The sequence below is a fragment of the Schistocerca nitens genome, chromosome 4, assembly GCF_023898315.1.
Source record: "Schistocerca nitens isolate TAMUIC-IGC-003100 chromosome 4, iqSchNite1.1, whole genome shotgun sequence".
Classification (NCBI taxonomy): Eukaryota; Metazoa; Arthropoda; class Insecta; order Orthoptera; family Acrididae; genus Schistocerca; species Schistocerca nitens.
In genome coordinates, this window is record NC_064617.1 from 457,265,943 (window position 1) to 457,338,031 (window position 72,089).

The window sequence follows — 72,089 nt, forward strand, 5'->3', positions numbered from 1 at the left end:
ATTTGTTCATACTCTTCAGTGTCCGTGAAGGCTACAGGTCTTGTGTCATTCAGATCATCATCTACCTTTGTAGATAAGTTAGTGAACTGATCTGAAAGTTCGGCTACTTTATCCGTTAGTGAAATTATTTCCTCTGTGTGTTTTTCTGAACCAAGTTTCAGAGTGTCCATTTGTGTTGAAATCATATCTACTGTGTCCTTTAAGTTTTACTGATTTTTTGCAAGTTGCGTAACCGAATCGGTAGATGCAACTGAGTCAATTTTAGCCCACAAAGTCTCATGATTTTCATGAACAATGGTTTGCAGTTCTTTTATGGCTGCTTCGTGATTCTATAATGCATTTTCATGACGCGAAAAAATAGGTTGAAAATGCTCACAAATTGGTGTTTTTGCGTCATTACAGACTTTTTGACATTTCGATTCAATGTTATGTAACTCAGTAGTTAAATCTTCACGTGTTTGTTCAAGTGTGGTGTTTAATTTCCGAAGATTTTGTTCCATTGTGTCTAACTTTTGAAGCTTTTGTCCCATTTGTTGCATTGATTGTAATAACAATGCACTGGTGTCTGAAACATGTTCCTCAGTGCTATTCGGCAGTGCATTTGAACCGGCAATATTCGCATTTTGAAAAGCAGAAAATGTGTCTTGATTTATTTGAGAAAACGGTGAGGACGCAAAACCTGAATCTACAGTATTTGCAAGATTGTGTCCTGTCATTTCGGAATCCTGAGGCGAGCTGTTGCCGACCGATCGATCGATAATGCTTCCCTGTTCACTAATTGTTTCACTGCCTACACCATTATTTGCCGACCGCTCCATTTCCCTATGCACAATTACCAAATTACTACTTTGAATGTCTGTTAATTCATTACACAGTGGTGCTGATAAGCTACGCTCGTCGTCACTATTATTTCTCAGTTTACTTTGGAGCCTAGTGTTACGTTTTTCACACGCCATTATTGTCACAATATTTCACACGATAACACAGAAAAGCACAATTTGAACAGCAAAAATGAGAGAACACATTAACATAACATTGAAAATAATATCTAGTTAACTGCAAGCGCAGCTGCGGAATACTTGGTGCAAATCTACATGCATGCCACAACTGTGTACGACAATTAAAAACTACAACTGGAAAGGAAATTCTCTCTATAATTACGTGCTAGCAATAAACAAAAGCTACACTAATTACACAAACTACAAGAGAAAAATCAGAAGATTCCAGTGAGGTATTCTCGGCTAAGGGTCGACATATGAAACGTCCCCCTTTGAACAATTATACATGACTGAGCTTATCCTGACACACAATATTTTTAGCGCAACGCAATCTGACTTTCAAAAATCCCTACAAAAGAATGACCCTGATTAACATTAACCTATACCTTTCACAAATCACTTACCTCCCAAAAATCTTCGTTACACGAACTACTGCAATACAGCGAGCGCCACTACTGCCAGCTAAATAAAAGATTCAAACTACTGAAGGCACTGACTACTGATAGGCATAGTTAGCAAATGAAAGATTTTGATAGAGAACAAACAATGTATTTACCTCAATAGTGTTCAAAAGTCATAATATATATAGCAGTTCATGACATCCAGTCTTACAAATTTCAAAATTCCGCCATCTCTCTCCCCACATCCACCACTGCTGGCGGCTCACCTCCAACTGCGCTACGCGCTGCTAGCATCCAGCTGCCCAACACTACAATGGCAGACAATGGCAGACAATAATGCAAACTAGACACAGACTGCACACAGCACAGCCAGTGATTTTCATACAGAAAAACCTAAACAGCCTACTTACAAACGTAGCATCAAAATTTATTTAACACCCTCTATTTATGCACTGAATTTAATCTCAAAGTTATTTCCTAGAGCGCGAATGATTGTGCCGGAAGTAACTGTTAATAATATACTTTACAAACGCTTATAAAAGGACAGGTTAGCATCAAAAGATCATGAAGGCGAAATTAAGCTATGTAATATTAATATCTATTTTTCAGGCCATAAACTTAGTGTACACAGACATCCAGTGATGCAGATTAAATCATAAACGAGATTTTCTACCGGTGAAGAACACAAAGGCCTCGCTGAGCTGCTGGGACCTACATTCGACACCGGCCATATCTGGTGGTATCAGCAGATTTAGATACGCAGAATAACGACGGTTATATTTTAAAACTCTAAAACACGCACACACACAGACACGAAGGAATGTCACTACGTATACAGTAGCATCTTATAAACAATTAATTCATTTAAAATAAATTCAGCGATGTTTACTGTACGGTCTCGTCGGCCAAACAGCGCATATACTCTGGGATGACAAAAATATAGGATAGGTCGTAATATCATAGCCGCCATTCTTTTCGCCAGCGACGTGTAGTAACTCTACGTAGCAAGGACTGAACATGTCTCTGGAAGTTCGCTGCGGTAATACTGAGCCATGCTGCCTCTATGCCGTCCATGATAGCGAAAGTCTTGCGGTGCAAGATTTTGTGTATGAAATGAACTCTCCATTACGTCCCATAAATGTTCTGTGGGGTTCATGTCGAACGATCTTGGTGGCCAAATCATTTACTCGAATTGTCCAGAATGTTCTTCAAACAAACAGCACAGAATTGTGGCCAAGTCACATCGCGCATTGACATCTATAAAAACTCTGTTCTTGTTTGGGAGCATGTGGTCCGTGAACTGTTGCAGATGATCTCCAAGTAGCGCAAAATAACAATTCCCATTCATCAATCGTTCGGATGGACCAGAGAACCCAGTCCATTCTATGTAAACACAGCCCACACCAATATGGATTCAGCACCAGCTTGAGCAGTGACTTGTTGAGAACTTGAACCCATGGGTTTGTGGAATCCGCCCCACAATCGAAACCTAGCATCAGCTCTTAACAAATGAAATTGGGACTCATCTGGGCAGGCCACGCCTTTTCATTCTCCTAGCGTCAAACCAATACAGTCACGAGCCCAGGACAGGCCAGTCCAAGTAAAAGCAGCAAAGTCAGCTTACCCAAAATAAATCGATACGAATCTGTAAGCTTTCTTCTGCAATTAGTTTTCTGCAAAGAATTTTCAAAAAGTAATTCACGTTATAATGCGATTGTTTTCATAAGCTCGGTTCTAATCAAAATATATACTTGCATCTGATTTCCTGCACCCAGTTACACCGAAAATGTGTTGTCAGCAGTAGGACAATCATATATCTGACGCAATACAATAAATGTAATTTAATTCATGAAACTTCGTGCATACCCAGTTACATGGATCAACTTAGTAAAACTATTCCCAACAAGAACATTATTTCACCATGAACAATGTTTACTCCTGTTTTTCAGCAAATATCGGTAGAAAAACTTCCTAGAATATTGTAATTGTCTACCGGATCGGGACTCGAACTCAGCCAGGATGTCTCAAATAAGGACTCACTCTCCGTACAGAGTGAGAATTCCAGAAATGTTGGTATAATTTGACGTGTAATGATTCACTAACATTTAATCACGCCTTTAAAAGTATTTGATGTGTTTATCATAAACTATATTAAAATTACGAGCACAAATATGTTATCAGAGGTAAATAATGTATGAAAATGTAATAGAAATACTACAGGGATATTGGTGATCAGCCAAGGATAAATAGATTGTGAGCAGTCAGTAAGAAGTTGTGTGTGTCAACTCAGCAGATAATTGGAATTAGATAAATGTTCACAATTTCTCTACATAGTACAACTTCATCATCATTATCATCAACATTATCATTATCATTATCATCATCATCATCATCGTAATCATAAGTTATTAGATTTTGCGGCGCGGAGTTTCCGCGCGTTTTGAGGCGTCATGACACGGAACGCGCGGCCCCTCCCGCCGGAAGTTCGAGTCCACCCTCCGGCATGGGTGTGTGTGTTGTTCTTAGCACAAGTTAGTTTAAGTATTGTGTAAGTCTAGAGACCGATGACCAAGGCAGTTTGGTCCCTTAGGAATTGACACACATTTGAAAATTTTTGAACATTGGAATTGAAATGGTTCAAGTGGCTCTGAGCACTATGAGACTTAACATCTGAGGTCATTAGTCCCCTAGAACTTGGAACTACTTAAACCTAACTAACCTAAGGACATCACACACATCCATGCTCGAGGCAGGAATCGAACCTGCGACTGTAGCGGTCACGCGGTTCCAGACTGAAGGCCTGGAACCACTCGGTCACAGCGGCCGGCTGAACATTCGACATTAACTGTCAGGTAATTGCCGCATTTGCACTTTTGCATAATTTTTACCTACGAGCAGCCATGTTATCGCTGCAGGTTTTTCTTAGAACATCTTACAGTAGCCAGTGAGGTCTTCAAGCCACTCCAAAGAAATCTTTCTTGCCGTGTTCCTCGTCATCCCTTCGTTTCAGTTTCGTTACAGTCCTAACAACGTCTCCATTCTGGTTGGTACCTTGAAGCATTTATTAGATTTTCTGTTTCTCCTCGTAATCGCCTTCATGAATTTTCTTCGGTTTACTCTCCGAACAACCGTCAGGACTTGAATAGTTTTCGGACTGAAAGGAATGGTTGCCAGAAGCAGATATTGGTAGCACGCGCTGCTCTCTTCACATACAACAGAATTTTCAAAATTATTCAATTTACGAAAAGGTCACAATGTCATTGTATTCTCCACTTCATTCATCTCACCGTCCGTCTGTTTTATGATGTCTTCAAAACCTGTACATCTATCTATACTGTACTGGAAAGTTGTATCATACTGAGGTGACAACAGTCATGGGGTAGCGATATGCACATATGCACATATGCACATATGCACATATGCACATATGCACATATGCACATATGCAGATGCAGTAGTATCGCGTACACAAAGTATAAGAGGTCAGTGGATAGGCGGACCTGTCATTGCTACTCAGGTGATTCACGTCAGAAGGTTTCCAGCGAGTTTATGGCAGCACGATGGGTATTAACAAACTTTGAAGGCGGATTGGTAGTTGGAGCTAGATGAATGGGACATTCTATTGTGGAAATCGTTAGGAAATTCAACATATAGAGAGTGAATTCAAAGGATTATCTCTCACCACGAACAACCCAGTGGCTAAAGGCCTTCACTTAACGACCGAGAGCAGCGCCGTTTGAGTTTGGACACAAGCTCTCAAAAGGCACGGTGCAAGCTTGTGAGGGCTCCAAATTGGTGTATGCGGGGTTACATGAATGGACTGTGTCCTCTGGTCCAACTGAACAGATGATTGACTGGACATGGTCATATTCGGCTACTTCGAGACCATTTTCTACCTTTCATGAACTTCATGTTCTCAAACATTTCACCGAACGATAGGTTTTCGCGATTAGTATGAAGACAATTCGAATGAAGGATGCTGGCATCCAGACTGACCGACTAGAATCCCATTGAACATTTATGGGACATAATGAAGACATCAGTTCGTGTATAAAATGCTTTTCCGGCAACAGTTTCGTAGTTACGGTAGCTATAAAGGCAGCATGGCTCATATTTCAGCAGGGAACTGCCAACGACTTGTTGAGTCCCTGTCACGTCGAGCTGTGGCACTACGCCTGGGCCAAATGAGGTCCAGATATTAATAAGTGACCCACGACTTTTGTCGGTCAGTGTGTATACCAATCGTCATTTTTATTTTCGACTGCTCTTGAGACTTTCGATATATACTTCCGACCTTCAAAATTTGGAACAGTGGAATTATTCAACATCGTCAGTTTTCGGGCAGAATTGTATCAAGGATCGTGATAGCAGATGCAGTCATTGCGTAATCTCCTTACTCGCTTACAGGCGAACATTTCTTATCCAGCATCAATACCACCGTTATCCTCGAAACGACGTCCCGTAATTACTTAAACCTCACAAATTGAATGATATATATATAAATGTCAATAATTTTCGTTGTTCCACTTCTGAATGCTATTTCCTTCGATTGTTGACGATAATTGCTACCTTATCTCGCAGATGGTTCATTTATATCTTCTGAGTGAAACGAGAAGAATGAGTTGACGTCAAGCCATTATCTGTTAGGCTGCTTCTGTCAGCAATTTCTGCTTCCCCCCCCCCCTCTCCCTGCCTGTCGGGTTTTAGATCGGCCACCGGATAAATACAGCAGATGGGCGGCCGGCCCTTGATGGCGGATAGCAGCTTATCTCTGGCGGCCGACCGTGTATTGAATTGATCTGGAGTGGGAAATGCAGTTCGGCCCGTGCACTGGATTATCTGCCACTCGGGGCAGCTTTGTCCCTGGGGAAGCACACAGGCGTTGTTCGCCCACCATGCGTCGCTTCGGGTTCCGTGTACCAGAGGAAAGCTCTGCAGCCGCATTAGACAGAACGGTGCGTTACGATGTGGTGGGTCAGGTGCCATGTATACTCAGAGACCTCGTTTTGTTATCACGTGAATAAAACAGTCTAGATTACATTTTTATTATGCCTGTTTCGGCCGATTTACCATCTTACGGGATAAAACTAGAAAGCTCCACGATTACATACAACAGTATGTCGCACATACAGCGCTTCTACTGCCACCAAATCATGCAAGAATTGACGTGTGCTATGACCATTATACACTGGTGTCCAAAATTAAATCAATAAACAGAAATTTTGCAAGCTAGCGTTAATTTTGCTAGAAAAATGTGTAAATAGGTGATAGTAAAGTAGAAATAATGTAAAGAATACATAACATAAACAACTGCAACATGCATAACAGCAGACAAAACTGTTCTTCGTTTCTTCCACCTTAACAAATTTGCACACACATTCCTACAACAGTACGGGATGCGTTCAGTACGGGATGTGACCACCTTTGGCAGCAATACAGTCCCGAAAAAGATGGTGCATGGTGTGAACGATGACATTAATCTCATGTTGAGGCAGTAACGCCCATTCTTCCTGCAGAGCTGCTCGGAAGCCTTGGAGAGTGGTTGGTGGATGTTGACGTGATGCCATCCGTGTCCCTATTGCACCCCGGACATTGTCTATGGAATTGAAAGTGGGAGAGCGAGCAGGACACGCCATGCTTTCAATATCTTCTGTTTCCAAGAAAACATTAACCGCCCATTCTGTATGAGGTCGAGCATTATCGTCCATCAGTACGAATTCTGGGCCCACAGCACTTCGCAACAACCACGCATGAAGTCCCACGATCTCGTCAGTTACCTGACACCAGTCAAACCTTAACGATTCACCCATCAGATTTAATGAAGAGGCGTTTGTGTGGTCAACATAATCCCTGCCCACACCATCAGGCATCCTCCTCGATATCGGTCGCTTTCCACAGTATTTGGGTCCCGAAATCGTGTTCCACGCACCCTCCAGATGTGAATCCTTAGAGAATTACCCCCCAAACGAAATCGGGACTTATTTGTGAAAGTAACATTGGCCGACTGTTCGACCAGCCAGGTGGCATGTTGACGACTCTACTCTAGACGTTCGCTTCTGTGAAGGCGCGTCTGAGTTGCGCATACAGCAGTTTTCCGACAATAAAAGCCATTCTGCTGAAGCCTTCTGTACGCGGTTTGCCTCGATGCAACATATCCATGGTGGATACGAGGTCGCATACCAGTTGTAGTGCAGTCCTAAGGCGGTACCGACATGCCCTTACAGCCAAGTAACAGTTATCTTTTCTGAGGTCACATGTGGTCAGCTCTATCAATGGTCTTCGGTACACAGTTTCCGTCTCTATAAACTGCCACCACGTCAGAGAAACAACAGAACGATTCAGATTAATCCATCGAGCCACTTGAGGTTGCGATTGTCTTGCTTCCATTCTTCATATGGCCCTCTACTACAGAGAGTCTGGTAGGCGTCTTATCTGTGTCATACAACACAGTCTGTGGGTGTCTACGCAGCGATTGTGGTTTGAGACTAATTGGCAAACAGTACACTATTTGATAGGTACCGTGACGTCATCATTGACGTAGTTGTCCGTGGTTCGGAATGTCATCTTCCGTGAAGAACACGATCGTAGGGAAATCTATCGACAGTTTGTATGATTACATTATGAATCAGATACAGGCCGGGGAAAAAGCAGTTTGTTGCTTTAATTTTAGACACCAGTGTATTTATTATTGTTGTTATTACTATTTTCTTCTGTCTGAAGACATGTTTCGTGCAGCTCTCGAGGCCAATCAATGATAAGCAAGGCTCTTCATACCTTCATACCTACTAGAACCTCCTTTCTATTGAATCTGCTTATTGTACATAAGTCTAATCTCCTTCCATAATCCCCCATCCCCATCCATCACCATATACACACTTCTTCCCATTCCCAAACTGATGCCTAAGAACTTGTTTTACTAACATATCGCTTAGTCAATCTGTATCATATATTCTTATCTACTTAATACGATTCAGCACCTCTTCATCGATTACTCCATCTACCAATCTAATCTACAGTATCCATCCACAGCACCACATTTCTAAAGTGTCTATTCTCTTACCCTCTGAACTGTTTATCATCAACGTTATAAAGAGTTGTTTTCGTAGGGTGAGCGCCCTGTATATGACCATTTTCACAAAACGAAGAAAACCGTAACAGTTGTTAAACCAATAAAATGTGTAATATAGTACGAGCAATAGTAGCTTCATTGGTCAAACGGAAAGAAACTTTCCTACGACATTTAAAGAACATGATGCTGATACCAATTTCAGGTCAGCTTTTACCATGCAGTTGATTGATAATCAGAGTGAGTTATGACATGTTAACAGTGATTTGGTAGCCTTGCACACTGTAGGTAAAGGTCACACACTTAATGTACTTGAAGAAAATGTAAGAAGTCTTCACTCTCACCCTCATAAAGCTATTAACGAACTTGCAGATTTGAACAACATCAATAATTTAGCTAATTACGACATACTTTATGTTACCGGTTAAATTAGATTGTTTTCAAAGTTTTGTCTATTTTGGAACATGTAATTTTTTAACTCTCATATTGTTAACTGGTGCGAATTATTCCTATAACATTGTCAGTGTGGTAGTTACATACCTACATTTTGAATATCTGCTGTCAAGTTCTCTTTCTCCCTAATGTTTACAGTATTCATATTCTTTTATTTCGTTTTATCGCCTGCAGTTTTAAATCTTACAAATACCAGTGCTGCATTCAAAATTTCGTTCGAGTCACATGCGGCACTCGCTCACACTTGTGCCTCCTCTCAGCTGTTTCCGGTTAAACTGTTAATTGGTCAGACGGGCAGGATGGTTCCTATCGCGATCCTATATGTCTTCCCCATATCGTGTAGTACTTTCCTCTGTTTAATATTTCTTGGGTGTTTCCTGATTCTGCGTATTGTGGTTTGCTAATGGGCTTCTTCTGTATTGATATTTTCTGAGGTTTCTTATTTTATAAAGCGGTACACGGATGTTTTGTTCTGCAGACATCAGCTGGAAGACAACCATAGTTCGGGTGTTATGCTTTATGTGATTAATAACCGGTACAGCTAATTTCAAATTTTTGGTTTTTTATTATAGTGTATGTGTATGTGTATGTGTATGTGTGTGTGTGTGTGTGTGTGTGTGTGTGTGTGTGTGTTTGTGTGTTTCTGTTTGCCTCGAGTTGAAGGGCGCTCAACGGCGAGGTTACCAGCGCACTTACACATCTCAAAAGAAACGAATGTGGGTAAAGCAGCAAAAATGCTAACACACGCGCCAAGGCAATGAAGAAATATTAAAATGTGCTGTCCAGGGGATTAAAACAAAAGTACAACGAAAGAGGAGTTAAATGAAAAGCACAGGGACACATAAATTGCTGCGCACTTAAAAAAAAGCGCATTCGTTTGAACGTTATTTGAAAGAGAGGACAGATCCGACGGCAAATCCGCCGAGGCCCGCTGGTCGGAAAATAAAACACACTGATCTGTATGGCAAAGGCACTACAACATCGGAGGGTCCTCTCGCTGGAACAGGAATCCATGCTTCATAGGGCTGTGGCCGATGCGAAGACGAGTAACAAGGATCTCTTCTCGTCGATGAGGCTGGAAGAAGGTATTACTCGGCCGAGTTGTGGGCTCCTTTTACTGCACGGGTTTTATACTCGGTCTCTTCCAGCATTACATCTTCCCTTCGAATCATGACTTTGCACCTCAACAGCGAGGTGACAGCATGCAGGGGGATGACACATTGAGAGACTGAGGATCACGACACACCTCCTTGGCTGCTAGATTCGCCAGCTCGTTCCCCGCAATTTTCACGTGCCCTGGTACCCAAGAGAAGGACACCTCCTCCCACACTCGTTGTAGCTGAGGGAGGGCATCCTGAATATTCTTGATTACTTTATCTGCTGGGTATAAACATCGGAGAGAGTGAAGGGCACGCAGAGAGTCGGAAAGGACTGAAAATTTAGCACTGTAAGAACATCTCCTGTGCTCCAGTGCCCACGAGATCGCATATAATACTGCGTCGAAGGGAGTAAATTTCATAGGCAGTCGGACATTGAGTATTCAATAAGGGAAAACAGCAGAGCAACCAACAGAGTCCTCTTGATTAGACCCATCCGTGAAGGCAGCTACTCATTTGGGGTGCTCATACAAAATGCAAGACTCAGGTCTACAATCTTTCCTGTAGTAGAATAAATCTAAAATTACCCTGTTCTTCTGCAGTGACGAAGGGGGTGGGGGGGAGCAGGGTGGGGGGGGGGGGGGCTCACGGTTAAAACCATGGATTTTGATTGTACTTGCTTGACACGTTGTGACTTTGGTACACACTGCACACGGATTCCATACTGCATTCTGGCACGTGGACAGTTGGAGAAAAGGCGTTCCAGAGGGGGACGAGGAACAGTATGGTACGAAGGTGAAGTCGAAACTGCGAGGAACTTACATGCCTGACGCATCATGATGCACTGCCACCAGATGGCAAGTAGCGGTTCTCAGGCCTGAGTTCAAAGACTGTGTGTGGAACTGGTTCTGCAAGCACTCGTGGCCAGCCGGATCGCCTCGTGGTATACCTTCAAATAAGAAGGCTTCGCGAGTCCGTACACCGTGCACCATACTCGAGCCGAGAACCCACGAAAGCCCTATAAAAGTGGGGCAGACGTGTCCTGTCTGCTCCCAGAGACCTGTGGCTAGGACTAAATTACTCAGTGCCTTCAGAGTTCTGGCTTTCAGATCTCTCAGGCGTGGCAACTACGGAAATTTGGAATAAAAAACGAGGCCCAGAAACCTCAATGAGCCGCTAAAATGTATAATGGTGTACCTCACAGTCAAGACATGTAAATTGAAAACAAGTTGAGAATGATTAAAGTGAACACACATTTATCTGCAGAAATAAAAAATTCTGTCTTTGCAGTCCACTCCAGTAATCTCTGCACCGCAAACTAGCAACTGACGGCTCGCTGTTACATCACTAGAGGAGGAACCGAAAACATCAAAATCATCTACATATAATGCGCATTGTACAGGACTCCTTGCCGTTGACGTGACAGCGAGTCATCAACATGGATCCTAAAAATCCGCTGCGACAGGAAAGACAATATAAGGATGGGTAGGTGGCCGCAAAAGCCCCCTGACGCATTTGTGCGAGTATACAGTGCTTCCAAGTAGTGTCGTACCACTCACTGCTATCGAAGAATATGCTGATACAGTGATGTTTACGTAGGTAAGCTTGCTGAACTGCCGCCTCTAGCGAAATCAAGTTGTCGACAAGGGACCGAAATCTCCGGAATCCACACTGAGAGTGGCTAAGGGGCTGCCTGGTCTCTAACAACTACACGAGACGAGGGTAAACCATTCGATCCAGAATCCTTCCTGCACGTCTCGTTAAAGTGATACTCTGATAATTACTGAGACATGAGCGGTCCTTTCCTTGTAGGAGGATTCAAAACTGTCTCCCTCCACTGGTGCCAACTGCATGGGGCCTGAGGGGGCCCAAACCCCTTCAAAAATTCGTTTTGGGGGGGGGGGGGGGGGTTATGGAGCTCACCCAATAACTTAAGAAAATTACTAGTTATATTATGTTCTGTAAAATCACAAAGTTATGTTGGAATTCTTTATTTTCCTTGTTTGACGGTAGTTACCTTTTAAAATGCATTCATTAATGCGTCAAAACAAATAATTATTACAGTTGTAAGCAGGTTAACTGCAAACGAGTGGTGTCAATCATGATAGTGTTACGGTGCTGTGGGCACACTTAGAATTTTTCCCGGTGCGCGAACCTTCGGATAAAGTCTGCCGCTGGCATTTCAGCGCTGCGGCCGCAGAGACATCAATTTTTTTTTTTTAAAGTATGGGGCCCCTCCACGCCCACACCAACGTGGGGACCAAACCAAAAGCACTACTGTCACTCCGTAGACATGTTAGTTTTTGAATCAGGAGTCACAGGATGCGGGCTGTGATGTTATCCATTCGTCTGGGTAAGATTACTCATTAACATGGTCCATCAAAAGGACTGGAGCAGTAGCGCCTGGAACCCACAGCCTCGTGTCGCCTTGACGCTTCGTGACATTACAACACCGCGGCTATATAAAGCCCACCCTGCTGTCGCAGTCATTCAGTGTGGATAGTTACGTTCAGTGCATGCTGCAGACGTGTTTAGTGTTCCAACTTTAGTGTTTAGTGGGCTATTTTATATGACTATATTTTATTCGTTTACTTTAGTCTCTTAGTGTACGAGTATTGTGAATTTAGTTTGCAATGGATAAATTTGTTACCAAAAAAGCGCGCTTGGAGGTTGATGATACTCAAGTAAACCTCAAACAACTGTTGTATTGTCAATGGCTTCGTCTTCTTCAGGCAAGACCCGTTCACAGCTGAAACCTTGACAATCCGGCAAGGGAAGATCACTTCAGAAGTTTTGGTTGATCAAATATACATGGCTAGAATACGAGGCATCTACCGAAAAAGTTTTTTAAAAACCTGCAAAGAGGCAGATGCTAACAATCTATTACAATTTTCTTCAAAAAGAGAATATGTATTTACTTCCGTAAGGTTTTCTGTCTGGAAAAAGGCTCTGGCAAAATTCCGTCTTCATGAAAATTCTTGTACGCATAAAGAAGGACTTAATAAACACCTTAGGGAAATACAACAAAAGGATGGGTCTTTTCAGAAGCATACGCTGTAAGAGCGCCCACGACCGAGCTGGTCTACGACCCCTTTGCCAGACTTGATGGACTATCGGTCTTCTAGTATCTTGAAAATATTGAAAAACTTTGAAGAACCTCTAGAGTTTTTTGTAACATTTTCTGCAGAGGACAAAACAGAGGCAGGTTACAAATGTGCAAACCATCTTCAGTCAATGTTACAATTAAAGACTCTTTTCTTTTTACGTCTTTATTGCCATGCAGTGAATCCAGTAGCCGATGTCAATGAAAAAATTCAGTGCCCTCATTTAAGTGTTGCTGATCTGGAAAAAACATATGAGGGCTTGATTTGTATATTGAATGGAAGGCGTGATAGTTTTGAACACTTTTGGGAATTGTGTTTAAAAGAAAAACCTTCACAAGTTGATGATCTTTCGCTTCCTCGGAATCGAAGTATACCAAGGAAGTATGAAAACAACGAAGCCAGTTGACCGCACAGTTTCAAAGCCCCAAAGGAACACTACAAAGCTCTTTACATTGAAGTTTATGAAAAGGTGCAATCTTGCATTACTGAGCGGTTTGCTTCAACTGGACTCACACAGGTCATTGCGGTTGAACAAGAGTGCTTGCTTTTAGTAACAGAGGTGAAACAAATTTGGATAAATCAACTGAGGTTTTCAAAAATGACCTAAACATAGAGAGACTGCGCTTACACTTGAATATGTTAGCCGATCTTGAGGAAAAAAAAAAAAACAGCTGGTCTTAAAAATCTTGCGTGATGTAAGAAAGTACATTACACAAGAGCCAGCAGTTGGAGAAATGTTACGTGAAGCAGCGAAGTGCATTAAGATTCTCCAAGTAGTTCCAATCACGAAAACAACAGCACAACGATCATTTAGTGCCCTTAGACGTCTGTAGTCATATCTGCGATCAACAATGGGACAGAAACGATTGAACAACTTGGCTGCTCTTCATGCCCACTGAGATGTTTTGGATGAATTGAATATCCAACCAGTCTTCAACGACTTCATACTCAGTAATAGACTCAGACGGTCGACATTTGCACCTTTCTAAAAACACTCTCCCCCCAAATAATGGCATTTAAAGCAATATTAAAAATCTTTATAATATAGAGAATTAAATACATACATGAAGTTAAATTTTCAGTTTCTAAATATTAGTACTAGTTTAGTACTGTATTACTATAGTACTATATTAGTTATTTTCAAATACTTAAAACCTGCTATTTACATACTTTTTGAGTGAAAGTATTAGGTATACTGCATTAACTTTATTACCTGCATTAAAGCATTAACTTAGACATCTTGCTTGTATTTAATGAATACTAAGCCTTATTGAAAGTAAGCTTAAATTAGCTATTTACTTATTAATCAAAGTGCAATTACTTTGCGACAGCAATGTTTTATATTTTATTTACTTAATGATAGTTTAGGATTTATTTAAATATAAATTCAGTCTTATCAGAGCTTTATATTCACTGCTCTGTAATAATCCATAAGCATGATTATTACTGTAAATTAAATTAGTTTACCATGCGTGTGTATGTTTTGTTTCTTTTTTCAGAGCAAAAACATTTGTAAGGCTTGTCGATTTTCCCGGAGTGTCGAGTTATCGAGAGTCCAGTTTTCGGGGTTCTAATATTGATCATATGACTCTGAAATGCTTAAAAAGCTTTAAAACTATTATTCATCTAAAATTTAGAAAATTTCCCGGGGCTAGACTCCCAGGATGGGCCCTCTGGCCATACCAGTCTGACAAAATAAGGATAAAGAGAGCGACTCACGTGAGCGTGGGCAATAGAAGACTGTCAACATCTAATGACATACCAAAAACTATGGTTAACTTGCTTAGTGGCGGACCTTATACAGCAGAAGACAAAGCCAGCCTCCTGGTTCAATACAGGAAATATGCCGTATAGTTGGTGACCTGGACACGTAAAGCAAAAGACTAATAACAGAATTGAAAAACATTCTTGCCTGTTTGTCTTTTTGAACTCGCTAATCTCAAAAACTACTGGACGAATTTTCATGAAATGCTCTAGGGCAACTAGAGCGTGCCTTTGGGCAACGTACAGGTTTTATTTGACGAATATCGGATATATAAATAAATAAAAAGAATTCTGCCGCGTATGTCTATGTGTCTGTTTGAATATGCACATCTCCAAAACCAATAGACGATTTTTTACGAGTTTCAACAGGTAACCTGAGCTTCGCTTGAGGCAACTTAATCGGCTTTGTTTAATTAAAATCGGAGCACGGAGAAAATAGTTGTGGTAATTTAAAATTTTCTCTAAGATCGTCTGTTATCTAAATAGTTCTGATGTTTAATAGCCATGGCTTTGTACATCAAAGAAGCAGAAGACAGCACAGGTGATTTGGCAGTACCCTAAAGAAACAATAACACACTTTTAGTGTTATATTGTAACAAATAAGCCCTCGGTCACAAATATTAAGTCAAAATTGACCTGGTTTCGACGCTACTATGAGCGTCGTCTTCAGAATTAGACTAACTGTACTAAAACATTAGGTATATAGTACATTAATAAAAATTAATGACTCGAAACGATGCAGTACTTATAAGTCACATATTAAAAAAGATCTCGGCCGGAAAGGCAACGTCATGAACACTTGTCAGATGGCGAGCCGCTAAGGGCTGCTCGTACTGTGGACTGGGGTTGCAACAAGAATCTTTTAGTGTTTTAACTTAGTGACAGATGTATTTTTGGAATTTTAAACCAGTGACAGAATTAAGAGCCGCAAGCTTTATGAAAACAGACTAACAGCGATGTTCATTGGCTAGGATCGGCGAATTTACTGATTTCGCGTTATGTATTAATATTTGAGGACAGTGCTTTGCTTCTTTCGATAGGTTTTACTTATTTTATTTTTTAGGAAGATCGAATTTTTAATGTTTCTATTGACATTTTGGCGCCTACTCATAACATTTTGTTTCCGACTAAAAATTCATAGTAAACAATAGCGCTTTTCTGAATATATCAAAATAGTTAAAAAACTGAAGATTATCTGGTCGCAAGAGTCCAATGAAGATGGTGTGGTGAAACTTGCTGCAACTGGAGAACATCGGGATGCACTCTTGCCTTGGAAACTATTTCCGAAAGCGAGCTGCAACGTAACTATTATCGAGAGCGTAGTACATTATCTCTCTTCTCAGAACCCTTCATCCACAGCAGCCCAAAGTTACTTCCGTCCCACGTAACACCACAGAAGGAGACATTTTGAGAGGAAGAGGCGCGGACGAGCGTGGTTTTGCATCCCGAGTCCCGCTTATTCGTAACAGTTCACCACTTCGCATTAAAAGTGTACAACTCCCTGTGAGGTTATTTTATGCCATGACCTGAAAGAGAACTCAAGGCAACACTCAGCATGTTAGGAACGTGGACGTTACGGTCAGTTGCTTTTGACACGGCCAGCTCCAAGTGGACGTTACCTGTGTTGACAAAGCAAACAAGCTCTTTGTTCATTTCCACCATTATGCTACTTCCAACATTGTAAACATAATTTCGACACATACGAAGTGTCGGGCACGGCTGTGAATAACACGCTGAGTTTCTCTGGTAGTAAGACATGATTTGGAGAAACATATTTCTGTGAATGTACGTGTGGAGCACAGCATAGTATACAACTGATGCACGGGCTGTGGACTAGCCGGAGAAGAACAGATTAGAAGCCTTTGCCGATGTGGGCTATAGAAGGACCGTGAAAATTAGGTACACTCAGAAGGTAAGAAATGAGAAGATTCTCAACAGGCTCCTTGAGAAGCATAGTATACGATAAACATGGAGCAGAAGGGACGCGGTAAAAAGACCTGCTTAAATCTTGAAGGGCAAAAACTACAGGGGGAGACAGATATTGGAATATATACAACAAATAAGTCAGGATTATTCGTTTCAGTACACTGTGGCTGTAAGACTTATATTATGTCAGATTCAGTCCTTTGTTAGACCTTTGTAACTTAGTATCAGAGGATGACTAAGGCGAATGTTCACTCTGAACTGCCACAACAAACTGTAATGTACAATTTCCTCTGCTGGGATGGCTGTATGGCCACGCTGCTAAAGCCAATAGACTTAAAAAAATGAAAAAATTGTTGTGGGTGTTAGAAGCAATTTTATCTGTGAGATGATGATTGCAGAGGAGAGTAATTCGTGACGGGTCACCTAAACCGAGATAGAAGACTGACGCAAGTAAAAAGGGCGAGGGATAAATCTTCAGTAAGAGGGGTGTTTTTTTCCCTTTTTTCAGTGAGATGGGTTCAAGAAAACTTACATCACATTTAAAAAAGTTTTCACCTGTCTGTATAGCCTTTAGCAGTATCCGGTCGTGCCAGCAAAGACCTATAGTGTATTTTATTTTTACGTCTGCCGAACCACTCTGCGCGCTACAGCTTTGACAGAGACCGTGCGTCTGTATCCACCCGTTTAAAGTGACGTGCAGGGAGTAACGTGGCGGAGGCGGCGGCTTCGGCGGCGGCGACGGCGGTGGCGGAGACGGAGCCGCGAATGCGCCGCCGGTTCGCGGCTGGTCTTCGGGCGGCAGAGGCAGGCGGTGGGCGAATGGCCCGCCTGCTGAATAATGCAGGCCACGCGGCGGCCGCCCCAGGGCACTCCGCTACCCGCAGCACTGGCATCCGAGGCTCAGGTCGGTGCGCGAGCCGCCCGAAAGTGTCAACAAATCGTTAACCTATATCTGCGGAGCGACCAGGCACGTACCTGTAGCTAAGCTTCGGCAGCGCAAATCATTGCTGTATCGGGCAGGAGAGAAGAAAAAGACCTTCCCGCTACAGAATTTCTCCTTCTGGTTTGTGTTTTACAGGAAACGCTGTGCCTGAATGAATAATCACTAGTCGGGTAATCACGTTCAACACAATTTAGGCAGGAAAAAATTAATTTCAAAATATATCACGAGCTCTAATTCCACAACGTCACATTTCAGTGAACTCACTTCTCCTGCGCACTTTGCGTGACTAGTTTACTGGGGTGGGAGAATACTTTGGAGAAATGGCTGACCTATTGCCTAGAAGAATACATCTGAGGAAGGAAAACCCGAAGCACCATGAACGAATTATACGGATGGGACGCTGATTAGCAGGTAACAGCAGTGCAAGGGGGACCCAAAACTTAGAGTGCCACCCTGACACACTGATTTGACTTGCAGTAAGCTTCACAACAGCATGCAGTCCCCTTAGCTGTGCTAAACCATTTAACTACAGTATCCCGTCTCCAGGCAACTGGTAGTCCGTAAAGGTGTGCAGGAGAGCTACTGTGGAGTTTTGAAAGTATGAGAGAGATACGACCAGAAGTGGACCTGTCAGGACGGATTGTGAGTTGTTCCTGGGTTGCTCAGTCTGCCAGAGTACTTTAAGCGAAAGGAAATGACCCAGGTTTGAGTGTCAGTCTGGTACACAGTTTCACCGTACCAAGACGTTTAAAGAAACCTCACGGTTTCTCACTGGCGCACTTGAACAACTGTATTCCGGTCTGATTCGTCGAAAACTGACGAACTGAAAGTGATAATTGGCAGTCGAGTTTTCTTGTATAAATACTTAAGCCAGTTAGCTTTTAGCTTAACGCATTAGCAAATACTGTAAACAGTTTCTGTAATTTTATTACCCTATTATTCCAAAGAGAACTTTTATTTTGCCCTAATCGCGTTTCAGATTGTAATTAAATACAAAGATGTTATTGCTTACTTCAATGTTTCATCATCAGCCACATCTTGTGCTCCAGTATGAACATATTGTTATGGAACAGAAAGTTGTATTAATCTGTTTGTTTAATGATCTATGCACCGGAAGTTCAATGTATATTCACTCCAAACGTCAATAAATAACAGGTCATTACAGTGAATGCATGCTAAGTTTAAGTAGAAAATTTGTTGAAAAGTAACCACTGTACATACTTTGGTGAAACTCTCGACTCAACCTCACTGTTACACAGAAAAGCATCCTACCGATAGCCTGTATAGGCATAGAAGTAGTGTGTATTGATAGATGTACTCTAGTATGGCTCTTATGTTTCAAGTTCGATATTTTCCTGATGCTACGCCAAAGATGTTTCTGTTACACGAATTAATGAGTTAGTCTGATTTGGGATCACTAGGAATATTTGATAGGTGTGCTTCTAGCCCTTTACACTTGAAACAAAATAAATTCACATAAAAGTTTCTTGTGTTTTTTAATCTGAAAATATATTGCATATTTAACCGAAGCTTTATGACTTTCAACATAGTTACAGTTCTGTGTTAACGTTAATACTACGATCTATTACATTAATATACACATTGTTTGTCATACAAATACAATGATATAAGTAAGTTTTCTGTTAAAATCGTTATATAAAATAGTATCTTATTGCGCTCTGGAAAAAGTTACAGTCCACGTCCAGCACATTTTGCTTCTATTTCTCATTTTGTAAATACTTCAGCTTAATTCTCCATGAAAGTAACGTTCAGTTCATCAATTAGGTTTAGAGCTTTGACAATACATTACTTGTTATTGCGAAGGATCTGTCTCAAGGAACTACTATTTTAATCAGTTTGATAGTTTCGTGAACTCTGTCTTATGTTTTAATAACTTCAACTTTCCTATTTTCGATCCAGAAGATAAATAAGCTTCGAAGAATTCCAAGACGACAGATTCAGGGTACAGATAGAATAAACGAATATTAATGTTTTGTTGTTTGGGTTTCATATACATTTGTTCATTAAATGGAGCCACACAGGGACGTAAGCACCAACGGTTTTGTATAAGTCACCCTAATCTCTCTCTCTCTCTCTCTCTCTCTCTCTCTCTCTCTCTCTCTCTCTCTCTCTGTGGTGTCACCGCCAGACACCACACTTGCTAGGTGGTAGCTTAAATCGGCCGCGGTCCATTAGTACATGTCGGACCCGCGTGTCGCCACTGTCAGGATCGCAGACCGAGCGCCACCACAAGGCAGGTCTCGAGAGACTGACTAGCACTCGCTCCAGTTGTACGACGACTTTGCTAGCGACTACACTGACGAAGCCTTTCTCTCATTTGCCGAGAGACAGTTAGAATAGCCTTCAGCTAAGTCCATGGCTACGACCTAGCAAGGCGCCGTTGGTTACTTCATGAATCTAAAGAGTCTCACTTGTATCATCAAGAATGCTGTATACCAAAGGACGATATAAAAGTTAAGTGTTCTAGTAGCTACGTTCTTTCTTTATCACATTCATCACGTATCCTGTTCCAGACTTCGCGCCAGTCGGCGTGTGTGTACGTGTGCCCTTTCGGCTACCCGTCTCTGTGGACTGGCTGCCTTGTCAGTCCACTACATTGGCGATGAGTCTCAAAAGGGACTTTAGCGTTCGTATTGTATTAATTTGCTTGTGTCATGGCTTCGCCACATTCTCCAGATGTACTGTCCGAATTTTATCGCTTGCAGAATCAGCAGACGCAGGCGTTATTGGATGCCCTTGGACAGCTCGTCCAGTGTCAACGTGCGCTGCAAAATGATGCGGCCGCCGCCGCTTCATCGCTACCGCAGCCACACCATGCTGTTGCACCTCAATTTAGGCCCTACGAGGCGGCCAACGAGACGTGGCCGGAATGGTCACGACAATTTGGATTTCATCTCGCCGCCTACAGAATTCAAGGTAATGAGCGGCAGCCGTTTTTGCTTTCGTGTGTAGGTGTGTCCACCTACTGTGTGATAGTGAAATTGTTTCCCCGACGCGACGTAGCAACTCTGTCATACGAAGAAATTTTGTCTGCTTTAGATGCCTATTTCAAGGAAACAGTAAATGTCGTAGCAAAATGGTATACGTTCTTTCGTACAAAACGTACAGCCGGTCAGAGTAATAGGGAGTGGGTTGCAACATTGCAAGGACTTACTGGGGAGTGTGCATTTGAATGTGACTGTGGACTCCCTTATTCAAATACTATGGTGCGTGATGCAATAGCACAGAACGTTTCTGATGTTCGCATACGGGAACAGATTTTGAAACTCGTTAATCCCTCCCTTCAACAAGTGATATACATATTAGATAGGCAAGACACACTTGACTTTGCTCAGGAATCATTTGAAACTTCGCCAGCTGTGTGTCGCATTAACCGGCCCGCCGCGCGCGCTGCACGGAACTGTAAACAGCCTTCGCGCACGTCCGCACCGCCACGTGTCCCGCGCAAGCAAGCAAATGCAGTGAAATCATGCCCGCGGTGTGCAACTAGACATTCGCGTGAGAATTACCCGTCACGCCAAGCTATTTGCTTTTTCTGTAATAAGAAAGGGCATGTTCAAAGTGTTTGCCAGAAAAAGCTCACATCAGACAATCACAACCATTCCAGGCCCTTTGCTTCGCGCCGGAATCGAACCAAGGACACTCAGGCTCGGGAACCTTCGCCCATGGACATTCATGTAGTTACTGCCACTCCGCCCAGTGTTCCTCTCGCTAACAGTGACTGTGTTCGTCCCACAAAAAGTGTGCGTCGACGTCGACGGAAGTCCCGTCACGTCGCGCGTGATTCTGTTCCAGTGTCTGATCAAGTTGCACAAAACAGTCGCTCTTGTCGTCAGCAGGACAATAAACTTTTTGTAGACTTGGACTTTGAAGGCAATGTGATCCCATTCCAGCTCGATACCGGAGCTGCAGTTTCACTACCCAATCACGACACGTACAAACAACTGGGCAAACCTCCGTTGCGTGCTACACGTGTTCAGTTAAATAGTTATTCAGGACAAGCTATCCCTGTGTTAGGACAGTGCACTCTTCTTGCTACATACAAGGAACAAACAAAACTTGTGTCATTTTACGTTCTTCGTTCTTCTACTGCAGTGAACTTGTTTGGTTTAGAATTATTTCAGTTGTTTAACTTGTCAATCGTAAATCAGGTCCTGTCAGTGAACGAGACTGCGCCTTCCGCCAGTGTTTCTAGTCTCTGTGAAGAATTTGCAGACATTTTTGCACCGGGCCTTGGTTGCGCTAAGAACTATGAAGCACATTTGGAACTGAAAGTGTACGCGCAACCGAAATTTTTCAGAGCGCGCAATGTTCCCCACGCATTGCGTGATGAGGTCGCCAGAACATTAAACGATTTAGAATCACAAGGTGTCATTGAACGTGTGCAGGCTTCTCTCTGGGCCTCACCCTTAGTAATTTTGAAAAAAACCTTGTGACAGCTACTTTTCCTTTGCTCCACCCGGAAGATCTTTTTGACAAACTGTGCCCGGGAACATATTTTTCCAAGTTGGACCTAGCAGATGCGTACTTGCAAATACCGGTGGACGAAGAATCCCAGCGCGTCTTGGTGGTTAACACGCATCTTGGTTTGTACCGATTCAAAAGACTGCCGTTCGGGTGTGCATCCGCCCCTGCATTGTTTCAGCAATATTTACAAACTGTTTGTGCGTCGGTCCCTACTGCAGCAAACTATCTGGACGATATTGTGATCTCCGGAAAGACAGCAGCCGAACATTTAGCCAACCTCCGCACATTATTTCAGGTATTGCGGCAAAATGGTCTTCGCTTGAGGAAGGACAAATGTGTGTTTTTTGCTCGTGACTTACCATATTTGAGAGATGTAATCAATGCCCAAGGCATACATCCGAGTCCAGAGCACCTCCGTGCCATACAGGACTTGCCTTCGCCACAGAACGTGAAGCAGCTACAGAGTGTGTTGGGAAAATTTACCTATTATCATCGCTTTCTGCGCAATGCCTCTTCCATTTCAGCTCCGCTTCATCGCTTACGCCGTAAAGGTGTTCCGTTCGTCTGGACGACGGAATGCGAACGCGCCTTTCGCCAGTTGAAATCGGCGTTGCTTTCTAATACTTGCCTTACGCCATTCGATCCCCAGAAACCACTTTTGTTGATGGTAGATGCATCGGATTTCGGGATCGGTGCTGTGCTTGCGCACAAAGATGGTTCGCATGATCGCCCTATTGCCTTTGCGTCCAAATTGCTCTCGTCAGCGCAACGAAATTATTCACAAATCGAGAAAGAAGCTTTGGCTCTCGTTTTTGGTGCTACTAAGTTCCATGATTTCCTGTATGGTCGTCACTTTACCATCATCACAGACCACAAACATTTGACATCGCTTTTTCATCCGAACAAGCCTGTACCTCCACGTACAGCGCAGAAATTCGTTCGCTGGTCGATTTTCCTCTCGCAGTACCGCTACGATATCTTGTATCGGTCCACTGCTAAGCACGGAAACGCTGATGCGTTGTCCCGTTTGCCTGTTGCTGAGGATAAAGCATTCGATTCTTCCGAAATTGCTTGCATGTTCATTGATTCGGAAACCGATGACGTGGTCGAATCGTTTCCGATTGATTTTCGTCGTGTAGCTACAGCCACAGCTGCTGACCCTGTCCTTGCTACTGTTTTGCGTTTTGTTGCTACGCAATGGCCCTTGTCGAAGTCACGGATCGAGGATCCGTTGGTTCGCCGATTTTTTGCTCACAAGGAGAGACTTCTTGTACGACGTGGTGTTTTGTTGTTGCGTTCTGATAATGATCAGTTCAGGGTCGTGGTCCCACGTTCGTTACAGTCCTCTGTCTTAAAGCTTCTCCACCAAGGACATTGGGGTACAGTGCGTACGAAACAACTTGCTCGTCAGCACTGTACTTGGTTCGGAATCGATGCTGCGATTACGAATATGTGCTCTTCTTGCATGGCGTGTGCCGAACAACAATCCGCACCGCCGCGCAAATTCTTTGCCTGGCCGAAAGCCACTTCCCCTTGGCAACGCTTGCACATCGATTTTGCTGGTCCATTCTGGAATGCTCGATGGTTGGTTGTTGTCGATTCTTTCAGTAATTTTCCATTTGTTGTCCGGATGTCTTCCACGACGTCTGCTGCCACCATCCAAGCGTTGTCTGCTATTTTTTGCATTGAAGGTCTTCCACAGACTATTGTTTCCGACAATGGCCCACAATTCATGTCTGCCGAATTTCAGTCATTCTGCAAGGCCAATGGTATTCAACATCTGACATCCACGCCGTTTTCGCCTCAGTCAAACGGTGCCGCTGAACGATTGGTCCAGACTTTCAAGTCACAGATGTTGAAGTTGAAAGAGTCGCATTCTCGGGAGAACGCGTTATTGCTCTTTTTGTCTTCGTATCGCTCTCAGCCCCGAGATGGTCGCTCGCCGGCTGAGTTGCTCCATGGTCGTCCTCATCGAACCTTGATGTCTTTGCTGCATCCGCCGCATCAGGTTCCTGTGCAGCGGCAGACTCCTGCTTTTGCTCCTGGCGACGTTGTCTATTATCGCCACTATCGCGGTTCACGGCGTTGGCTCGCAGGGCGCATTCTTCGCTGCCTCGGCCGCGCGATGTATTTGGTTTTGGGAGCCTCTGGTGAGGTGCGTCGGCATCTCAATCAGCTGCGCCTCTGCCGTCGCCTGTGTTCTGCCGCTCCCCGTCTGCTTTCAGCGACGGTGCCGTCCAGTCAGCGCCCTGGGGACCCATCTACTGGCTCGCCTCATCCCCAGATGTTACTGACGATGCCTTCCATTTTGCCCCATGGCGACGCGCCGCTGCCGCCGCCGCCGCCGCCGCCGCCTGTTCTCCCGCCGGCGCCGCCCGCAGTGGACGCTTCGCTGCAGGCGCCCAGCGCCTCCCTGGGTCGCGCGCCGCTGATCGCTTCCCGTGACCAGCTGTACTCCGCCGTGGAACTCTTGCCCACTCCGGACCAGATGTCGTCTTCGCGCGTCGGATCCCCCGACGCAATGGAGGTCGACCCTTCGGCCCCTCCTGTCTCATTACGGGCGCAAACACCGCATGTTGATGTGCACCCTGGACTAGGTTTCCAGGCGTTTCCTAGCTCCCCTCGGACCGAATGGCAGGGTGCGGGTGGCACAGCCTCGCCTGTTGTTAGGCTCCCCACCTCATCACATACGTCAACATGGGGTCCTCCCCACGGCGGGCGGAAGCCTTATCACACGACCGTTCGCCGATTTGCGGGGGAGGAATGTGGTGTCACCGCCAGACACCACACTTGCTAGGTGGTAGCTTAAATCGGCCGCGGTCCATTAGTACATGTCGGACCCGCGTGTCGCCACTGTCAGGATCGCAGACCGAGCGCCACCACAAGGCAGGTCTCGAGAGACTAACTAGCACTTGCCCCAGTTGTACGACGACTTTGCTAGCGACTACACTGACGAAGCCTTTCTCTCATTTGCCGAGAGACAGAATAGCCTTCAGCTAAGTCCATGGCTACGACCTAGTAAGGCGCCATTAGTTACTTCATGAATCTAAAGAGTCTCACTTGTATCATCAAGAATGCTGTATACCAAAGGACGATATAAAAGTTAAGTGTTGTAGTAGCTACGTTCTTTTCTTTCTCACATTCATCACGTATCCTGTTCCAGACCTCGCGTGTGTGTACGTGTGCCCTTTCGGCTACCCGTCTCTGTGGACTGGCTGCCTTGTCAGTCCACTACACTCTCTCTCTCTCTCGAGCGCGCGCACACACACGCACACACACACACACACACACACACACACACACACAAACACAAACACAAACAAACGTAGTAATTTATTATCAGATAGGGCAAGGGGTCTTATTCCAAACAGTTTTGAGTCAAAAAACACATCTCTAAAATTATTGCTATTGTGTCAAAAACTAAAACTTAATCGTGAACTGCCGACATCGTTTGGCGAGAAATTCTTAGGTAACTGCTACCTGATTTTTATCAGTCCCAGATCACAGTTCAGACACACCACTAAATTGCTCAGTAAGACAATTCGAAAAGATGACAGAATGAGAGTCTATGGTATCATTACCTGTTAAGGCTGAAAATAGTTTACCATGAAAATGCGATTTCCTATCCTAAACTTAATACTTCTTAGCCCATCCACTCATCAAAGGGGTCCCTGTTCGCTGGATTGAAAACAGCTGAATGACAGCTCCAAGATCCCTCAAGGCCTAAGACACTTGAGCAGTGGATGAAGGTGGGAGACTTGGAGGCCTCCCCATTTCAAACAGATGGGTCTGATGTTAAGTTGCAGCCTTCTTGGCGTTCAGGAGCGGAGCAAAGAAATATCTGGATGTACGACCTTACTGGTGTTTGTTAAGAGTATCCAGCGTGCGACTCAGCGTATGAACACTACGAAGTTCACACGCACCGTGATAGCAGATGATAATGGCTTCTTGTCAAGAATACTGGGAATTTTTCGAAGTGAGATCGCGAGATATTTGTGTCCTGTAAGTAAGGGGGGGGGGGGGCATAGTGGAGTTACCCAGTGGCGATCATTCATAGCATAACACTCTACTCTGCTTCTGCTGCAGGCACACGTTGCAGCTTGGAGCTGTCCCCGTCCTCGCTGTGGCCCATGTTTTGATTCTTCACGCGCGCATGCGTTCGGCATCGAGTTGTGTGTTCGCACCTGCCAGCGCTGCTGCCCTACGTCGGATCCCGGGTCAGCGCTACACTACCGGAGCGCAGGCCACGCTGCCTGCTTCATAGCACAACACCGCCGCTATCTGTGGCGGGAGGCTAGATTCTGACCACAGGACGCTTCACCGAGTCTGGCCTGCAGGTTGGATTCGTTGTCTGCTGCTTATCACCAGCACAATCGATGTATTCTGGCACGGAATAAAAGATTACTTGAAAACGCTGCTTTCATTACAGGACGTTGATCATCCACTTACTATCCCCCATGACACAGCTACAACCACGCTCTGGGTGGTGAACTGCAAGCCTTCCGGACTATTAGGCGCCCAGCTCAACCACCAATACAGTGGATTTTATTCACTCCAGCCTGTATGAGTGTTGACGGAAGTGGCCACGTCAACAACCTCCGTCCAACAATGTATAATATTTATCAATTCTGATGGATTCTAAACTTGTCTTCAGAAACGTTTCTGCCCCAGGCAGCTGCAACAAAGACGACATGCGTAGCCACAGTTTGCTGAAGGGTGAGTGGAGTGATGTTGTTGTTTCCATTGAGAATCAGTGTGTCTTCTACCATATAGTTAAACCTTTTCTCATACGTGAGTGGCGACAACTAAACTCAGCATTATGTAAATACGTATTTTGGTTTCTGATTGGTTAATTGCGCAATGTATCGTATTGTGAGGCAGCAACTCAGGTGGAGAAATTAGAGCAAGAACTGTCATCATAGTGTGGCGTTTAATTGCCCTACTCGTCACTTGATACTGTGTCTTCTGTCATTTATGTGTAGTCCTTTGTTTTATTTATTGTACAGAGTGAGCCGTGCCCGGCTCTTGTTCAGGACATTTATTGTTTGTCATCTTCAATTACTGTACTGCCGCCTCGTTTTCTTATTCCATTTACTACCGTCACTATCTTCCTGCCTTACTTTCTTGTGAGCGCCAGCAGCAGCGCGTATAGATAAGTGAACTGTCGTACCATTTCTGGAGCGAACGATAGTATTTCCAGTTCGTCGTGTGCCTGGCGGTCAGCGGGAGACGGACCAGTAGGGCAGTCGGGACGCAGCAGCAGTGAAGTCGCGAACGAAGCGCCGGTGAGGCGCGGACAGCCAGTGCTCGCCGCCCGCTGACGACACACATGAACTGTCTGGCGGAGAGAGATTGGCGCGGGACGACCGTTGATTGGTCGTTCGGCTGGTCGTCTTATCGCCCGACGTATATTTGGTCCCTTCACGGTTTCCGGGCCCTGGGCAGTTCGTCGGTTGGCATGGAGCAGCCAGAAAGTCTCCACGGCGCGTAATTTGGCGAGACCCGCTGGCGGCCCCTATGTAGTGTCGGAGTGTGTGGTGCTGTTCCCATTGCTATGAGGTCTGTGGCTCACCGATCCCAGATACGAAAGTTGAGTCCTTACTTAATCTACCAGCCAGCCCCAACTGTTCACATTGTGTCGTTTGAATTTCGCTGTGGGCTGTTGGAACATGCCCAAGAGCAACAACGTGTGTTTTCAAGTTGGCGAAATTCTAACCGCTTTCCTCTGGAGTTTAACTTAACTTGATTATTTTTGAATTGAAGTGCACCAGCGGAATCTTCTGCCTTATGGACGTTATAGTTCCGGTTACCTGCTCTGGCTGTTGACGCAAATTCAGGCAGGTATTTTCCTTATCATGTTGCGGCCGTCCAGCACGGCCTGTAGTTTGACAACTGAGTGTGTAATTCGTTGTGGGCGCCGATACCTTCTGCGTTGTTCCATTGAACTCCCTGTTGTGTGCTGGTCGGATGGAGCGGACGTTACCCTGTCACTTAGTCCATTGACTGTCTGTCACTTGAGTTGCCTTCGGATTGAGAATTGTTGGGCCGACTGCCTGTCTCTCCTATGCGAGTGTTAGTGTTTGAATTCCAGGCCGACCCTTGGAAACTGCTGAGCGACGTTTGATGTACTGCCTTTTCATATTTGTCCTTGTTGTTTGTTTATGCATGGCTTCGAGCCGATTTTAAATTAAAGTTGTTTTGCCCTTAAGACGTGAGATTGAATCGCCCATTGAGCTGAGAGTTAAGTTCTAAAATTTAATGTTTGACTTCCTCTGTTTTTTTAATGTTTCTTTACTCTTGAAATGTCTGTCAAATGAATAAAATAGGATGTTCGAGTGCAACTGACAGCCACTTATTTTGGCCCCTTTTCACAAATTAAACTATCTGCCCTGTCCTGCGGGTATAGCAAGCGATTTCATAGAGTTTTTACGATGTCGTAGTTCACGATATAGTGTTGCCGCTAAGAAAACGGTGGGGATGTCGACAGCTGAGATGGCTCAGACGAGATCAAATAATGCAGACATGTTCAAACAATTGAAGGCAATGCGAAGGAACAGGGCTTTATATGCTTCATTTGCTCCCACAATAGGTTTATCTATATTTGGCTGAGTTAGATCTGTTCAAAGTTTTATGGCTGTGAGATAGAGGAGGATGAACGAAATGTGGACTAAATTCAGGAAGCAGGTCGTTGTTCAGGTATCTTGGTATGTAAACTAAGGGGAGTGCTTGCTCAAAAGCAACCAACAGAAAGAAGTTAATAGTGACATTGTAACTACCACAGAAGTTAGTTCAAATTTACGAAGTTATGATAAATAACGTGGGATTACCAGCTGCAGTGTCTTGTGAAAATTCAGACTCTTAATCAGCTGAAGTTCCAGACGCAGCAAGCGTGTGTGGTAGGGAAAAGCTACATGAAAGACATCCATTAAGGTACAGTGGTAACTACTTCATTGGAGTTTGATTATTGTTAGATGCAGGCCGTGGAACCTCAGTCAGATGTAAGCCTAGAGGGACATGCACAAAAAAGTATATGTGCCAATGCTTTTTCTGTAGTGCCGAGTGTAGCTGGAGACAGTAGTTCTGTTGCAAACACAGAAAAGATTGCACAGGAAGCTACTGATGACAGTGAGATGGTACACAGATATTCAATCGTAAGTAGCGCAACAGATTCATTGGAATCTGTTAAGGCGCCGCTATCTCGCATGGAGGACAGGCTAAGGCGAGAAAGAAGAAAAGTGCTTTTAACACTTGTGACCAGGCTTACAAGGCTAAATAAAAAAGTGTGAAGCATCAGACATCAATGAAGTAATATCGTTTCCTGATAAAGATTATTTGTTAAACGAATCTGTTAAGAAGAAAGAGTTTTACAATATTATTTTTAATTGTTTAGCGTATTTGTCACGTAATGTTTCTACACAGTAATGTCTATGGGATACAAACGAAGAAAGATCAGTGGCCTATTAGCAACACAAAAAGCAAGCATTACGTGGAGCAGAAGCTCTATCAATTGCAGAAATGCCGTAATGACTGACGTCGTTGAGCCGTTACGATAACTCGTTTTGGGTGACGTTGTCGTTCTAACTCTACTTCGTGCAGCCAGTATCTTTTTTAGACGGAAAACCGCTCACCCATCTGAACTCCTGGTACATTAGTTACTAGTTTACTGGGTTAACCTTAGAAAGCAAAAACTAATAGGTGAGCCATGTCACGAATCGACCTATCGAGCCAGGCTTTCGTGTGCGTTTATCTATGTCTAGAGGGCGTCTGTGGGCGGCTTATAAAAGGTCTCTGGGGAGCTCACTCTTTCTCAGGCAGTCCGCCGAGGAGGTAAGTGGTCCTTAGTTGGAAAGCTCGTTGGGTGTGCGGAACACCTGGCAGTCTGGGGTTGTCGGCTGTGCTTTCGACGACGGGCGAGTGGCTGCGTTCATCCGTAGTTAGTGGTAGCACGGGAAGAAGAACCTTTTCCACCTGGCCTAAAGACTGATGCTGCTAACCGCCGTCTGTCGCATTCTACGCTATATGCCGCAATGAGGCTACAAACTGCATGTTAACGGCTCTCCATCAATAGTCCCTCCGGAGCTTGAAGTTCTTGTTCATATTGAGTAGTGCAGCAGGGGCTTTTGTAACTGGACTTATGACACGTTATACCAGCCGACTATCTTGCAAGGTTCCTAACTTGGGCAATGCTAATAATCTGGTGGAACCTCTGAGGGAAGCCGATACCCAGTAATTATCATCTTGCTACTTGAATCATTTGACTTATTTGGCAATGTTGATAAAACTTCCTTCTAATCACATGCTTGCTGTTTATTGCGATTGTCCTTTTGTGAGACAAGTGGATGAAGGCATACATTCCGATAATCAGTAAATTTGGTGTTAGTTTTAATGCTCCATCTGCGCTCTTGTGGCCAGCCTGATGGAGATGGCCCAGCCTGGGCCCTCTTAGTGTTGATGGAATTGTCCATTTCAGACCGATAGTGTGGGTGTTGCAACCAAAAAATTCCTGCTTATGGAAAATGAAGAAGAATTATATTAACTTCCTGTAGCTCTTTCTTTAATTATCCTTTCTTATATTGTAAAACAGAGTACTATTGAAAGAACAGGTGCAGCTAATCCCTATATTTAATTCACAGAGTGGCAGATTCAGCTGTTTGTTGCCATGCTACTTTGCACATGTTAATTTAATTCGGTTTATGATAATTGTCTCGTGTACGTTTTAGAACCAGTTGAGTTACTGGGCCACATTCTAATGGAGTGTCACAGGTTCTGCAACCCGGTGTGAAGTGGTTGCAATACCGAAAGGTTGATCTGGGGATTTTGCAAAAACTTCGCCTTCAAATTTCGTATTACAATTGTTGTATACATAGAAGTATCATCTTCATATTTATTATTATAGTTGTTGTGTATGTCTTTACATAAAGCATTCTTTAAATTCATTTAAAAATATGCACTGCTAAGGTTCAGTTCAGTGCTACTCTGTGTTTGTGTACATTACGTGGCACACTGCTAAAAACTTTTAAGAAGTATTTGGTTTTATTTACATCCTATACCATTATGATTACGTAACATTATTCACAAATGATTGTTGATGTAAAGACTATTTGGCAAATTTCATCGTACCTAAATCTGTGCCATGAAGCGTTCTTAATTTAAAAACTGATAACTATACCCTTTTGTTTTTGGGGGTATCCTTTTTAGTTGTCTGGCGTATGTGTAATTTTGTAATCTTAATAAACTTTAATTCAAATGTGCTTTAACCAACAATGTTCAATCCCCGTTTTCCCAGCTCTTCCTTGTCCTTCCTGCTAGAGTAATATTGAGGCATCTCTTAACTGAACCACGCTCTACTACCAATTATGAGATGCCTCTAGCTGCTGGCCTGTTCTTTGCGCTAAGTCTGAATGTTGCTGATTTGGGGGAGACACATGCTGGCTAACGCCCTTCTTCCATTGGCCGTCTATTTTAATGACTATGCATCATACCTGGGCCCAGCTGATGATTGAATGAATTGAAATATGTATGTGGCTGGGACGTTCCTTTTGGGGGAGTTGGGTGGCCCAGAGCAAGCTCTTTATTTGACGCCACTGGCGATATGTGTGTCTATGATGAAGAAATGGTGACGACAATAAGTAACCAGGTCATACGTATGGAAAGTATGTGTCCCAGATGGGAATCGAACCCGGACCAGATTGTCCTCTCGCAAGAAGAACACATGAGAATCGGATGTTTTAAATTCAGAACTGAAATATCAAGCATCCGTAGCAAATCAATGCAACTGCAAGAAACTGTCAAGAAAATCGACTTCGAAGTGTTCTGAGATTCTTCAATATCCCAAAGTTAACGACAGGAAGTGTGAATATTTGGTAAACTGATTGTCTGCTGTTTGGGTGCCCCAGTTAGATCCCCAGTCGATCCAAATTTTTATTCAAAGGTGCATGTTGTACAGGCATTTGGGTGAAATGTGTTACGACATCCAATTTTTCAACCAATATGGAAAAGATTCAAGTATAATAAAGGACCGCTGTTAATTGCAAAAATCTGTATGCTGGAGCTGATCTAGGTTACTACTATAACATCGTCAACGTCGTTGTTAGAATACAAACCAGGTATAATGAGAACAGGTGAAAAATATGAGTGCAATGCAGTCATACAAATCTGTATATGTTAGAACATAGCAGTGAGATACCACTGGAAGAAAGGTAGCACAGGTACTGAAATATTAGAGCATAAACAAATGACACTAGCAGGGCCGGCTGTAGGGAAGAGGATAGCCGTGGCTTTGACCAGGGGCCAGGTGTTCTGCAGGCGGTAAAATCTTCAATTCTCATATGGTTATAAGAGAAAAAATTAAACAAAACAATGAATCCGTTTTTTTATAAATGGGTAAGTGTGAAAATATGTTGGAAATACAAGTCATTCTTAAACTATAATGTCCTACTGGAAATTTTCTATGATTTGTGAAACAGGTTTCAGTTGGTCATCTTTGTTGCATCGTTGAAAATAGCAAGGATTGCTATTAACAGTATGTGCAACTCTATTTCTACCATGCACCTATACAGCACTTACAGCCTACCTAGGCCAGTTGAAAGCCTCTAAGTAAGCGAAAAACTTTATAACAGAGAAATAAAGTTAAATGAAGCGTATGATGCCGTAACAGTTCCTTAATTCCTGTAGCAGTATCGCTGAGAAATGACCTTTTGTAATAAATTAGAAGAGCATAAATAAAATACAAGCTTCCCGTCACATGCCACAGGCATTTTAATCCAAATTAAGAGGCGTTTATAAGTGTAAGGATGTTTGACATCCACTCCCCACCACTCCCTCTGCTTTTTAAGTTATTAAGATATTAACATATCGCTCAAGAAAAACCTGCCAAAACTTATTTTGGAGCAGAAACGACAAAAACACGTTGAACAAGCTGTTTATCCAGTTTCACACTGTTTACGATCCAGTAACTTTACTTAGCATGTAACTGTTGCTTCTCACTACAATAAATGAAAGTGCTTTCAGAACTGCTTGTTTCGAGCCACAAGTCATGGTCACAGCATGTCGGAAAGCATACCTTCAGGGTATTCGACGTCACCCACTTTTCCTTTAAAGACTACGGACACAGTAAATAGGTGTGATAATTTATAAATTTTTTTGAACAAAGAAAGCGTTAAATGGAAGTCTCTCGCTATCCTATGACCTTACACTCTGTACGGCAGAAGTAATGAGGGTACTGTAGATGCTGCAATACTCAGCTGTCATGGTTGCTACTGGTATCGACCGCACTGCAATCTGTTCAGAGAACTAGCAAAAGTGAACAGATTTTAGTATCACACTCAGTGGATGACATATCTCAATTTTCTCTCCATGTCCATCTTCTTACAGACTGTTCAGTCCAGGATGTCAAATCAACACACCTTTCAGCTGTCTAAATTTTTAAATTGTTATTTTATTGAGCAACTAGTTGCAATGATCTTCAGGACTCCTGCCGACGTGTTGGAAGATATCTACCAATGGCCCAGTTAAAATAGGGGACTGTATTCAATAACCGGTATCCATAGATTTTTGAGACAATGATCTTCTAATACCAGGATGGTAGTGTCTGAAGTGAAAGTTGTCTCAAAAAATCTACGCATACCAGTAATTGAATGCTGGCCCCTAATTTAACTGACTAGAGGTGTCGGTCAGGGTGCCTCGAGATGGCGTAATATATCACCGAAATAGGTTGCTCAATAAAATAACAATTCCGAAATTTAGGTGGCTGAAAATTGTGTTGATTTGACATTCTATCTTATTTTGGTCGCATCATTAAGTTGGGAGTAGCAATTGAAAACGCATTACGCTGTAAAGCCTCACTTCTGTTTCACTGGCTGGTGCCCTATACTTCTCTCTGGTCTTGAAGACGTATTCATTTCAAAAAAGACATGAGTAAGTGTACTGTGTAAAATAAGGCGTAATGGTTGACTAACATTATGAAAAATGTTATGTCTGAAAACACAAAGAGGTGGGGGAGGGGGGAAGGGAGGGCACTTGTAAATTCCTCATGGGGTGGCAAAATTCCTTTAGCACTCCACTGACACTAGCCTTTACTGTAGGAACAAAATTGTCGCCATGGATAAAAGCAGCCAGTGGGTTCGGGTTTATTTAACAGGCAAGGTTGTTCAGCAATAAAGTAGTCTTACCTAACTAGCTAATGGTATGTGAATGCCACCTTGCCGTGTTAAGTCGGCATGCAACTTGTTCGTACACAACGGAAAACGTCCCCCTGACAATGTCGCAAAATAATATAGGTGGATGCAGATAAGGTAAAGAAAAATATTAATTTTACATAAAAGTGAACTTTTACTACAATTTAAACATTAAACAGTATAACCGATTCCATCACTCGTGGTTAATAGCAAAAGTGCATTTAAAATGCACTGTGAAATCCACGACTGTAAAATATCAAGGCGACTATACGTCCTTGATTATAATTTTATTTTCTGGTGCGAAAACTATATGCGGCAGACAAGAAAGCAGAAAATAGTAAAAATTTAGTAGATAACACTACAGAATTCAAATCCAGTTCAGAAAGACTACCTCCTCTCACAGTTAAATGCAAAAATAAACAGTATACCTTTGTTAATTGTCATGCTCCAATCAATGACGACAATAAGAAAAATCCAAGTAAAGTAGAAGCATTCTGGGAATTTCTAGAAGAAATATCAAAAACTCCAAAATCAAATGTTGTTATACTAATAGGGGTTTTTAATGCACAAATAGGGAGGGAAAAATCGTTTCGAAAAATAGTGGGATAATATCCAGCTCATAAAAGAACAAACAAAAATGGCACAAGACTAATCAGTCTTTGTAGAACATTTCAGTTGACGGTAATGTCAACCTTCTTCAAAAAATTACCAAAAAAAGGCAAAAACATGGATCCGTTAGAATCCAATGTTAGGTTAGTTCCAGTTAGATCATGTGGCTATTTCTAAGTGCAATTTTAAAGAAATCATGAATGTAAAAGTAGGAAGGAACAGGGAATTTGATTCTGATCGTTACCTGACTAAGATTAAACTGAAACTCCCCCCCCCCCCCAATAAAAACATAAAAAGACAGTAAAAATTAATTAAATGTAATACACACAGGTTCAACATCACCAAAGAGGTAAGAAAAATTTTCAGGAAGATATTAAAGGAACTAAATAAGGGAAATGGGAAGAAATATAGAAAGAAATCAACAGGGCATCGAAAAATGTATTTGGAACAACAAAAATTAAGATGAAAGTCTGGCGGAATGAAATCTGAGAAGAAGCAGTTGCAGAAAGAACAAAGCAATGGAGCAAATGGAAATGTTCTGAGAAGCCTGAACACATTGATGCATTTAGAATTCAAAGGAAAGAAACTGCAAGAATAACAAAGAGTGCTAAACGATCTTTTGAGAAATCACAACTTCATGAGACACAAAGAAAGCTTTGTAAAAAATAACTCCCAGAATTTCTATCAGATGTTTAAAAGTTATCTAAATGTCTACCAAACTCCAAGTCCTTGCTTCACGGATGAAAATGGTAAAGCAGGTCTAAGTAACAACCAAAATTGTGAAATACTAAGAAAGTACTTTGAAAAATTATTGAACTGTGAAGAACCAAACTGCAAGCTAGAATTTCCATATCTCCACGAGAATACAGAAGCAGATCCACCACCTACAGCTGAAGAAATTAAAAAAAGCAATATATACGCTGAACAACAACAAAGCCAGTGGAGGAGACTCAATTACAACTGAACTTAATAAATGGTCTCAACCAAAAATTATAACTAACCTTCAGCTCATGTTTGAAGAAATATGGGAAAATGGAAAGATACCAGAAGACTGGAAAGTGGCTCTTATCCATCCCTTTAAAAAGAAAGGTGATAGGCAAAGTGTAAATAACTATAGAGGTATATCTATGTTGCCAGTGGGTTATAAAATATTTTCAACGATACTATTTGATAGCCAACTGAGAGAGTATCAGAGTGGATTTAGAAAAGGGCAGATCTGGCTCAGAATAGATTTTCAACCTAAAATCCATAATTCGTCAGAGACTTACAAACTCCAAGGATATAGCTGTAACATTCATAGACTTTAAAAAGGAATTTGACTCAGTTGATAGGCAAACACTAGATATAGTGATCAGAGAATTTGACATCAAATCTAAATCAGCAAACCTTATTCATGAAACGCTCACAGACACCAAATGAAAAGTAAAGTTTCAGGGTGAAATATCGAAGACATTCAGCATAAAAACAGGTGTAAGGCAAGGTGATGGCCTGTCTCCAGTCCCTTCTAACTGAATACCAGAGAAAATAGTAAGAGAATGAAACAAAAACTAAAAGAAGAGAAGCTATCACCAATGAGACTGGTAACTAAAATCAAAGGTATTGAAATCCACTGTTTAGCATTTGCAGATGATTTTGCCATGCTTTCTGAAAACCTAAAAAAATGCTGGAATACAAATCAATCTGTTAGAAGAAATAGCCCATAAAGCAGGTTTAAGAATATCTGTAGAAAAAAGGTTCTATGCGCTTTAGTCTGGAACCGCGTGCCCGCTACGGTCGCAGGTTCGAATCCTGCCTTGGGCATGGATGTGTGTGATGTCCTTAGTTTAGTTAGGTTTAAGTAGTTCTAAGTTCTCGGGGACTGATGACCATGGATGTTAAGTCCCATAGTGCTCAGAGTCATCTGAACCATTTTTTTTTGTACAAAATTTATGACAAATATAAAAAATGCTTCGGAATCCATAGCAAACAGATATTGGCCGGATAGCAAGGATAAATAAATTTAAATATTTGGGAGAAATTATCCAATAGAATGGCCTAGAATTATTCGCTATAGAAGAAAGAGTACATAAATTGAAGAGAGCTTATGGAATAACTAGGAATATCTACATCAAAAGGTGTCTGTCTAAAATTTGAAGAAGCAGCACTATAACACAGTAGTAAAACCAGAATATCTTTATGCAAGTGAATGTTTAGTACTGAACTACAAATTACACAATCTTGAAGTCCTAGAAAGTAAAATAATTCGAAAAATACTTCGAGCACTAAAAAATACAGTGGTATGGGGATTAGGAAGCAATGAAGAAGTTTGTCGCATCATAGAAAACATAAATAAAACGCTTCGAAAGAGGCGACTGCTATTTTTTGGGCACATATAGAATGAACAGCAACAGGTTAACCAAATAGATTTTTAAAGATCTTTTGGACAAGAAGTCAAAAGGTCTGGATTCAAGAAGTTAGGAAAGATTTCGAAAGAAACAAGATAAGTGAAAAGATACAACAGAAAATGAGACTTTCAAGAGGAAACTTGTAAAAATGGAAGAAGACAGGGTCAAAATGGTCCGAGGAGAAAAAAAGGGTACATGGTGAAAAGATGAAAGAATACTGGAGGAAAACGAAAGAACAACAAATAAGGAAGCATTGAAATTGGTGTGTGGTCCTTAGATGACACAAACGAAGATAGAAAAGAAGACGAAGAAGAAGAGGTGGAAGAGAAATGGAGAGAATACAGGCAGCTGAAGCGCTAGGTGAAATCAATGAAGCTACATACTTGCATACGTGGAAGCATTAGAAAAAAATTAGTAGCTTAGTAATTCAATATGCAGTATCTGTTTTCAAACCAAATACTAAAAGTAAGTTATGTATTTAAGACCATGGTAAAATTAGCACTAACCATCGTTTGTTGTCAGTACACTTTATCCACATACTAGGTAAGGGCTGCTTCTGCTGTTACTTCACAGCTCTTCTTACAAGATGTGTGAATGGACGAATCACATTAGAACAATGCTTATTTGATTTTAAATTACTTGTTAGCTGTGCAACAATACTCAAACATATTTGTGTGAAGGGTGTTCCTACTTTCCGTGGTTGCGAATGGTGTACGTGGCGTGGAACGTTATTATCCTTTTATCTGATATGTTTAACGTTCTGTATTTTAGTTGGACGTCACTTGATAGTATCACTGCTATCCTTATTGAACACATGACTGCAACGGAGTTGCAATGGGAGCCGCGCATGCCTGTAGGACGTGGCCTGGATTTCCGATATGCTTTGCAGTAGCTATGCATTTGCGCCATTTCTCTCGAAGCAACACGTGACGAAACGCCTCTGTATGAGGCGAGAAACCCGAAAAGCCTCAGAAGCCTCACGAAGAGAAGCAAGAGAAGGATCAGCAGCACTTCTGCATCATTTCCTTGACACGAGAGAGGCATAAACGTTTTCAGCATTGGATATATTCTGGGACGGTAGTATCGGTAGTACCGGTTTGTGAGCAGCTACTGATTTCGCATAAAAGGTTAAATAAAATATAAATGTCGTGCGACTAGCGCCTCCCGTCGGGTAGACCGTTCCCCTGGTGCAAGTCTTTCGATTTTACGCCACTTCATCGACTTGCATGTGGATAAGGATGGGGCGATGTTGTTTGGGACAAGACAACACCAAGTCCGTGAGCGGATAAAAAGTCCGACCCAGCCGGGAATCGAACCCGGCCCTTAGGATAGACATTCTGTCGTGACGATCACTCAGCTATCGGGAGCGGACGCAGGAAAGGATGATGAAATAAATGTAGCATTGTGCAGACAGGGATTTATAACAAATCTCGTACATTTAAATCTGTATATTGAGCAAGCAGTGAAGGAAACAAAAGAAAAATTCGGAGTAGGTACTAAAATCCATGGAGAAGAAATAAAAACTTTGAGGTTCGCCGATGCTATTGTAATTCTGTCAGAGACAGCAAAGGACTTGGAACAGCAGTTGAACGGAATGGACAGTGTCTTGAAAGGAGGGTATAAGATGAACATCAACAAAAGCAAAACAAGGATAATGGAATGTTGTCGAATTAAGTCGAGTGATGCTAAGGGAATTAGATTAGGAAATGAGACACTTAAAGTAGTAAGGGAGTTTTGCTATTTGGGAGCAAAATAACTGATGACGGTCGGAGTAGAGAGGATGTATAATGTAGACTGGCAATGGCAAGGAAAGCTTTTCTGAAGAAGATAAATTTGTTGACATCTAGTATTGATTTAAGTGTCAGGAAGTCGTTTCTGAAAGTATTTGTATGGAGTGTAGCCATGTATGGAAGTGAAACATGGACGATAAATAGTTTGGACAAGACGAGAATAGAAGCTTTCGAACTGTGGTGCAACAGAAGAATGCTGAAGATTAGATGGGTAGATCACATAACTAATGAGGAGGTATTGAATAGAATTGGGGAGAAGAGGAATTTGTGGCACAACTTGACTAGAAGAAGGTATCGGTTGGTAGGACTTATTCTGAGGCATCAAAGGACCACCAATTTAGTATTGGAGAGCAGCGTGTAGGGTAAAAATCGTGGAGGGAGACCAAGAGATTAATATACTAACGAAATTCAGAAGGATGTTGGTTGCAGTAGGCACTGTTAGATGATGAAGCTTGCACAGGATAGAATAGCATGGAGAGCTCCATCAAAACAGTCTCTGGACTGAAGACCACAACAACAACAATGCATTACGTACAGTATTTGCAAATCTGGAGGAGTAGTTACACTGAATTCGTTTTGCGAGTTTCAAATGTAGCGAAATAGTTAAGTACACAGACAAGTGTTGGTACTAGGCTTCACCTCTCCCTTACTGTCATCCATAACTACACAGAGCCAGCAATGCACGGAACAAGCACCTACCACAGTTATCCATACGACACAAATACACACTGGACACTTCATAACTGTTCGGAAGAAAGGATCGATCGACCATTATTGACATTAAATGATATCACAAGTTTACTGTAACCAGTCACTATTGGTTACAGTAAATTTGTTGTTTCATTTAATCACAAGGAGGTGGACAAGAAATCTCAGTACTCTCTACCATCAAGTGCTAACTCATTTCATTTGTTTTAAAACAAGTATTTACTTACGGATTAAGTTTCAAATATATCGGTATGTTCCCCATCATGACGAAAAACACATTTTCTTACGCCTCCATGATCTTGACCTATTTTTAAGCATATTAGTTGTTATATTGCGGAATGCATCTTCAACAGCATTGTGCAGGTCTTTGTGTGTAGCATTACGACGTGCAGCTACATGCGCCTTAATGACTCCCCGTAACGACTTGTAGAGTGTGGTGAGGTCACAAATTCTTGGTAACTATTTCACGGGAGCTGGATTTGCTGCTGAACCACGACTTATCCATCGTCCTGAAAGGTTTTCATTTAGGAACTCGCGTGATGCAAGTGCATCAAACACATGCCAGCTGTGAGATCCCTTTCCTCAAACTGAAGTATTAACCATGTTCGTAACTTGTGTAAATAATTGGCACCATTCATGGCCCTTTCAAAAAAGTGCGATCCTATCAGATGTGATTTCATCGTTGCCCATATCATTGCGTGAGGAGAGTCTCTTCCGTTGGCCGAAACGAAAATATTTATAGCACGTGAGCTACGTTAAATGGCACATTTATGTGAAAACAGACACCGCATTTGTTAACTGAGTTAATAAAGCACGATACACTGAGACGTGCTGATTTCGGTATGTATCCGATAACTCGTTTACAGAGGTCGATCGGAAATGTCTGAACTCGAAAGGTTTTTTCTTGTAATCTCGCACTGTTATCCACAGCATACGGAGCTCCGAAGCAGATGTGTGTGTCATCTCATAGGAAACTGTTCAGTCGCACCAGACACTCGGGCGTATGTTTTCTCCATATCTTGCTTCTCCCATTCAGCGGCCGCCTTTGATACTGCCCAAATCAATTGAACGTCTTTCGCAATCCAGAAATGTTTTTCGCTGTGGAGCCTTAATAAATCTTTCCTGGAATGCTCCCACAATCTGTCTCAATGTGTGCTCTGTGTGTTGTTCGTGTACCCATACACTTGTCACTAATTGCTCCTGAATAGCGTATCTATGACCGCTTACATTTATCATAGCTACAAACTAAAATTCTACTGCGAATGCGACTGTGAAAACATGTATCTATGAATTCCAAGAATTGATTCCAGCGCCTGCCGAAGTGGCCGTGCGGTTCTAGGCGCTGCAGTCTGGAACCGCGAGACCGCTACGGTCGCAGTTTCGAATCCTGCCTCGGGCATGGATGTGTGTGATGTCCTTAGGTTAGTTAGGTTTAACTAGTTCTAAGTTCTAGGGGACTAATGACCTCAGTAGTTGAGTCCCATAGTACTCAGAGCCAATTGATTCCAGCAATTGATAAGAAGTAAAATAGCTACCTAACTTACTTCTCGCCAACCAAGTACAGTAACCATCGACGAAAGTTAGTGCTCACACGACGTGTGCAGTAGTTAAAAGAGAAAAAAAGTAGCCAGTTTCCTCGCTCTCCAATTTAGTTGGTGCATTGTCTCCAATGCCACCGAAACTATAGGGTGTTTCTACACAGGATTCCAGTATATAATAACGATCATACCAGATCTCGCCTTCACGTTATAAAATACATATAAGAAGGACTTTAGGTGGTCTAATAGCTTAATAATAATACGTGTTCTATGTGGCAGATAACAAGACGTAGAATCGATTTTTCACATTTTTCCAGAACCATGTCAGGACTTCTCCGAGAAGGATTCTTAATGAAAAGCCAGCCAACGCGCTGTGTTTCCTTCCAGACTCTGGCAACCTGCCCAGTACTAATGACCTCCGTGTCGACAGAGAGCTAACGCAGGAACCTCCGGCGCTATGCAATCTTTCTTAGTGTAGAGGGCGCCGCCAGCCAGAGGCAGTTACAAGTGGTAGAATGAGCAGAAATACTTTGGAAGAAAACCATACTGCTGCTAAACCCAAAATACAGTAGGAAAAGTAAAAAGTAATTTTATTACAAGGTTCACATTATTTTGTAGCAAGTCATTATGTGAAGAACTAGTAGAATGGGAGTGTAATGTTTGAACATGTTCTGTTTAGTAAACGTACCTGCTTCCAAAGCAATATTTCTAGCTTTCAGAAGTGCAATAATAACTTTTTACCAATTGTATATTTCGTGGGGTGACAATTTCATTACTCACTCAACTACTTTGGTACATAGCGAAACCAAACCAGTATGGAGGATTTGCTGCGGGTGTTGCACCAACTGATTCCGGTGCACTACAGCTTATGGTTCTCCAAATAACACTCTAATAGTGACTGGTGTGTAATATACAATTCTGATCATCCATTTACAGCTCTTTAATAAATCTGATACATTTCACAAATTAATGTGCAGCCAGTCCAAGAACATGTTTCTGAGGGGGATATCTTGTGTGCACCTACCGGAAATGGTTACTGGGGACTGGAGCCTGCACTTCGTGGTCGTCATTATTCGATCTGCAGACTAGTGACACTGGAGGCTTACCATTTTGCTTTACTATCCATCAATTAATGTTTAATAATGATATTGGGTTTACACACACGGGTGCGATAGGTGGGTGTGCTTCGCACCATGAGGCTTGCACTCAGCCGGCGAAGGATAAGAGCTGTCAGTTATAATGAACGGCCAGCGGCTGCACGGACGCCGCAAGGAGACGAAGGATCCGACGGGAAGTAGCTGGAATTCCAACCAGACTGCCAAAATGTGCGTCCCTAATTGCCGATTCTGTTGAGCGGCCAAGAATGGCAACATTGATACAGTAACACATGTGCGACGTGTAGTGTGTAACATGTAGAAATGAGTACAAGGTCCAGACCCCTATGTCTATAAAGCATTTTACGCTACAATTACGAGTATTAAGTTATTTGCTGTACGTAACCCTACAAAAACTCAGAAGTTATCTCAGGGAGTTAATTCAGATTAATAACTAACACATAAACACAAATACGAAACCCAGGAAGGTGAAGTTCGTTACTCTCATATAAACATCTTCTACTACTACTGATACTGCCGGAAGAATGCTTTTCTTTGCCTTGACGGATACTGTCTGCTCTCCTTTTCCTCCCTGAATATTAATGTAAATGAATAACAGATTAAAGGACACTGTAGTTCATGTCAGTGTATTTACAGACTAATTTCTTTCAAACAAATCTGTTTCAGAAACGTGGGCGGGCCTCTCATTTGCGCCCACTGGATTTCACAAGACAACTACCATACGACTCACCCCCTTTGCAAGTTATTTTACCATAGCAGAAAATGAGACGGTGGCAGAGATAAAACTGGTGAAGTGTGCACCTAATCGATAATCAGCCTGCAGGATACCGGCGGAGAAAGATAAAGCCACCGTCAGAGGAGGTGTCATACATTACAATACGTCATTAAATTTGCTACCTTGATATATTGCGATCGTTATTATATACCTACATTTTACGCATCACGGACGGAAGATGCTCATCAAGTTGATCAACTAATTATATGCAATAAATAATGAATTTTGAATTAGGAAATTTTCTTTATGTTTGCATAGGTCTAAAAGCACAAAATAGTCATTGATGTCAACCTCACATAGTGCACGTTCAGATAACATCAACGCATGCTCGCTAAAAACATAGAATATATATGAGTGAGCAGTACATTTCATTAACGTTAGTTTAAATTTGTGTTATTCACCAGTTTGGTCCAGGATGAATCGAAGAGAAGACGTTATATACTCTTAAGTTCGAGTGCGATGCTGGATAAAAATGTGCCAGTTTGGTGGCTGTACAGTGTATAAGAGAGTCGGTTTCGAAAAGTTTATCTGCACAGTCTTTTACATATGGATTTCTAATTAAAGGTAGCAGGAGAACAACACTAGTAACTACACTGGGAGAGTCCTGGCCAAAAGGCCATTGTTTCAGATTTCCCCCACGTGACTCCATCTATTACGTCACGGTCTATTGCCATATGTTCCCTAATAGGCAAATGACACTGTGCATAAAATGGTGGGAAATTCAAAAATAGCCCAACTGCACTAGTGGCTTTTCCACCACCCCTAAGACATCATTGTCAAAGAAAGGCTGTTTTCATAAGCTTAAATTAGTGGGAAATCCAAAGATCCTAGAAGGTGCTTCATAATGCTCGAATTCAAGTTGGCTGACCTGGGATAATGGCCAGCCTTCATTGTTGCCAGTTTCTCTCCCCAACACCCTCCAGGTCCACGCCTGCCTGTTGTTTGACAAAATATGCTAGTCTGAGTTCCTACAAAAAAGAATGTGGTCAAATCCCTTCTCCCGGTAAGAACTATATGACAAAATGATGTTCCCACTACAGATCCAATTCTATCTATTAGAAAAATGTTTCCAGTCTAAGGCTGAACTTGTTTTTAGTAGTGGAATAATGACAGTTCTGGCACAATTTTGATATCAAATTAATGATGCAAGTTGAATAATTGACCAATTAATTACCCCATCTCCTGATGGTGTTACAGATTTTCCCAAGGTGGCACGTGTCCATTCCACCACCACCCCTCACTACCCAAAAGCCAGGAAATGGCAAGAAATTCAGATTAATTGGTGGGAATATCGAATTTTGAGGTTCAGAGACCAACTGAGATAGTTCAGAACGCTACCACCAGAAAGCAGTGTTGGCCCTCACCTACTCCCTTCCCTGTCCCCCATCTGGAAATTAGTGGGAAAAATTACTCAGTCTTTGCTGGGCTGCTGTACAGGACAGGTTTTTTGAAGTCCTTATTTTGTACACAGTGTGGAATATTGTTTATTTAAACAATTTGAGATGCCACTAATCAAGCAGTAGACAGTAGCTCCCTCCAGTTTCATCAATAGCTGTTGTATGTAAAGCGGATATTTTCGTTATTAGTCTAGCACTAGAGATTTTCTCCAGTCAGTCTACCTTATAGCAATATATAGGAAGGATGGGTAATAATAACAGGACAGGTGCTATCACTGAAGTACAGGACAGTAGCTTCATGCCTAATTGCAACTGAATAGGTGCTGCTGGGACGAACTTATGAATGGGTAATAATTATATAAAAACAGCAGCCCACTTTTGCGCTGCACCTGTAACAGCCTCCTATATACAGGACTCCTGTGCGAACGTGATTTGAAGATGAGGCACACTTATACCTACTTACAAGTTGCGAGACCCATCTTAGCCAACAGAACCATGGAAAATAGAATATATTTTTACGAATGTAGTGCTCATTATCTTACCGGAGCACAGTGTCTTAAGAGGGAAAAGAAAACTTACCAATCAACCCCAGTCACGTCCAGTCTAGTCCAGCACCATCTGCCAAATCTATTATGTACCAGAAGAACCGACCAGCCAGGGACCTACCACTCTGCAGAGGCCCAGTTAATCCGCAACTTCCGCTCCCTACCTGCCGCCGGCTGTGGCACAATGTGAGGCAAGCACCTACAGCTGGAATGTATACAATAGCTAAGTCCCTGACATGCACTCCTCCATTTGAAAAATCATCCAAGATAGGGATGTTGTTCTCACAATACAAAATATGGAAAAAAAATCAGAACACACATGCATTTTCACATCGTTAAAATATCCTTACTTGTTGTGGAAATCCTCTACAACATTATAGCGTAGACTATATTTGTTCTAAGTTTTTTGCCATCAATAGAAAAAATTGTATTCATACCTGCCACGTCCTTCATCAGAAGATTAGAATATTAAACTCATTTGTAGCTTTTTACGGAGTGCTAAGAGCATGCTCCATGTCTGTCACACAATACCTCCTCACTTTCAAACTTTGTCTTAAAGCAAACAAATGTCCTGTCACATAGGATGTCTCTCGAAGGCTCTCGAGGTAACAGCACACATAAGTTGTAAATATCAGGTTTAAACCATGTGTCATTTAATAATTTCAGTAATATAGCCGGTTTTATTACAATGGTCATCCCGCCCTGTATAGTTTCCATTCAAACATATAATAGCAATAAAAAGCGCATGATCAGTCTGTCAACTCTCTAATCATAACTGTGGTACTCTCAACCATCATATCCATCTTCCGACAGCATGTCACTGACAACAAATTAATTAATTTGATCATGAGATCCCCTTCACATGGTGCATAATCTTTTCCTGTTGTCGGATCAACTCACCAGGTAACCGTTACAGAGGCTTCTGCGACGTCCCTGTGGTTTTCCACACGCTAGGTACTCACTTCCTTTGATTCCAAAATAGATGCAACCATTACCAAATAACTGAAGACATCGAATACTATTTGCTTTTTGTATCTCATTTATCTTGTCATGCTGGTGGAAGTAACTCTGGTATACTGCTTCCAAACTAACCCTGAGACCTGTCGGACTGTGGGGGCAGTAGGATGATTCACTTTCTTCTCCACCTCTGTCTGGAAACGAGCGACCGCTATGGTCGCAGGTTCGAATCCTGCCTCGGGCATGAATGTGTGTGATGTCCTTAGGTTAATTAAGTTTAAATTGTTCTAAGATCTAGGGGACTGATGACCTCAGATGTTAAGTCCCATAGTGTTCACAGCCATTTGAACCATTTTCCACCTCTGTGATGCCTCTGCCACCGGATTGCATGTGAACAGTTGTCACCAGAATGCGAACCTCCACTCGCAAGTCAGGGCTGTACCATTTCCGACCGATAACCCACCGTTCTGCAAGCCAGACAGCTGTTAATGATACCAGACCTGCAAAAGTTGTCCTATCCTTCTGAGCAGGACTGGGCCCTTAAATGTCGCTAGGGTAAAAACAAGGACGTTGATTAATATGCTTCTTCTCATCCCTCCTGAAATATCCCAGAAATGCTGACACAGCGAGCAATAACAAAATATCTGTCTACTGACTGCCACATGCCAAATGTGTGGGAGCCTGCATACCCACGTTTCCTTCACAATACAGCCATACGGGAACATTTTTATTGGCTCCTGCAACAGTAATGGGCCGATGATTCAAGAACTCGAATGGGAATCCCTGGAGGGAAGATGATCTTCTCTTCAATGAACATTACTGAGAAGTGACATCTGAAGGTGACTGCCAAAACATACATTTCGCAAAAGGATGGTGACTATAAGACAGGAGAAATTAGCACTGACAGTACATTTAGGTAGTATTTTACCCTCGCTCTGTTCACAAGTGAAATAGTAAAGGGAATGAGTAGTAGTGGTACCAGATACCCTGCCCCACATACCACACAATGGCTTGCAAGATAGGAATATAGTTGTAAATTTAGTCTGCCTCTTAAGAACTCAGTCCTGAAGAATGTTGTTCCTCATTTATCGTGAAAACAAGACTTCAGTTGCTGATAGTCTCTCTGTAGAAACCATTGTTTTAGCGTCTAACTTTCTCATTGCCGTCACTCTATGAGATATATGTGAGAGGCTGTAAGCCTACAATACTTGGAAGAAAGTATACAGAGCTCACCTCTCAGTTCACCTCTCGAGTTCCGACATATTATAAAGAATCTTCCAGTCTTAAATGTACAGCATTTGAATCCACCTGAGTTCGACGAGTAAGATATGTCACCATGAAATTACGGACCACTGCTAATTCTCTCGAAATCACATCACGTTCCGACAAAAAGCTGACGTGTAGAGAGTTATCACAATGAGAAAAATGACATTTTAATGTACAGGGGGAAATTCGCAACCATGCATAGTATACACGGACTGCACAAAGAAAATAACAAGCATAAAACCTACAATTCGTCAGTTTCGAATGATAGCCCATAAATATCATTACGTATATGTTCTAATGTTCTTTATTGTGTTCCTGTGATTACCAGTCTAGAAACAGAACAGAGTAAACGTATTCGTAGCACTCTCTTATCTAGAAACGAGTCACATTTCTCGAAACTTTCTGCTAAGGATCCCATAAGCAGAACTCCAACGTGGTTTAGACAGTCGCTTTGTGTCTCGTAACTGTTCCTCAGATTCTGTCCCGCCCTCCCTTCAGCTTTGTCCATGTCATCATCCCATTTTAAGTCGCAATTGAACCGAAGTCGGAGAGCGCTATTTCCACCACCTCCTGCAATCCGTGGTAAGACAGGATGAGCTGAGTTAATGCGACAAGAATGTATTTTGATAAATCGGTTTAGATGGGAACATTTTCTCATAGCACTTTCAACCATGTACAATGTGTAAGGCCAGCACCAAACGGACCTTCTCCTGAGACACAAGATATTAGAAAAGGCAGCATGAGGGGTCATGGTGGTGTTTCTCATCGAGAAAATTAAGAAGACTCCTCATCATATGGAAACTGGAAGAAGGATGATTTTGCTACAGCATTGTGGTGCATTTCCAAACTACATACAAGTATTGCAGGCCAAGAAGATCTGCAACTCGTGTGTCTATCACCCTAACATTCTTTCTATCTTCCTTATTTTATACCATCCAACAGAGAAAAACCTCTGAACTATAAAAACTCCACTATTGTCACGCAGAAGAGAATTTGCAGAGACATTATCACATCTCTCACTTCCAACATGTTGAAAATAAATACTATCTGTGTGCTGACCTCGAGCGTATGTGGCGATCCTATTAGGTATACAGGTATTTATCCATTGCAGCAGGTGGCCAGTGATCGAAAAAAATGGTTCAAATGGCTCTGAGCACTATGGGACTTAACATCTGTGGTCATCAGTCCCCTAGAACTTAGAACTACTTAAACCTAACTAACCTAAGGACATCACACACATCCATGCCCGAGGCAGGATTCGAACCTGCAACCGTAGCAGTCGCCAGTGACCGAATTCACTTGCACACAACAGATAAAGTTTCTTCGCACATACCATAGGAAGACCATATTCCACATACTATCAGTTGCAAGAGACGGTCCCTATGTTGATCTTTTGTAACAAGCTTGATATATTAATTTCTTCTGTAAAACATGCAAGCCATGTATGACTGCAGCTTTGTACACTGCCATGCATTTTGTTTATCCACCACAACTTCGATGACAGTGTCAGGTGCTAAACTGACATTAACATGTTTCATTCCAGTGGCTTTCACGGAAAGCTGGACATCACGTGGTGTAAACTATGCTGCTCGCAAAACATATGGGATGGTTGGAATTAAAAGACAGAGGCTCTATTTCTTATTGAAAAAAATGTGGAAGAAATCACAATATATGGAAAGTGGAAGAATTTCTGGCACTGTGGAGCGTTTCTAAACGTCTGTGCAAATGATATGATCGATACATTTAATCCATTCCTTCACCTTGACACTGTAGCAGATTTACAGGTGTTCCCCCTCGAAGAGACCGAAGAATTGCTTCTTTATGTTGCAAGCATGCATGTGATCAATGTTTCAATGCTGGCCATCTTTTAAAGCTGTTCCTCCCACCAGGATCTCTCCATCTCAAACAAGTGGTATCAGACAATCATTATGTGGTAATGAATAGCACAACAGTGGACAGGTAGTGGAGAAAAGTCACCGTCAATATGGGGCAATGTACTGTAATAATCACCAGAGTTGACAGTGCGATCAGCTTTACTAATTTTACCAAATATTTTCTGTAATTTCAGCACCTGCCAATAACACAGCACCATGCTTCCCAGTTCCTATCTCATCGCTAAACCACCCATCCAGTTCTTTGGATATACCATATACTAGATTGCAAATGTAGCTAAATGACTGTGCAGTGCATCAATTCTTGCTTAATTCTCGAACATAATGTACCAAAGTAAACCGGACAGTCTCCTATACCGATGCTGTTTGGCGATCTGCATATTTCTGCCACTTGAATTTTAGTGTGTAATATACGATTACGACGGCCCAATTTCCCTATGTGACTCACTACCTATAGGAGTCACAGAGCATACTCGAATTCTTAGGACAGAGTAGGAGGTTGAGAGATCTTCCCACGTTATCCTTGACCAACGCTCCCTACATCACTGTAACCGATTTCATTTGCAGCTGACCAGAAGTTAGAGGGTCCTATAGCAGTTACATTTCATGTCTTGTGAAGGGATTGAGTGAGTCTGTAACTGCTGTTCTGCAAATAGTGTCCCACAGCAATGTTACCCACAGCACCCATCCAAGTGCACATGATCTCTCAAGATTCTCACATGTTGAGGAGATTAGCACCCTTTGTCGGTGTACAGTAGGTGTGAGAATGTTCTGATGATCTTATAGATGGTTGAGAAGAAACGTGTGGTTTATGCAAGAGTTTAAGGCATTTTACACAAATTAACTGTGCTATCAATTGTAAAGTAGTCTTCTAGTGTCTGTGGTCAGTACCAAGAAGGTATTGGCAAGAGATTGATTGCTGGTTGATTTGGAGGAGGGGGGGGGGGAGGGGAACAAACAGAGAGGTCATCATTCTCAATGGATTAGGGAAGGATGGGGAAGGAAGTAAACCGTACCCTTTCATAGGAACTGTGCCAGCTTTTGGCTGAAGCGATTTAGGGAAATCATGGAATACCTAAACCAAGTTGGCCAGATGCAGGTTTTAGCTGCCATCCTCCTGAATATGAAGTCCATTGGACTAACCACGCCACCTTGCTCGGTATGGTAAGAGAAATGATTGTAGAACCTAAACCAAATGCACTCCTAAGGCTAAATGGTTCACCACATGAAACCCTGTAATGTTAGAGCCATGTGGTTTCCCAAATGTTAGTGATGTGGAGTGCAAACTTTTAATACTCTAGTGTGGGACATACACATACAACATGTGACATACATACACCCTCTAAGTTTTATATCCCATTAACTATGGTGACAGATGTTAAGACTACAACTTTCCACGCCACAGAGCAACATAGTCTTTGTGATACTTGTACAATATAGATATTTTGAGGTGTATAGCGCCCACTGTTCACATCCAATCACAGGTCAGGAATTATTCTCTGTTTTTTTCACTCCTATAAAATGATTGTTAGCAATGGAGAATGCCTCTTACAAGGAAACACACAAATGAATAACAGCCATGAAACTTCCTGGCAGATTAAAACTGTGTGCCCGACCGAGACTCGAACTCGGGACCTTTGCCTTTCGCGGGCAAGTGCTCTACCAACTGAGCTACCGAAGCACGACTCACGGCCTGTACTCACAGCTCTTTTTCTGCCAGTACCTCGTCTCCTACCTTCCAAACTTTACAGAAGCTCTCCTCTGGAATGACAGCCATGTTTGACGTGTGAAATTACAACACACCATGCTGCAAGCCAATGTATACTGTCATGCCAATGTATACATTTGGTTTGTACTACCTCATAAACAACGGTCACTAACTTGTAACCACTGCAGTTATGGCGTAGTTTCCCTGAATCATTAAGTATTTTCCATCAATTTTCGTAATCTTATCTATTGTATATAGTTGCTGCTCATGCAATCATGACATCACTATTCGTCAATACTCTAAACTTGCTTTTAAATATAGTACAGTTGTGAATACACAGCGCTTAGGTGCTATTTTCTGATCGGCCATTATAGTATAGCACTGCAATCGAATCCGTCCAGCCACCTCCGACAAGATATTCTACAGTTACATTGAATTTTGTGCTTTTTCTGTAAATCTGTGTTGCAGATAGCTCCCATGACTCAATCCTGCCGCAGAGTAGTTCATCTTTAGACATAGAACACATCGCCAGACATAAGGCATGATGGACCCAAGTTTCAACCCTATCCTGGGCTGATGTAACGCATTGTTGGACATCTCTAGACGCGGTTTTCGGATATAACCTATGGTGGATCCACCTTTGAGCCCTATCCCAGATGTAACGTATTGTTGCTCCATCTCTGGACATGGTTCCACATTTTATGCGTGGTGGATGCACCTTCTTGAATCTGTCCTTGACACAGCATATTGTCGATCCACCACCGAACACCGCTCCGGATATAATGCGCTGTGACCTCACGTTCAAACACCATCCCGGATATTATCGAGCCGCCTCTAAACATAGTTCCAGATATAACTCGTGGTAGATCCACACTCAGACAAAAACTTGGATCTACTCTGGGTCATGAGAACCATCTGCGACAGAGATATATAGAAAATAGACGAAATGAAATGCAACTGTAGAATATGTGGTTGGAGATGAGTGGATTCATTAGAGTGCAGCGGTGTACTACACCATCTGGCCAGAAAATAGAGCATTTCCGCAAGTTGCTGGCGCATTTGCGCTAGGTGTTGACAATCGTATTACATTTAGAAGCAGTTTTGGAATCCGTGGCGAGAAGTGACGTCATGATTGTAAGGGCACAAGTTATATAAAAATCGATAAAATTACGAAAATACGAAACAATTGAGGGAAAATACACCGAAACGCGGGAAAACTGACGAGGAATGAGGGAGTACTTGCATGTATAATGCTTGCTGCAGGAAAATTCTTGTACATGGGGAGGAGTATGTGACAGCAAGAGGAATACGAGAAAAAGTTGACATGGAAGTGACGGGATTCAGGGAAACAGTCAATTTTCATCGACAGTGACAAGACGGCTTGAATAGAATGTTTAACGTGCATGACAACCAAATAGACAGTAATAAATTTATATATGTCGGATTACAAGCTCATATGTGACACTAGATTTATGGGCCACCACCTTATAGATTTTTATAAAGTGTCCTTAGCTAAAGAGTGTTGTATTACTAGCTAGGGGAGTGCAATACACAACTACAGAAAGGATTGCATGTTTTGGGCGTGCAGCTCTAACAAACAACTATTAAAATGTGCCTCTCTGCAGTGTCAGCTGATATGTGCCTAACAGAACAATTGCTATAAGGCTTTTTAGAAACATTATATTGTATGTCTGGATCACGGGGTCCTGCGTTCGATTCCTGGCCGGGTTGGGGATTTCCTCCACGTGGGGACTGGCTGTTTGTGTTGTCCTCATCATTTCATCATTATTTGTGAAAGTGGCGAGATTGGACTGAGTAAAGACTGGGAATTTGTACGGGCGCTTATAACCGAGCAGTTGCGCGCCCCGTCAACCAAACATCATCACCATCTAGTGTGTGTGTATCGAGTTAATAGTGATACACCCAAGTTAGCTGCTGTCTTTGATGCTTTCCTGCAAAAGAGAAACATCTGCCCCTAACTGATTTGGATCTGCCTTAAAGGATGACACAAAATTGGTGGAATGATTTGTTGAGCGCGTTGTCACGAGGTATGATTTAATGGTAGATTGATGATGCATTCTAGAGAGAGGGATATGTTGCTGCAGGTCATTTATCACACATGAAACTAATTTTTCCAGTAGTTCTCTCGGGGTACATCAGTTGTGTGGTATAACTTGGGATCGACGTGTACTGAACTGCTTTTACTGTGTGTTACTTAGAGCGCAGTCCACCTGAATCGTTAACAACAAATGTCTCCATATCAGTCAGCCGAGGGCTTCCTAGGGATGTGTGATGAATCACGTCCATCGATAGAAAACCTTTTTCAATTCCGCCCTCTAGACGAACGAAAATGTATGTGAAGTACTCGATTTCTCTGGCACACATTCGACATAAATCGAGTTTCCAGTTTCATAACTTCAGTGTTTCTTATTTAGTGACAGGTGCTTAAGAGCGACAGCAGACCCTATGTATACCTTTCCTTGAAAATTGTCCTGTTTACAGAGTTAGTGCAGCATGGCGTGTAATTTCACATCGGTCTTTTTACAACACTGAATGGAAAAAAATTGTTTTTTGCTGTCGTCGTGGTCTTGAATCCAAAGACTGGTTTCATGTAGCTCTGCATGCTGCTATATCTTGTGCAAGCCTCTTCATTTGTAACCTACAGCCTTCTTACTCTGCTTACTGAATTCAGCTTATGGACTCCCTCAACGATTTTTCCTCTCCCACTTTCCTCCAGTGCTAAATTGGTGACCCCTTGGTACCTCAGAATGTGTCCTACCAAGGACCCCATTTCTTAGTCAGGTTGTACTACAAATTTTGTCTTCTCCCACTTCTATTCCGTACATCTTCATTCATTACGTGACCTACCCATCTCACCTTCAGCATTCTTCTGTAGCCCCACATCTCCAAAAGCTTCTATTCTATTCTTGTCTAAACTGTTTATTACCCTCATTTCACGTCCAGACATGGCTACAAATACTTTCAGGCGTGTTATCTTAACACTTAAATCTATATTCGATGTAAACAAATTTCTCGTCTTCAGAAACATTTTTCTTGCCATTAACAGTCCACGTTTTATATCCACCCTACTTCAACCATCCTCAGCTATTTTGCTTCCCAGAATAGCAAAGCTCATCTACTACTTTAAGTGTCACATTTCGTAATCTACATAATTCCCTTAGTACCACATGATTTAAATCGACTACATTCCATAATCCTCATACTGCTTTTGTTGATGTTCATCTTATATCCTCCTTTGAAGATAGAGTCCATTGCGTTCAGCTGCTCTTTCAATTCCTTTGCCATCTCTGAGAGAATAACAATGGCATCGGCAAACCTCTCTTTATTTCTCCTCTCTCGACTTTAATTCCAACTTCAAATTTTTCTTGTGTTTCCTTTACTGCTTGCTCAATACACGGACTGAATAATTTTGGGGATAGGCTACAGCCCTGTTTCACTCCATTCTCAACCACTGCTTCCCTTTCATGCCCCTCAACTCTCATAATTCCCTACTGGTCTGCGTAGAAATTGTAAATAGCCCTTCACTCCCTGTATTTTACTCCTGCCACCTTTAGAATTCTCGTTACTTGTTCCCCAGTGGTTCCTCATAAACTCTCTACAACGACTGGTTGTTTCAGTTTATCCAAATTCCATCTCCTTAATTCTCTACGTATAGCACTTTCTTCAGTTGCAGTCTACAGTTCACAACCAATAAATTGTGGTCAGAGTCTGCTTCAACCCCTTGCAATATATTACAATTTACAACCTGATCCTGAAATCTCTGCCTTACCACTGTACAATCAACATGAAAAATTCTCGTGTCTCCAGGTCTCTTTCAAGGTACAACTTCCTTTCATGATTCTTAAACGAAGTATTAGCTATTATTAAATTATGCTTTGTTGAAAATTCTACTAGCCCTTATCTCTTTCGTACCTTTCCCCACATACAGCTTCTACATTTCCTACTCTTCTTTTACCCCCTATCGAATTTCAGTCACTCATCAGTATTCAATATTCGTACCCATTAACTATCATAATAATTTCTTTTATCTCATCCTAGCCGGCCGGGGTGGCCGAGTGATTCTAGGCGCTACAGTCTGGAACCACGCGACCGATACGGTGGCAGGTTCGAATTCTGCCTCGGGCATGCATCTGTGTGATGTCCTTAGGTTAGTTAGGCTTAAGTAGTTCTACGTTCTAGGGGACTGATGACCTCAGAAGTTAAGTCCTGAAGTGCTCAGAGCCATTCGAACCATTTCATCGTAACTTCCTGGCAGATTAAAACTGTGTGCCCGACCGAGACTCGAACTCTGGACCTTTGCCATTCGCGGGCAAGTGCTTTACCATCTGAGTTACCGAAGCACGACTCACGCCCGGTACTCACAGCTTTACTTCTGCCAGTATCTCGTCTCCTACCTTCCATACTTTACAGAAGCTCTCCTGCGAACCTTGCAGAACTAGCACTCCTGAAAGAAAGGATATAGCGGAGACAAGGCTTAGCCACAGCCTGGGGGTCGTTTCCAGAATGAGATTTTCACTCTGCAGCGGAGTGTGCGCTGATATGAAACTTCCTGGCAGATTAAAACTGTGTGCCCGACCGAGACTCGGACTCGGGACCTTTGCCTTTCGCGGGGAAGTGCTCTACCATCTGAGCTACCGAAGCACGACTCACGCCCGGTCCAGGATTCCAGTGAGGGATAGCAGAAGAATTGGGAATTCATCACTATACAGTGAGTAAAACAGTTAGTAGTCTTTCTAAAAAGATAATGGAAAAAGCTGATTTGTGGATCAAGTTTAAGTCATAAACACATGATATTACTGTGGCTAAAAATGAGTGGCTAAAAAAATGTATATTTCCACATGCTATTGGTGTAATAGATTGTACTCATGTGCGAATTCAAAAACCTGTGCAATTTGGCGACGAATATATCAACAGAAAGTGTTTTGCTAGTATAAATGAGCAGGCTACATGCAGTGTAAAGTAACAGTTCACTAGTGTTGAGGCTAGCAGGCCCGGATCAGTACATGACAATCAATATGGAGAAATTCAAGTGTGTGGAAAGTGCTGAGTGAGTGTAAGAACACTGTTCTTTTGGGTAATGAAGGGTATGGCCTAGAGCCCTGGCTGATGACCCCCTTTCGTAATCCAACTTAGGACAGTCACAAGTCATTCAATAACCTTTTAAAAAAAGAAAGAGTTTTGATAGGAGGTTGGTTTGGCCTGCTGAAGAGGCGGTCTCCTGTTTTGCAGTGTATGTGTAGAGTTACCTTACCAAATGTTCCAACAATAAAAGCTTTCTGCTTTATACTGCATATTGTTGCGAAACATCTACAAGATGAAGATTTTGAAGACACGGCGCAGGATTTACATGAATATGGTGATAATGAGGAGGAGGAGCCTTTAACTGAAGCGGATATTCTTCGGAGAGGATGTCAAAGAAGAGAAGAAATTTCAGCTCTAATACAAAATGCCGGATTCTGAATTTTTTATTTATGAAAAGATACAAAACTACTTATCGTCTACAACAAAAGGAATAACACAGTCTACGTAACGGTATATGCATTTAAAACTATTTTCATTTACCTTCTGTTGCCAATTTTTTACATTATTGGTCATTGTATTAAGAAAGTTCATTAACATAGCTTCTTTTTCCATTTGCACTCGAGTGAGCTTCAGTTGCTCCAGCAGCACCAGCCTATGTAATTCTGTGGTACTGAGCCTCTTCATCTCGTCTGTTTCTGGCAATGCTCCTTTCTTCATGGGTGGTGGCCTGGCATAAGGACTTGCTCTAGACGAAGAGGATGGTGGGTCAGCACGAAGTGTAACATCTGCTCCTAGAAACATATGCCAGAGATGTATACAACGGTAGAACTTAACGCGTGTTTTAATTTTTATGAAGATTTACTTTACAAAGATAACAGTGGAATCTTTCCTTCGCAAAGGGTTACAAAATGTTGGCGGCCCAAGTTAACTCTAGCCATGGCACTTAATGAAACTGAATAGCAAATACGACTCTTACACATCATATTACTGCTAGCACCACTAATAGTAGCAATAGTAGTAGTAGCATTTACGATACAGTCATAAGAACATTTTGCTACTTTCGCGAAAAACAAATTTCCGCTAGTATCTTCATAAGTAGCAGTAATTAATTTTGTTTGACTAACAAAAACTAGAACTGAATCCTACGAGATGACTTCGAGTGCTATACTGGATCTATTGGCGATAGTGTAGATATGGACGGTGTAAAGAAACTCATTTTAATATTTACAGACTGTGTGTAACTTTTTAACCGAATGAAAATAAATAAATGTTAACATCACAAGAGCTTATAACTTATCTTACCTGGTATCTGGTTCATTGTAGGATTTCCATCTCCTTGTAGCAAACTGTAAAACTTTTCCTCCAAAACATTTATAACAATCGGTTTATTTCCCGTTCTGTTCTTCTTCGTTTTCCTTTTTAGTCTCATTTTCATGTTACTAACTTTCTTTAGCTATCGTTTCCTGCCAATTTTAATGCCGATATTCGTCTCAAATGAATGTATAACATTTAGTATTGCTTCTTCTTTCTTTCTTTTTGCTTTTGGAAGTTGTGACTTCTCTAATAACTCAGGATGATTTTCAGCCGTGACTAAAAACAACATCGTACTTTCTGCACATTACGAGCTTTCATCTGAATCGGACGAGGACATCTTCAGTCGATAAGTGACAGTACTCACCGAAAATAAATGTTGCCAAACGCAGTCGCACGGCAAAGGAAACAGTGATGAAGCCTGTTCTTGGTCAACAATGGTTCACTGACAGTGCGTACCAAGCAGGCGACTAGGAGCTTTTGCTACTGTGTTAGAAGTAAAAGGTAGAGAGAAAAAGCGAAAGGTTATTCTTACAATCAGAAGCTAATGCTTCTGCTTTAACCTTTTTCTTCCAAGTGAATGCTCTTGCTTCTACCTTTTGCTCCAAGCTTGTGCTTCAGTTTTATTCATATGGCCCAAGGTGTGGCGTGTGACGGAGGGTATCCGGTATCACTTCTAGTTATTCCCTTTTCTGTTCCACTCGAAAATACAGCAAGGGGAGAATTCTAGCGATATATATCCCTATGAGCGCTAATTTCTCCTTATCTTCGCAGTATTATGCGAACGGCATGTTGGCGGCAATCACTTTCAAATGTCATCAGAGTGTTCCTCCCTCCAGGGATTTCTCAAATGACTCCACTAATTTGGTGGCAGCCAATAAGAACTCTACTGTAGGGCTGTATTCTGAAGAAACCTATGTCTGCAGACTGTGACACGTATAAGATGTGGCAGCCAGTAGACAGGTATTTATTATTGCTCGCTGTATTAGCCTTTCTAGGATATTTCCAGCACACATCTCAGAACGTTTCTGTCTGCAGGAGGGAGGAGGAGAAGCATATTAATCAACGTCTTCGTATTTACCCCAGCGACATTTAAGCGCCCAGGCCCTCTGAGAAGGATAGGAGTACTTTTGCAAGTCTGGTGTCATCACCAACTGTTTGGCATGGGGAGAGGTGCCTTGACTGTCGGAGGTGGTACACCCTGACTTGCTGGTGGAGGTTCGCGACCTGGTGACAACTGTTCACATGTAACCCTGTAGCGGAGGCCTCGCAGAGGTGGAGAAGAAAGTGAAATATCCTACTGTCCCTACAAACCGACAGGTGTCAGCCGGATTAGCTTGGGAGCAGTATACCAAGATTCTAAGTGGCTTACTTCCACCAGCATGACCAGACACCTGAAAGAGAGAACGCAAATAGTGTTGGATGTCTTCAACTATTTGACGACAGTTACTACCCATTTTGGTATCAGAGGAAGTTATTATTTAACCTGTGGATGCCTACAGCGACGTCTCAGAAGCATCTGTAACGGCTACGTGACGAGTGGAATCCGACTACAAAAAAAAAAAAAAATCATCATGCGACGGATCTCTCATGATCAGATCAGTTAATTTGAAATCAATGGCGTGCCGACGGTGATTGAATGCGATGGTGAGAGTACCATAGATATGATTCGAGAGTTGAAGCGTTAATCGTGCGTTTTTTATTCCTGTGAGATCTTTTAACGGAAACAACACTGGATGAAATGATCATCATAAAAAATAAGCTGTATAATCGAATTTATAAAGATACACACAGTATAAACTTGATACTTACAACTTCTCTGTGCTGTTACCTTGACAGGCTTCGAGAGACGTATTATGTGAAGAGACATTTGTTTACCTTAAGAGAGAACTTGAAAGAGAGTAGGCAATCTGTGACAGAGGAACATCATGCACTTAGCACTCCGTCATGAGCCTAGTATGCGTTTAAAATTCTAGTCCTGTGATGCATGATATAGTAGATAAGAACATATATTTTTCTAGATGATGAGAAAATACTGAGAGGAAATATAGCCTATGCCATAGTGTTGTACAAGATTTCCAAAGCAAGTAAGGATACTACAGCGATGTGGGAATGCGTGTATAGTCCGATTTTTCTGTCTTCGAAAATAGCTCGTGTTCAAGGGAGGAATCTCCACTTCGCGTGAAAAATTCGAGGTGTATTGAGAAAACAACAGCTAAACACTTACACATAGGCGGGAGACTAATCTCTTAAACTTCAGTGATAGCTTGTTGTCCTATAATTATTTCCCACATAGGGCTATTGGCTAGACTGGTTGGAGAAACTCTCTTGTCCTAGAATAATAGCAAAAATACGAGTGTTGGAACTTAAATAGTGGCAATTATTTATTCACAGCCTATACAAAAATGTTACATGTTTTCACCTGTTACTGTCTTTCAGAGTAGTCACCAGCGTTGTGCAGAACCCGTTGCCAGTAATGTGGAAGGTGTAGTATACCGTTAGCAGAGCCTGTTTTGTTGATGTTGCAAATGGAGCGGTCTACTGCCTATCGAATCTCTGGAACAGTTCTGAAGCGAATGCCACGGAGTGGTTCCTTCATCTTCGGAATCAAATCAAATTCACCGGGACTTAAGTCCGGGGAGTATGGTGGATGGTACAGTACTTCCCGGCCCCATTGACCGATCAGAGCAGCCACAGACTGCGCTGTAATCGTAGCGCATTGTCTTGCAAAATGGTGGGTGGTTTGCGCAGAAGGTTTCGCCGCTTCTTTCGCAAAGCTGGTCTCTGGTGATGCTCCAAAAACAAACAGTAATACGACTTAAGTCCTTGTGACTTTGGTTTGATTACGAAGATGAAGGAACCACTTCGTGGCATTCGCTTCAGAACAGTTCCAGAGATTCGGCAGGCAGTAGGCCGCTCCATTCGCACCATCAACAGAAAAGGCTCTGCTAACGGTATACAACGCCTTCCACATCGCTAGCAACGGGTTCTACACAATGCTGGTGACTAATTGGTTGTAATACCCAAGTAACTACCTACTGAGTGAATGATGAATTTAATGAAAGCAGATATATTAAACCTGTAAATATTACAAGTTTAATTTTAAGTCATGTACATAATTTTACTGTTTATTCACTGAGGATCATTAAAATTAACGAAACTCAAGTTTTTCTAATTACATTTTTGTTATATGTTTACCTGACGTGTTCCACACCTAGGAGGATCCTCTCTTTTGTGGGTATATGGAATGAATAATTAATCTGATCTAATCTAATCGCTCTACTTTGAAGGATAGTAACAGGTGCAAACACGCAACCCTTTTGTATCGATTGTGAACAAACAGTTGCCACTATCTAAGTTCCAACCCTCGTATCCTCTCCACATGCAACAATTACTGAGGAAACTTGATAGAATTATGTGTAGTGCCTGATGAATGGCAACTCAAATTGTTGAAAGAAGCAATTTTCCACACTTTTTTAGTCACCAGTCTTTTGACTGGTTTGCTGGGACCCGCCACGAATTCCTCTTCTGTGCTAACCTCTTCATCACAGAGTAGCACTTGCAACCTACGTCCTCAATTATTTGCTTCACGTATTCCAATCTCTGTCTTCCTCTACAGTTTTAGTCCTCTACAGCTTCCTCTAGTGCCATGGTAGTCATTCCCTCATGTCTTAACAGATCGTATCATCCTGTCCCTTCTCCTTATCAGTGTTTTCCACATATTCCTTTCCTCTCCGATTCTGCGCAAACCCTCCTCATTCCTTACTTTATCAGTTCACCTAATTTTCAACATTTGTCTGAAGTACCACACCTCAAATGCTTCGATTCTCTTCTATTCCGGTTTTCCCACATTCCATGTTTCACTACTATGCAATGCTGTACTTCTGACGTACATTCTCAGAAAATTCTTCCTCAAATTTAGGCCTATATTTGATATTAGTAGTTTTCTCTTGGTCAGGAACGCCCTTTCTGCTGTTGCTGGTCTGCTTTTGATGTCCTCCTTGCTCCGTCCGCCATTGGTTATTCTACTGCCCAGTTAGCAGTATTCCTTAACTTCATCTACTTCGTGGTCATCAAACCTGAAGTTAAGTTTCTCGCTGTTCTTATTTCCACTACTTCTCATTTCTATTTACTCTCAATCCATACTCTGTACTCATAAGACTGTTCATTCCGTTCAGCAGATCATGTAATTCTTCTTCACTTTCACTCAGGATGGCAATGTCATCAGCGAATCGTATCATTGATATCCTTTCACCGTGAATTTTAATCCCACTCCGAACCTTTCTTTTATATCCATCATTGCTCCCTCGTAGTAGAGATTAAACAGTAGGGGCGAAAGGTTACATTCTTATCTTACACCCTTTCTAAGATTAACTTGCTTAACATTCAATACTACTGACGTGTATGAGAACCTGTTTTGTGTCTACAGCATTTCTATGTCCTTCCAGAGGCGAAATACGTCTCCAACAACCGCTTTCGTCCGTATGCAACGATTTTGCTTCTGACATGACATAACACTGCTTGGTCTGGTGTTTCAGAGAGACACATACATCTCGATACATGTTACCCTCCGATCTGCATTTCTTGTGAGACAGCAAACCTATAACAGTTATCTCTGCTCATCTAGTATGCAGCAAGGCACGAATTTCACCAAAATGGTGGTGTGGGGGCGGGGGGGGGGGGGGGCGGAGCACTCACCTTTGATGTCGCTGAAAGAGCAGGCCAAAAGACTGGTTGCTACCTGTTTGGTGAGAAACATCTTCACTCTCAGACTGACATCCTTTGTCTGATAAACAGACCGCGACCTACAGGACAAGAAAACATCTTCCATTGTAGAACTGGTATGAGTTGCGCGGTTGATGGGCGACCTTGTTCTTCGATCCAGAAATTCAGGCTTGAACCTGTAGGGGAAGCAAACAATTATCTAAGGGGGAAACCCAGAAAATCTTGCAACATATCTAGCTGCACTCGTACTCCAGCTCAGCTGTCTTCCATTATAAAGTCATAGAGCTGCGCCTATACTCCATCATCCTCAATTCTATACTTAGCAAACGTGACCTTCTCCCACCAGCAAGAGAATCCCCCATCTTGGACTTTTTTAATATCCCACTGAATTGTACTTACGACAACAGCCCTGCTTCCACAGTGACTGCCTTTAATTCATATCCTCGCATTGAGAACAGAAGATATTATTTGAAATGTCACTCGTTTTGTTGAAATAAATATTTTTATGTACTCTGCCAGGTGTATTTGTGAGTTATTTTTTCAACACTATATTTCGGATGCTTGGGAATGCAGCTCGAATCCGTACATGATATGATCCAAATGAAAATACTGCTCTGACACGGATTTCTTACTCTTCTAATTTTCCAATAACGACGAATAGTTAAAGTATCATTGCACAAATACAATTACACATTGTAGCATTCTCCTGTCCTCCTGATGAGGGGATGCATCACATCAGTACGCTGCTAGCCAGGTGCGGCTTCCGGCCCAGGGGCTCCACCCGAGCCGTGTAGCAGGACGCTGCGAGCGCTGTTGCTTGTCACGCCGCTGATTGATGTCATGTAATTACTATGACTGGCCCAGGGACGTACACTCCACTGGGTTCACCAGCGTAGGGAAAAGCCTGGCAGTGAGACAGCAGGCACTGACAACCATAACGTATATTACGTGGCAGATGAAAAATGCTTGCGTGACAGTTTCGAAGTGTTCAAACCTCAAATGAAGAAAATAGCTTTCTTTTTCAGAGATAGTAAAATAGTACTCTAGTTGGGGCATTTCTGTGGTTTCGCCGTAAGAAAATTAGTGACCAAAATTAATAATACTATTTCGGTAGTGAAATATTTATCAAGTTAAGGGTTTAGAAACAGTGCATTGCATAGGTAAGTATTTATTCCAATCTCCAAGTAGTCTATCTCACCCCTATCCCATTTCTCTGTCCATTTTCTCATCCGTCCTCTCCCTGTTTACCTTTCCTCCTCCCCCTTCCCCCCTCCCCACATCTGTAGCATCACGTTGTCACACCAACTACAGTGCAGTAGGAGGTTGATGGAATGAACTCGCACAGTATTTCTTTACACGTAGTGGGTAATATGTGTACCAATCAATCCAGGAGCTAAGGAGGAGTTGTTGAGCATATCTATATGTGACATTTGTTGCACACATACGTCTGCTTCTATGACCTTGCACGGCACGACTCCAGAGAGGACGCCAGATTTATCTCAGTTGTTTGATCTTAGGCTGCGATAAACTTTGACAAAAGGTTTTGTTCTTTGCACTGCTTATACTGTCGACGTGATGGACACACCAACAGAACAATAGTTCATACCTCTAAAAGTATCAGCTAACTACAGGAAATAAATACCGAACGGTCGTTTTCAAAAATTTTTCGTTAGCTCTTCGCAACAATACCCTCATACGCAATGGTAGGGTGGAATCTTATTACCAGATGTATACCAAATAGTCATTTTCGAAGATTTTGCGTCACCCATTCTCAGCCACACCACCGTCTCCAATGGTAGTGAGGTATCTTACGCCCACATCAGCTTCTTACAAGTAATATATTATGTACTTAAAAACTTTGGTTGAAATTCTTCCAGCTGTCCTGATTTATATTTCAGTGTCACGTCATTCTCATCAGCACTCATATCGGATGTAGGTAGTCATTACTGTCATAGTGCTTACTTCCAGACAGTAAGGCCCTAGTATACCCTTCTTCTTCTTTAAACAATAGAACTCCCACGTGTAAAACAGCTTCGTGATTTTGATTACTTGATATATAAGTTAATGTGTTAAATATTTTCCATTTAGAAAAGATTTTCAGTTATGTTTAAAGTTAGTTGGAAGTAGTTAAGTGCTTTCAAAATCAAACACTGGGCAATTTGCACTCTGTGTTACGAAAAGATAAATTTTCTTGCGCTGCAAAATTTATGATGTACTTGCTGAACTGTAGTCAAAAATGGTTCAAATGGCTCTGAGCACTATGGGACTTAACTTCTGAGGTCATCAGTCCCCTAGAACTAAGAACTATTAAACCTAACTAACCTAAGGACATCACACACATCCATCCCCGAAGCAGGATTCGAACCTGCGACCGTAACGGTCGCGCGGTTCCAGACTGCAGTGCCTAGAACCGCTCGGCCACCCCGGCCGGCGAACTATAGTCACATAACAATATAATTTCTTTGAAATATGTGGATACTGCCTGCAAAATATGTTCCGATTTGAGTTAGCAGTTAATAAGTAATAAATGAGATCGTCTTGCTTCATACAGAAGTTTTCCAAAACTCACAGTATTTACCACGTCGTATCTCCTGGTATACATTTAATAAAATAATATAATTTAGCAGACGCTTTTACTGGTGTATCTGGATGGTGTCTGAAAATTTTTTGGGAATGGAGTTGGTACGAGAAACATAGTAAGTTAATTTACTGCATAAAGAGCGAAAATGTAGTAAGTAATAATTTTTTTCTCTTTCATCAATGTGGGGGTCGGGGAGGATGTCAGCAAGGGAAATTTCCTTAAAAGTTTCAGATTATATTCAAAACTGCTGTTATTCTCAAATCATGGATGAATATGGTACGGGTAGTTGCGCACAGTGTGTTACACTCTTTTTTCACCACCACCTGAACCTCTTTACGAGGTAGGTGGTTCTCACCCTAGAGTGCTTCATTGCACAAAGCAAGTCTTATGTGTGGCAAGTTTGGAAAGGGGTCACGCCCCTGAACGGGCTGCGTTTTTAGCATTATCGTCACCCTCATAGTGGAACTGATTTATAAATGATAGCTCAAAATTCTTACACGCCACTATGATCGTTAGTCAAAGCATTTCCCTAAAATCCTGGCAAATAAAAACTGTGTGCCGGACCGAGACTCGAACTCGGGACCTTTGCCTTTCGCGGGCAAGTGCCCTACCAACTGAGCTACCCAAGTACGACTCACGCCCCGTCCTCACAGCTTTACTTCCGCCAGTACCTCGCCTCCTACCTTCCAAACTTTACAGAAGCTCTCCTGCGAACCTTGCAGAACTAAAGCTGTGAGGACGGGGCGTGAGTCGTGCTTGGGTAGCTCAGTTGGTAGGGCACTTGCCCGCGAAACGCATAGGTCCCGAGTTCGAGTCTCGGTCCGGCACACAGTTTTAAAAATTCAAAAATGGTTCAAATGGCTCTGAGCACTATGGGACTCAACTGCTGAGGTCATTAGTCCCCTAGAACTTAGAACTAGTTAAACCTAACTAACCTAAGGACATCACAAACATCCATGCCCGAGGCAGGATTCGAACCTGCGACCGTAGCAGTCTTGCGGTTCCAGACTGCAGCGCCTTTAACCGCACGGCCACTCCGGCCGGCCACACAGTTTTAATCTGCCAGGAAGTTTCATATCAGCGCACACTCCGCTGCAGAGTGAAAATCTCATTCTGGAGATATATGTGTTATATTTTGGTACTGACAACAATAAATATAATAGTATAAAAAAGGGAACACTATTTCACTGCGGTACCAGTTTCTTTGGTACCACTGACTGTGCAGCTTGGAAAAAGAATCAGAATACAGACAAATTTCACGTAACTGTTTTATGCCTCCAGTTTCCATCCCTGATGCTAATCTGTGATAAAGACAAGTAATTTATTTTACTACAACAAAATATTTAAAAATGTTAAAAATGTTCATGAAATATTAGGCAAGGGAAGAAGAGGAGGACATTCTAAATATCTGTACCAAATTTTGAGAATTTAGCGTCAGTCACTTAGGAGAAAAGTGTACCTGAATAATTAAAATTCAAGTTTTCGGTAAATCGCAAGAAACGATTTACAGATTTATTAACTTACCACTATGCCCGTTTAGAACATTCCAGCTGCATACTCCAGTTGTCCTTCTGTTTCCTTATCCTCCATACTCTTTCTCCTCATTCTTTTCTTTATCCTTGACTCCTTGGTAGCAGCTTCTGCAGCTGTCTCTGCTTCGGTTACCCGTCGCTTATCAATAATAGTTAGAGCTGAAGCCATACTCCTTCCCGTCGGGATGTTCAAATTCTTCATAACATTGATCCTTGAAATTGCACCATCATTGAATGTTACTATTGGTTCCATTACATTAGTCTTCAGCAATGTCAGCCCAAGAAATGCAGTTTTCGGTATTCTCTCCCATATACAGCTGTTGAAGCTTTCATTTGCATTCTGAGAGAGAACATGCATACATTTCCTAAGTAGATTTTAATTTCCCAGATCCCTATATATAGGCCTAATTGCCTCCATTACAGCAAGTGGTAAAGAAAGGTTGCGGGTATATTGTATGCCTGTGGCATTGCTCAACCAGTACGTGCACCACGAATCTTCCCCTTTTGGACACAAACCATGCTGTGCGGTTTCATCTGTTGACACTCTGTGAAACCTTGTTTCCCAAAGAGCTCGTCTCATATTCTCCAAATCTCCTACATTTTCTCCTTACTGCTAGTCCATAATATTGAGTGAAAGAATCAATATCACTTTTTGTAGGACGTTTGACAGTGTTTTTCCACTGAAGTCTTTACATAATTTTCTCAGCTCAGCTCCCATTCTTTAATGTACATGCCCAACATATTCAAGCATTTCTATAAGAGTGTTCCCATACGGTCTGTCATTAACAACAGTGATGTATCCTTCACAATCTCCATCCCCAAGGTAGCTGCATACCTCACACCTTTAATGACCTCTGATCTAGAAATGTTTAGAACTCCTTTCGTTTCCTAGTTTCCACTTGGGCCATCCAAGTTCTTTACACAAACATTGGTGTCAATAAATTTGCTTGCAAAACCCTGACAGTGCTTTGTTGGACATTCATAATCTAGTATTGTACCAGTTTCAATAAATGTGGCAGTTACAACCTCATTCAGAAAAGTATGACCTCTCTTCTGCAAAGAGCCATCAAATGCTGGTACAGTGTCTGTATTCTGAGACAAGACTACTGCTTCTGCTGCTCTTTTCATTGAATGTTCACTTACACCACATGAAGTATTATGTATTAATTTATTGTATCTGTTAAACCTCAGTGGAGGTGGAGGCAAATCCATCACTGCAGAAAAAGTCCGGGCAGCTCTCCTTCCCCTTCCAATAAAACGCATTGCATAAGCAAGCTGAATAGTTACACCTTAATGTCGACAATCAGTTTCTGGAGATTTCATAGTATCACTGTGCATCTTACACGATTTACAGGCAATCAGTAACCGACGTGACAGACCCTTCCTTGCTGAAATGTCCTCAGAAACGTCGAAGCTATCTTCATAATTGCAGTACTTACATTGCACAGCACTCTTCAAAGGTCTTGGCAGCATATTTAGGTTCACAGTAACAATTGCGTCGTTATTGCTGCTCACAATACTACTAGGCTTGTTCTTATTACATTCAAAAAGCGAAAGTTTACGTCTAGAAGCACTGCCAGTAGGCCGGCCGAAGTGGCCGTGCGGTTAAAGGCGCTGCAGTCTGGAACCGCAAGACCGCTACGGTCGCAGGTTCGAATCCTGCCTCGGGCATGGATGTTTGTGATGTCCTTAGGTTAGTTAGGTTTAACTAGTTCTAAGTTCTAGGGGACTAATGACCTCAGTAGTTGAGTCCCATAGTGCTCAGAGCCATTTGAACCATTTGAACTGCCAGTAGACACAGTTCCCGCAGGCGTCTTTGAAGAAACTGATGTGTATTATTCGGTTGTTTTTGGAACTGGTGACCGCGAAACTTTCGTTACAGGCTAAATTTCTTTACGCTCGGCATTTGTAGCACGAGAAACACACACACACACAACAAAACAACACACAATAACAACAAAACCACATGAGTATGAAATTCGGAAATCATACATTCTCAGATATTTGTTTACATTCGAACCATAGCCTTCTAGACATTCCTGTATTTTGGTTCTGGGAGTCAGTGCCTTCTAGAATACACCTGTGTTAACGATCCGTAACTAACGACAGAAAAAGCGAAAGAACAAAATAGTGCAACACGTATTCTGATGCTCTTAAACTGACAGATGGGCGTGGACTCTGTGCAACATTACGTTCAACCTCAATTTTAGAACGAACGGAAAATGATAATGTCCATAAACTATACATTTTTGAAATCAGCATAAAATGCCCTCTTCTATAGACTAAGATATTTTTCAAATTTTGGTCATTTTCACGACCATGTCCCCTTAAAACCGATTGAATTGTTTGGGAAATTCTCTACATACTTACATACATTTTAATAATACACCAGCTGAGTACCCAGCATTGGCTAGGTATGTATTTATTCCAGTCTTCTATTAGTTCAACTCTTCCTTGCCCCTTCCTCTGACCATCTCCTCCTCGCCACTCTCTAACCATCTCCTCATCACCCCTCACTAACATTCTTCTATTCCCCTCTTCTACCTCCTCCTCTCTCTGTCCATCTCCTCCTGCCACTATCTCTAATCATCCTGCTCCTCCCTACTCTCTCTGCCTATCGGCTTCTCCCCTTCTCTCAACCCATCTCCCCCTCTTCCATCTCCTGCCCTCCCCTTGTCAGTCCATCTCCTTGTATTCCCTCTCACTTTCCACCAGTATCTCTAGCGAATTTCGCATAGACGCTCTGACTTATGCGGCTCAATGTTTAGGACATTGTAACCCGTAACCTATGTGTTGCTCAATGCTGTAACTTTACAGTTGCGTTCAGTGGTATACGTAGATACTGCCTGTGAAACATGTTGTAAACAGATATAGTAATATCATACAATGTAAACTTTCACGGCCGGTATTGTCTTCACTTAAAGCTTCCGGGCTGATAGGCCGTGGTCGAAGTATAAAACTATCTCCTGACGTTCCGTCTCCGACTGCGGGAGACATCCTCGGAGGTAAAGCGGCGAACTGCGAGTTCGATTACCGGTCGGGTTGGCGATTTCCTCTGGCTTAAACTAGGTTTATGTGTTGTCCTTATCATTTCATCACCATCATCATCATCATTCATGACAGTGGTTAAATTGGAATGAGTAAAAAATTGGACTGTGTACAAATTGGGACTTTGTTTTTGGTTGGGTTATTTGGGGGAAGACACCAAATTGAGAGGTCATCGGTCTCATTGAATTAGAGAAGGATGGGGAAGGAAGACGGCCGTGCCTTTTAGAAAGAACCATACCGGCATGTGCTTGGAGCGATTTACCAAAATCACGGAAAACCTAAATCAAAATGGCCGGAAGCGAGATTGAACCGTCGTCCTCCAGAATGCGTCGTCCTCCGGTTAGAGAGGTGAACAAACAGAACTTCGACTTCCAATAGTTAAAAATTCTATGAAAACTTCATAACTACCTTAACATAGAAATGAAATGTACGATTAAATTATGTTGTGGCGTTTTAAGAATAAAAGGTCCTTCCCACTTTCTTCTTTTTTTCATTCTGATACTTCTATAAGAACTATGACTTGAATATTACTGATCAAAGGTTTTTTCACTATCCAGTCATTCGAAGAGCATAATCGATTCAGATAACAGCAACCTTTCCCCCAACAGGAACAGGAAGAAGTGAGATGTATACTGGCGTTTCTAATGAGCTATGTTACCATACTCGATGGATTTACACAAGGCGAACGATATCACAAAAGCAAATTCCTCTCTAGGTACATTTAGCTGATATGCTATAAATCGAATTCAGGGCATAAGTAATATCTGTCAACAATTAATACTCAAAATATAAGTGGGTCGTTACACCAAAAAATAAGGCTGGTTAGAAGGTGGAAGTGTCCCTAAATGAAGATACAGGGAAAGCAAGGGAATCTTAACACATTTAGAATTTAATTTAAGGTTATAATTCTACTATACTAATTGCAAAAATTTCATACTACTTCTCAAAATTAACCATTACATTTTCAGGCATAAAAGCTTCAGCACCTCAATGTGAAACATCCGTAGTGTCTGCTCCCCTTATGAACCCATGTGTGGAGTGTTATTCTAAGATATTGTTATGGTTTCTTAATGTCTTTGTAGGAGAAAGGTTTCGATAGTGGGTTCTAGTTTTCTGCTTCCACAGACATGTCGAAAAGTCGGCAATTAGGGAATGCATCGAAATTTAAATTTGTGTTTCTTTCCTCAGTGTTGATTCAAGTGCAGAGCGATTGATGGAAAGGGACAATAAAGTGGAAGGCGCTAAGTTAGTTTCAGTTCTAGCTATCAAGAGCTTTATAATCAAGAAACCAACCACCCAGGGGTCATGCAAATAGATTAACATTGTGCAGTGTTATCACAGGAAATATAGGACAATAAAAGATAACGCCTTTTAAACTACTGTGTACAACACAACCAAATTGACTGACGAACGTCCATTTGAAATTAAAGCAGGTGATTATATTGTGAGGGGTCCACGTACAAGTAGAGACCGATTTTGTAATATAATTCATGAAAAATGGCCTGAAACGATTGTCATGTGTACAACAGACTGTATTTTTGGCTCCACTGAACCAAAAATGTTGCCTTAGCGGCCGAATCAATTGTAAATAGGGGCGCGTGGAGTGAAGTAGCAGTAGCCACTGCACTCGCTTTCATTAGGATGTAAGGCTTAAAGCTGTGAGAATTTAGTTGTTGGTCTATGGAAGCAGCATAATACCTTTTTTTATATAATGAAGTGATGACTGATACTGTAACTCAAATGTAAAGCAACTGGAACGAAGTTTTGTATATTTAGTTGTAAGTATGCAGCAACGCAATGTGAATTTTACTAATTTTTACAGTGCTGACTCTTGAATGTTGGAACCAACTATTTTACATCAGATCTAATGTATAGGTTGATTAGGTATACCCGATTTGTAATATTTTGTATGTTTTGTAATCCTGACACAGAGAGGTTAAATTTTGGAATCTAATTTGTCAAACGACGTCACACCTTTTTTCATTTAACAGTCCAAGTGTTTTTAATTACGAAAGTAAGTGACAATTGTAGAACAGTTGAGACGTTCACTGATTTCCAAGTTTATGTAAACTGTTTCATATCAGGTATAGCGAAGTACAAACTTTATTTTGAATATAATTTTAAAACTGAAGTATTTGGTCATAGGATATCACCTTATCAGTACCTCATCCTCTTCCTTGTCTTGTTTACTTGAACATAATGAATATTTTTTTTAAAGAAAAAGAAAAATATTAATGTGCCAGAGATACAAAAGTATCAATGTTTGTAACAGTTACAATGGGGGCAGCATTGCACAGCGCTGAGTCAATATCAAGTATTTTCACTGAATATACGCAAGGTTATTCATTTATCAGCTAATCTATTGATATTATTTGTATGAAGCTATTTTACACCTGGCATTGCACTCGCTGTGACAAGGTTAAATATTTTCTATGCCTACTGTGGAGAGAACAGAATACCAAGATTATGTCCGTTACGACTCAAGAGCTAAGGCAAATTTATTTCATTGGTTGTTTGCACACGAAATTTTGTCAGTTTTTTCTACAGCACCATAGAACTTGGAGAGTGACTGGTTTCATTATACGCATTGCATACTGGATTAAGATGCTTAATTTTTTGGATTACAGCAAAACTGGTTTAGACACAATCTGCTCAACATCACTCAGTAAGTCTGAATAACACCAACATTTCATATTCATTGGCAAAAAAAGAATCAAAACTTTTCTAAAGAACGTTACAGTTTCATATT